This window comes from Bufo gargarizans, chromosome 2 (genome assembly GCF_014858855.1).
Source record: "Bufo gargarizans isolate SCDJY-AF-19 chromosome 2, ASM1485885v1, whole genome shotgun sequence".
NCBI lineage: Eukaryota > Metazoa > Chordata > Amphibia > Anura > Bufonidae > Bufo > Bufo gargarizans.
In genome coordinates, this window is record NC_058081.1 from 261,814,503 (window position 1) to 261,886,591 (window position 72,089).

Below are 72,089 nucleotides of genomic sequence, written 5' to 3' on the forward strand. Positions count from 1 at the left end.
AACTCCAAGAAGTGATTATGAAAGAATGGGTTGTATCAGTCAGGAATTGGCCCAGAAGTTGATTGAGAGCATGCCCAGTCGAAATGCAGAGGTCCTGAAAAAGAAGAGCCAACACTGCAAATACTGACTCTTTGCATAAATGACATGTAATTGTCGATAAAAGCCTTTGAAACGTATGAAGTGCGTGTAATTATATTTCTTTACATCACAGAAACAACTGAAACAAAGATCTAAAAGCAGTTTAGCAGCAAACTTTGTGAAAACGAATATTTGTGTCATTCTCAAAACTTTTGGCCACGACTGTACTGCTATACTGCTATCTTTATAAAAGCATGGTTAATCCTTACTTCGTTTGTCTTACTTTGTCTCTCAAATTAATTGACATGAAAAATGAGATACATGTAATAGTCTTTCCTTTTAAAATATATTGTACAGGGATATATGCAAGTTTTGTCAAGGGGGGGCGTTGTGATTCACTCATAAATAAACTGTGGCACACATACATGCACATATATAGATACATTCACACACTCAAGCCCTATACTGTATATACATACATACTGTACATATACACACATCCCCACACACACATATAAGCACTTATTTGATAGCTTTCTTTCATGCTTGCTAGTAAACAAGTGGACATGGCAGGACACGACTGCTACAGCCAGCAGTGATTTAGATATGCTGGAGCTCTGTATAATATATAGCTTCTCAGCTACGCATGGCATGCCTATGTGTAGCACAGAGAGCTGTACAAGTGTCTTCTTCACCTTTACCAGCTAACACCCTTAGGCCCCTTCCACACGGGCAAGTTTTCCGCGAGGGTACAATTCATGATGTGAACGCATTGCACCCGCACTAAATCCGGGTGCAGATGAGTGGTGACTTTCATGCATCACTTGAGCGTTGCGTGAAAATCACAGCATGTTCTATATTCAGCGTTTTTCACGCAACACAGGCCCCATAGAAATGAATGTGGCTGCGTGAAAATCACAAGCATCTGCAAGCAAGTGCGGATGCGGTGCGATTTTCACGCATGGTTGCTAGGAGACGATAGAGATGAGCAACCCCGGATCCCATTAAAGTAAATTCACTGTATTATTTTCCCTTATAACATGGTTATAAGGGAAAATAATAGCATTGCTAATACAGAATGCTAACTAAAATGTCGATTGAGACATTTAAAAAACTAAATAAAAAAAACTAACTCACCTTATCCACTTGATCGCGCAGCCGGCATCGTCTTCTTTCTTCTTCTTTCAGGACTGGCAAAGAGACCTTTAATGATGTAATCGCGCTCATCACGTGGTGAGCGTGGTGACGTCAGCGCTCTGAAGATAGAAGGATCTAGTATCCAGAACTGAACTGAACATCCCAGATGAGACCGCACTAAAGATTTGTGAAGTGGTAATATTACATCCTTGTCCCAAGAGTCCTGCCTCAATTAATACATGATAGTACCCTGCTAGCCTTCGAAGCAGCTGATTGACATTGTAGGCTGTTATTTAATCGACAATCTACCAGGACACCAAAATTCTTCTTTATATGTGACTCTCCCAGTGCCACCACCTAGGACATATGATGCATGTCGATAATCACTACCCAGATACATAACTTTGTATTTATTCACACTGAGCCTCATTTTCCAAGTTGATGCCCAAACAGAGTGTTCAAAACAGCTTGTAGTTTTGTTCTGATGAGTACAACCATAATGTATAATTTGAATGATCTTCTCAGAAACTATTGGCAAGCTGTCATTCTGTCAGGAAGTTCTATCAATAAGTGAGGCATTTACTAAAAGTTCCTGAGAAGATAATCTAATACTAACATATAAAATATAAGAAAAAGAACTGGATTGCACATGCTCAATACTTTGCTTTTATCTAACTGCTTCTCAGCATAATTAACATCACTTCTCAGCACAATATATCGTATACCTACCCCTATGCTACATACTGTACATGAGACATTAGTATACAATTTGATCAAAAAGTATAGGCCCACTCACCGCGACAAGGTTTCCTCTTTGAATAGGACCCTAACCTAAATTTGGTGCAGCACTGCACAGCGACCACCAACGCCACAGCACCGCCCCAGCAGGCACCGCCCCAGCAATATGTAGCATAGAGGTAGGTATACGATATATTGTGCTGAGAAGCGATGTTAATTATGCTGAGAAGCAGTTAGATAGAAGCATAGTATTGAGGATGTGCGATCCAGTTCTTTTTCTTATATGTTTTGTCTAATCTATGCTCTTTTCCCCACTGGCATCAGCACTCCTCCTCATTCGGCCCAGGTGCTTTTAATTAGCAGGAATCTGCATAAGGGTATAAATTCCTACCTCTCAGTTGGAGTTCCCGAGAGTGTGTGATAAGGTGAATTCAACACCTGTTCACATGGTGCAGTACTGCACGGCGGCTATTTTTGCTTTGGTGCTGTCCTGATGGGTTGGTGGGGCCAGTGCCAAGGTGGCTTTGCCAGACAGCAGGGGCGCTGTTTGGCTACTGGGTCCTGCTGCGTGCTGGGGCGGTGCTGTGGCGTTAGTGGTCGCCGTGCAGTGCTGCACCAAATTTAGGTTAGGGTCCCATTCAAAGAGGCAACCTGGTCGCGGTGAGTGGGCCTATGCTTTTTGATCAAATTGTATACGAATGCCTCATGTACAGTATTTAGCATAGAGGTAGGTATACGATATATTGCGCTGAGAAGCGATGTTAATTATGCTGAGAAGCAGTTAGATAAAAGCATAGTATTGAGGATGTGCGATCCAGTTCTTTTTCTTAGATTTTATAATCTAATAGTAACAATGGCTAAGAACTGACTAAAGGTCCCTTTACACGGGACGATGTACAATCATATTGTCGGGAAGGAATTGTTCCTTTCCAACAATCTGCTGATCACTAGCACAGGAGACTGCTGCATGTACTCCAGCTCCCCCAGAGTATGAGGGGGAGCGATCACTAATACCGTGGCTCTTCCTCGTACAAACTCGTTTCCCGGCAGTGGATTATCTTTACACAGCACTGCCACCGGGAAGCAAGGATTTTTGTGCTGCACAAACTATCCAATTACCCGATGAACAAGCTTTCCGCTCGTTCATCTGATAATCTGCAGTGCATTTACACTGGCCGATCACTAACAAGCATTACTATAAACACTCATTAGTGATGATCTGTTCAATTCTCGGCCTGTGTAAAGGGCCCTTAAGAATGACTAAGAATTGCTAGACTTTCTTTTGCTCTTAAAGAATGGCTACTGCAACAAAACAGAAAAATGCTAGCTTTTCTGTAAGTATAAACTATATACACTCCTGGACACAATTGTTGGTACCCTTTCTTTAAAGACACCTGTGATGCTAATTACAGGACACACCTTCGTTTAACATGTCCTTATGGCCAAATTATTTGCAATTTTTTTCTAGGAGTACCACCATTTTTGCCCAGGCCACTTTTTAGCAGTTTTTTTTTTTTACAATTATCCTGTTAACAGGGGCGTAGCTAGAAATGACTGGGCCCCATAGCAAAAAAAATTATGGGCCCCCCCTCCCGGATCTCCCACCCCCACATACCTATTGGACCTCCCACCCCTTCCAGAGCTCCCACCCAAACACCCCTCCAGGACCTCCCACCCCAACATCCCCCCCAAGTGTCGTCCACAGATCCCCCCTTAAGTGTCGTCCACAGATTCCCCCCCTTCAGTGTCGTCCACAGATCCCCCCTTTAGTGTTCTCCACAGATCCCCCCTTTAGTGTCGTCCACAGATCCCCCCTTTAGTGTCGTCCACAGATCCCCCCTTTAGTGTCGTCCACAGATCCCCCCTTTAGTGTCGTCCACAGATCCCCTCTTCAGTGTCCTCCACAGATCCCCCTTCAGTGTCCTCCACAGATCCCCCCCCCTTCAGTGTCCTCCACAGATCCCCCCTTCAGTGTCCTCCACAGATCCCCCCTTCAGTGTCCTCCACAGATCCCCCCTTCATTGTCCTCCACAGATCCCTCCTTTAGTGTCCTCCACAGATCCCCCCCCCTTTCAGTGTCCTCCACAGATCCCCCCCCAGTGTCCTCCACAGATCCCCCCTTCACTGGCCTACCTCATCTTCTGCTCGTGCAGCAGTGCGCCTCGGGCCCGCCTACTCCAGTCCTGACCTGACTACTTCTCTGCTTCCTTGGCTTCCCCCCAGCCAGGCCCGAGCCGCGGACCGCCCAAGCCCCGCCCACTACAGCCGCGGCCCGCCCAAGCCCCGCCCACCTGGCTGCCCGGTTGTGTAAAAAAAAAAAAAAAAAATGAATGCAGTCCGGGACGGGCCCCCTGTGGCGTAGGGCCCCATAGCCACTGCTATGGTTGCTATGGCTATCCCTACGCCACTGCCTGTTAAACCACAATTCAAAAGCAATGTATGATTTGTATTAGCTGGTTTTCAAGATATAATTATTTACTTTTACTTTTGTCAGGTTCAAATTATTTCAGTGACCGTTGTGGGTTTTTCTTTCTTTAACAGAAGGGTGCCAACAATTTTGTCCATGTTAGTAGTTATCAATGTTTGGCTACTTCTGATTAAAGGAGTTGGCCATGTTATTTGAATTTTAAACCAATGACTCTTATGTTAGCAGATGTTCTCATAAATCTTTATTATAGCTTGGGGCCACTTTCATAATAATGCAACCCAGCTCCTCTCTTCTCAGTTCTGTATACCTACTGCACCCTTTGGATTGCATCCCTATCCATAAAATGCCTGCAAAGTTTTACATTTAGTTAACATCTATGTTAAAATTGTTGTGAACCTGGCAACATTATAGGTAATATCTCCAAGTTAATTACAGAAACTTTAGATTTCATGCACGATGCCCCCAGCTGGCTGGAAACCTGGACCATCTGTGTGTTGACAATAAGACCTCTAATCTTTTTGACACAAGTAGCTTCTCAAACTCGAACTGATCTATTTTTAGTATGGCTTAAGATATGGTATATCTGTACTAGTAACAAATATTTTGTGCCTCCCACTTTTCAATGAAATGAATTACATCATATTTCCATCTCTATTGAAAAGTAACAAGAAAAGACAAGTAACATGCATTATATACAGTACCTATATAAAGATGAATAGCATAAGATATAGACTGGAATGTCTGTTTAAAGATGACAGTTAAAGAGGTATCCCGGTTTTAATGATTATATTTATTTGCTTCCAACAACATTCTATGCAATATAAGAAAGTACATCTTATCCTGAAAAAAAACAAAAAAACAAGCCCTCATACTGCTATGTGAACGGAAAAATAAATAAATTATGGCTCTGGGAAGACAGTGAGCGAAAAAAGAAAACACAAAAATGGAAAATCTCCACAGGAAAGGGTTAAAGGCTATGTACAGGATTTTTTTTTTTTTTTTTTATAATTGCATTTTACTAATTTTGGGCTAAAAATCATATTTCATTTGGTCTTTATAAAAAATATTGAGCTGTTCTGTCACAAAGGGTTAATGGTTTATCTAGCTGTGTGAATATACTTTTTACATTCACTTTGTGCTGGTCATCTGATAACCCTTGTCTATAATTTACGAAGAGGTCATAAACACTTATTTAAGCCACATTCTTATCAGTACACCAATTAAACCTCTATACTCCTATAAATAGAGTAAAGCACGATCCAATATTGTAAAAAAAACTCCAAACAAAAGGCTGCACATTATATATAATCTCATCTTTATTTATTCATGATTAAAAGTCACCCAAAAAAACATAAAGTGCTTAGTGCAATATTCATAGTGCAGTTATCCCCTTTGGGTTAGTAAGCACTTGTATGTATACATATTGAGGATGGTATTGTATTATGCGATTTTTGCAACTCTTATATTATGGTAATAGTTTTGTACTGGTTGATGCCACATTCTTATCAGTAAGATAAGAACTGACCTATAATGAGTGTTTATAAGGTCAGTGAGCAGAGATAAGGAGCCCATCAGGTGAGCTGACTGACAGAGCAGAGAGAAAATTCAGATCCCTCTATTAGAGCATCTCAGCCCTGTGCATAAAAAAGGGGCTCCATATTTTTTATATAGATTTAAAAAACTATTTTAGCTCAAAATTAGCACAATGCAGCTATACCAAAAATTACCACCAAAGGTATACAGAGCCTTTAAGTGCATTTAGAAGACTAAACATATTTCCTTTGATGAGCAAGGTTATTTCTGTACAGCCATCATGTGTCAATGTTTATACATCATAACAAGAGTTAGCAAATATTATCCCAAGCATTTAACCTCACTCCAATAAATGCAATAGCTTCCCTTTTTTGTAATGCTTGCTTATTTCTATGCTGTTCAAAAAGTCAAGTTCTTTTAGTGTAACTTTGCCCATATTAGCGTACAATAACTCTAAAATTATTTCTGATGGCATGTAGATAGGAAATGTCAACTTGCTGCTAGTAACTCCTTTTTAAAGCAAAATTCATTCCCAGTGGCACAAATAATTTAACAGTCATGTTTGGTTTTCTGTTTGATGGAAGAGATGTGTTTGGCTTGTCATTAGTCCTTAAATAAATTGAATTAGAGAAGACACAGTCCTATCTCATAAAAACTTTCTCTATATACGTATATATATATATATATATATATATATATATATGTATGTAATCTTAAAGCACTGCATTAGGTATAACTTTGTGTAGAAGTCTTGTCAAAGGGGTTGTCCTACCTTGACATACAGGGACAAATTTATGAAAACAGTTTAAAGGAAAAGTTGTGTATCTTGCCCATAGCAACTAATCACAACACAGCTTTAATTTTTCATTTTTCATTTTTCATTTTGAGCCTTAGCAATGCTCCTCTGTCTTTTCTTTACATAACTGAGGATACTTTCTCAACACTGACTGTGTTATGTAAACAGAAGGCAGAGGAGCGTTGCTAAGGCTCAAAATGGGCCACTTTAGTGCTATTTTTTTCTAATAGAAATGTGCTATTTCAGTAATTAAAGTATAATACTAAAATGGTCATTACTACCCCTACACAGTAAAAAAAAAAAAAAAAAAAAAGGTCAGTTACACTTTAATTGAACGTTGCACTGTGGTTAGGTGCTATGGGCAACAGAGGCAGGTTTTCTTTTAGACACTTTTATAAAGCTCCCCCTTATGGTTTATCAATAAATGTCCAGTACTGTGGGTCCCAACTCTGGGACCCACTACTATGTATCTCAAGGACAGAGCCCTGAAGTGAACGAAGAGCAGGCTGTGCATGTTTGGTGCTCACCTTTTTTCAGGCCTCCCATACCAATTAATGAAGAAAGCCGCACATGCTCAGCTTGATCTCTGTTCACATCAGGGCCCCATTCCTATCAATATGCCATAAATGTTCAGATAGTAATATAAAGCAATATTGCTTGAGTATTATATTTTGCCACAAATATACACATTTTTTTGTTTTTGTTTTTACAAAAGAGCTCTATCGTGTTTAAAAAAGCTATTAGAAATAGCCAATCCAGGGTCTTAAAACCTTTCTGTGCCAGGTAGTGGACATACATGAAACAATTTCCAATAGCTTCACAGAAGAGGCAAACTTTATAGGTTTCTGGAGAAAGGAGTATTGTCTAGGTTCTCATGGCCTTAAAGTGAATATATAATTGATATATTCTTTTTACTAATTAAAACTGAATAGTTACACATGTACTTTTTTTGTAATCTTTTATTTTCTGACTGTAGATTTTATTAAAATTCTGGTTTATATGCAGGATTATGGGGGCATCCATCTTGCCTGAGCAGCTGTTCATAGCATTTAGAGTTAGCCACAACACACAGAAGACATTCATTAATGTCTATGAGAGAGTTTTATAGTCATGCTTTGTGAGCTGTGCAGAGGTCATTGTGCAGGGAGGGGTATTGTATAAGCTGTGACATCACTTATTGTGAATGGTGATTCCTATGTTATCTATCTACTGTACAGTGTATTTGGAAAGTCTTAAAAATTTTAACTTTTTTTTAATTTTGTTATGTTGCAGCCCTATTTTAAAATGTAAAAAAAATCTATTTTTTCCACCATGATTCTGCTCTCAATACCCCATAATGACAAGGTGAAAACAGAATATTTGAAATCTTCACTAATTTATTGAAAAGTTCAAATATTTTATTGACTCTTTAGTCAGTACTTGTCACGACCGCTATCCCAGCAGCAGTCGTGTCGCAGCAGACGGAGGGGAAGGGGGACCCTTATCTACGGATGGGAAATAGAATGGTCACCCCTGACTAACCCTAAGCTGGCACCTGTCTGCCCTGATACCCTAGACGGGGTGTGAACCCGTGCGGCGAGCAGGATGCCTAAACCCTCAGTCACCCTAACAAAACTAGACTGGGGAAAGGCAGATGGAAGCACTAGTCACCATCACTCACATCTAGGAGAACAACAGGGGAAGACAGCAACAAACAAACAAACAATCTATAACATAGATAGACTTATCCAGTCACGAGCAGAGAAGGTGATCCCAATAACGACAGTCCACGCCAGACCAGAGCTCCAGAGCAATACCGTCAAACGATCTCCTTCAAAGGTCAGAATAGCACTGGAAGTAAGGACTATATCTGGCAATGACTGCAAGTGAAACTGAAACTAATATAGTAGCTGGGAGTGGCAGACAGGACTCACCTGAGATGGATGCCTACAAACTCCCAGTCAGGACAAAAAGGTTCACAAGGCAAAACCCGGATGACATACCCTGAACCACGGAGCAAACTCACAAGCTATCGCGAGTAGCAAGTCGCTGAGACCTTCTCCTCCCAGACCTGTCTGGATCAGTACCCCCCTTTCTACGAGGGGCCACCGGACCCTCAAGACCAGGCCTCTCCGGATGGGACCTATGAAAAGCCAGAATAAGTCTGTCCGCCTTTATCTCTGATGCTGGCACCCACATTCTCTCTTCGGGACCATAACCTCTCCAGTGCAACAGGTACTGAAGAGAGCGGCGAACATATCGTGAATCAACAATCTTTTCTACCTGAAACTCAAGACTGCCATCAACAACCACCGGTGGAGGCGGTAGTGGCAATGGTTCAGGAGGTTCTACACATCTTTTGAGCAGAGATCTGTGGAAGACATTATGGATCCTTAGAGTCTGAGGTAGCTCCAGACGAAAAGCCACCGGGTTAATGACCTTAATTACCCTATAAGGACCAATAAATCTCGGACCTAATTTCCACGAGGGAACCTTCAACTTGATATTTCTGGTAGACAACCACACCAAGTCATTCACCCCAAGGTCCGGACCTTCAGAGCGCTTCTTATCAGCCACACGTTTGTATCTACCACCAATTCTCTTCAAACTTTCTTGCACACTCTGCCACACTGATGAAAATGAAGACGCAAATCGTTCCTCCTCGGGAATCCCAGACGGCCCCCCCTCACTAAACGTACAAAACTGAGGATGGAAACCATACGCACCAAAAAATGGTGACTTATCTGTGGATTCTTGACGACGATTATTAATGGCAAACTCGGCTAACGGTAAATAAGATGACCATTCCTCCTGATTTTCGGAAACAAAGCATCTCAAATATGTCTCTAGGTTTTGATTGGTACGTTCAGTCTGACCGTTGGACTGTGGATGGAAAGATGAAGAAAACGACAGATGAACCCCTAAACGAGAACAAAAAGCTTTCCAAAATTTAGAAACAAATTGGGTACCACGATCCGAAACAATATCGGAAGGGATCCCGTGAAGCTTCACGATGTGGTCAATAAAAACCTGAGCCAGTGTATTAGCATTAGGCAATGCGGTAAGAGCAATAAAGTGCACCATTTTACTGAATCTGTCAACAACTACAAGAATAACAGTCTTCCCAGCTGATACTGGTAGATCCGTAATGAAATCCATTGATAGGTGCGTCCAAGGCCTGTTGGGGATGGCCAGAGGTAAAAGACGCCCTGCTGGACGAGTATTATCTACCTTAGAACGAGCACAGGTAGCACATGCAGACACAAAATTAAACACCTCCTGGCGCCACTTAGGCCACCAGAACCGACGAGACACTAATTCAGAGGTTGCCTTACTACCTGGGTGTCCTGCCAGTGTGGAGTTATGGTGTTCTTTTAGTATCTCCAGGCGTAAATTTTCTGGCACAAACAGTTTACCCGAGGGGCAGGAGGCCGGGGCGTCCCCCTGAGCTTCCAACACCCTCCCCTCTAAACCTGAGTGTAATGCAGAGACCACCACCCCCTTTTGCAAAATAGGCTCTGGTACCTCAACATCACCCCCTCCAGGAAAACTTCGAGACAATGCATCCGCCTTAGTATTTTTTGCCCCCGGGCGATAGGTTATTACAAAATTAAACCTAGTAAAAAATAACGACCACCGAGCCTGTCTAGGGTTGAGACGTTTAGCAGACTCCAGATATAATAAGTTTTTGTGATCAGTAATCACTGTGATGGGATGAACCACCCCCTCCAAAAAATGACGCCACTCCTCAAAGGCCAACTTAATAGCCAAAAGTTTCCTGTTGCCAATATCATAGTTCCTTTCTGCAGTAGACAATTTCTTCGAAAAAAAAGCACACGGACGCCATTCACCAGGGGACGGGCCCTGAGAAAGTACCGCTCCCACCCCCACCTCTGATGCGTCAACCTCTACAATAAAAGGAGGCCAGACATCTGGCTGTACGAGAATAGGGGCCGAGGTGAATCTCTCCTTCAGAGATGTAAAGGCAGTTTTGGCTGCATGCGACCATTTGGAAAAATCGGATCCCTTTCGGGTCATGTCAGTCAGTGGTTTGACCACCAAGGAATAGTTCTTTATAAACTTTCTATAAAAATTGGCAAACCCCAGGAAGCTTTGCAATGCCTTCAGGTTCTCAGGCAGATCCTACTCGTCCAGCAGGGCGTCTTTTAATTTTTCAGACAACCCCTGGCAGAACTGACTCCTAAGGGCTGAGTCGTTCCACAATGTATCAGTAGCCCACCTACGGAATTCGGAACAATATAGTTCAGCAGACCGGTTCTCTTGCCGAAGTCTACGTAGCTTAGACTCAGCCAGTGAGACCCTGTCCGGGTCATCATAAACGAGACCCAGGGCTTCAAAAAACTCCTCCACTGATCATAAGGCCGGAGAGTCTGATGGTAGGGAGAAAGCCCAAGCCTGCGGATCTCCTTGCAGGAGCGAAATTACAATGCCCACCCGTTGTTCCTCACCGCCGGAGGACCTAGGGCGTAACCTGAAGAACAATTTACAAGCTTCTCTGAAGGTTACAAATTGGTCTCTTCCTCCTGAGAACCTATCAGGTAAAGCCACTTTTGGCTCAGGAGTACCCTGGTTTCCCGTAGCAACGGTGGAACCCAATGATTGCTGCTGCTGCTGCAGCACAGTTGCTTTTAATCCTGCCACTTCAAGGGATAACCCCTGTAATTTTTTCGCCAAAACCGTAACCGGATCCATAGTGGAACAGAAAAATACAAAGCAAAACAGCAAGCAAAAAAAAAAGAAAAAGGAAAAAAAAAGAAATGTCACTTTTTTTTATTTTTATTTTAAATGGCCAGATATACTGTCACGACCGCTATCCCAGCAGCAGTCGTGTCGCAGCAGACGGAGGGGAAGGGGGACCCTTATCTACGGATGGGAAATAGAATGGTCACCCCTGACTAACCCTAAGCTGGCACCTGTCTGCCCTGATACCCTAGACGGGGTGTGAACCCGTGCGGCGAGCAGGATGCCTAAACCCTCAGTCACCCTAACAAGACTAGACTGGGGAAAGGCAGATGGGAGCACTAGTCACCATCACTCACGTCTAGGAGAACAACAGGGGAAGACAGCAACAAACAAACAAACAATCTATAACCTAGATAGACTTATCCAGTCACGAGCAGAGAAGGTGATCCCAATAACGACAGTCCACGCCAGACCAGAGCTCCAGAGCAATACCGTCAAACGATCTCCTTCAAAGGTCAGAATAGCACTGGAAGTAAGGACTATATCTGGCAATGACTGCAAGTGAAACTGAAACTAATATAGTAGCTGGGAGTGGCAGACAGGACTCACCTGAGATGGATGCCTACAAACTCCCAGTCAGGACAAAAAGGTTCACAAGGCAAAACCCGGATGACATACCCTGAACCACGGAGCAAACTCACAAGCTATCGCAAGTAGCAAGTCGCTGCGACCTTCTCCTCCCAGACCTGTCTGGATCAGTCACAGTCGTGACAGTACTTAGTTGAAGCACCTTTGCCGCCTCCAACCTTCTTGGGTATAAAACAAATGTATACGCAGTTCCAAATTGTTAATCCTACTGTGAGTGCTGCAGGTTTCAGGGGAAGTGGGTCCTTTTCACACCAAGTTCCAAACACAAGAGAAAAAGAAACTGCGCTGCTCTCAATCAACAGAAACAGATCCAGGCAGTCCAAACTTCATGGAAAGTTCCTCGATGTAGTCAATCACTGGTTAATTCAGCGTAGTCTCCAAACAAATCTCCACTCCTATATCCTGTGTTCAGACTATGAAAGGAACAAGAAATAGTGACGTACAGCAGCCACTTATAAATACACAACATTTATTACACTTACAAAGTTCCATAAAACAACAGGCATATAAAATTTAAAAACGACCGGGGTTTCACCTCTGCTTTGTCAGGGGCATATGCTCCTCCTTTCGGGACGTCTCCTTTATACCAGTCCGGGAGTTGCTCCTCCCTATATATATCTTATTTACACAAGTCTTTCTTTAAAATTGAGGTCTGATTTCAGTATGAGTCAGAATAGGAACCTGCGCTGATTGTGGTGCGATCAAGGGTTAGAAAGGATAGGTATGTATATAAGAGAAGGGGTACTCTGAGTAGTTACCTTCTTTGAGAGGGCGATGTGTCCGTGGAGTATTCTCCTTGTTAGGTCAGGGAAGCAGATGTTCAGCTTCAGGCTCAACCTCTTAGCATGAGTGGTGCTCCGGCTGGCAGCGAATCACTCGTGCGAGGGAACCACCAGTTTGAAGTCCGGGAACTTCGGCGTGTGACGTCACCGCACTGTGTATGGATGCCTTAAGGGGACAAAATGATTCTAATAGTCAATATAAATCCACCACTTATCGTCCATAAAATATCACATACTAAGAATAAATCAGAACCACGTTCATTTACATTCAGACTATTTTAAAAACCGGTCTGCTTTTACTACTTTTTCCTCTTCTAAAAACATGTTACAAACCCAGCAATGAAATACTACTAGCTCCCCATTCATGATCACATGTTCCCAACCCACCAATCAACTATTACTACTATGTTCCCATTTTCAATTAATCTATAGATGTTATAACAATAAAGCCCAAATCTTGATCTTGTCAAATTACACTATACATGGTTTTATATAAAACGCTATACTTAACCCACGGGGATGTAGAGTGCCTAATCTATAGATCCACTCTACCTCCTGTCGATTTATTTTAGCAATCGGGTCCTTTCCTCACCAATTGTTTTTAACTCGCTCCAGTCCCAGGAAGACCAAACCATCTCATTTCCTATGTGGTCGATCACATAAGAAACAAGCATGGCGAAGATTTTAGATCCCTCAGTTTAGCAGGTATTGAATTAGTACCTAATCTGACACAGGGAGGGGGGCGATAGACATCTCCTTCTTTTACAAAGAGAAGCAATATGGATTATACAGAGGTAATAGTGGCTCTCCCAGATTACTTCCTGGAGTGGTGCTCTTGTCTAAAGTGGTTCACCTAACCACTGATAGAAGACTAAATGATAGAATAAGAAAATTGACAGGCACTCTATATCTGATTATAAAAGAATGTTTATTGTTGGATCTTATACAACATTTTATTTATTTTTATTTATTTAATATTGATTTTAAAAAACCTTTTGGAGTGGTGTTGTAAAAGACTTAGTATATGGGAGTGTGGAGGGCTTAGTGTAGGTGTGATGGAAAGTGATATGGGTCTTGGGGATATCGGGAGAAAAAATCTAGGGGTGGTCGTGGAGGTGAAAAAGGTGTGGTATATACGTATAGATTAAAAAGGGTCCAATAGTGTCCAAGGAGTAGGTGTCCGAAAGAAAAAGTTTAATATTCTCTAGGAATGTCCAAAAAATATACAGTATATGTCCATAATTAGAAATGTCCAGTAAAATATATAGAAATGTCCAGAGGTATTTATCCAAGAAATGTACAGCAAATGTCCCAAAAATGTATACAAGATGATTGTCCCAAAAATATATATGAATGGTAATGTATATAAAATATAAAATATTTAATTGAAAATTGGAGAAAAATTAAAATAAAATTAAAAATGAAAATAAAAATAAGGATAAAAGGATAAAAAACAAGGCTGAGAAAGGATTTGTCCAGTATAGATACAATCTTTGCAGGTATAAATGGCGAGCGTTAGTGTAGGTAATACTTATATGCCGTCAGGGGTTAAATTTTATTGCTGGTGGCGTTCCACACTGCAAATGATAGTACTCACCCTGCGGTCCAAGTTTGATACCTGTTTTGGTGGAACAATAGTTGGTATGATCTTCCCGATGGTTGGTTTTGTCCACACTGTATGCTGCAGCTCTTTCCTGCTCGTTCGGCGTCTCACGTGATCAGACACGTGGTAGTAGGCCGTTCGGTTGTTGAGTTTTTGTTCGTATCTCAAACTGCAAAGATTTGTATGTTTCGAAAATTCATAAGCAGATTTCTTATGTAGTTGCGATAATCCTGGGTCCTTTTAGCAAGGCATGGGTATTGGTGGGTAGTCGTAACATATGATGCCAAATTGCCATACGCGTTTCGAGGTTTTCCTACCTCTTCATCAGTGGCCATATTGGATTTATTTAGACTGCCCTCTTTTATACCCACTTCTTGATTATCCCACCAAAAACCCGGCCTGGATTTTGCTAATTGGATTTAAGTAGGTTGCTTACTGATGTCTTTTTTTCTTTCCTTTTCATGCTTTGAAGAGAAGAAGTTGGTTCATTTGTTTTATATTTATACATTTACTTCTTCTTTTATGTTTTATTGTTGGTCTGTATTAATCTTATTTGAAAATCATTTTCTGAAATTTTATTTTTATTTAGGTTGTTTTTTGAGATGTCATATTGGTTATTTTGAGTTGGTTGTGTTTTTGTTGCCAAGGGTTGAATGTTTGTGTGTTAATATAGAAGTTAGTGTAAAAAACGCAGATGCGGTTTTGATGCGGTTTTTTGGGGTGTATGTGTTTTTTGTCTCATTGTGTTATTTTGGTTATTTCTGTTTGCCCCTAATGCTTTATATTAGTTTCTAAGGTGTTGGAATTCAATTGTTAGCAATTATTGTCGATGGTAGGATTGTTTTTCATGTAGTCAGAATGTTTGTTTGTTTCCTATAATATTTATTTGGTCTTTTCTTGGGTTTGGATGTTTTGTGATTTCTTTGGTCTTTTTTGAAGATTTATAGTATAATATGGTGTTTTATTTTTTGGGAATTGAGTTTTTATATTCTAATGTTTATTTGGCATATAAAAACGCAGGTGCGGTTTTAGTGCGTTTTTTGGGGGGCTGATGCGTTTTTTGTGTTGTTGTTGCCTTCCTCATGAATTTCTGAGGTGTGGGCGGGGTGGTATAATGCGGTTGTCCTATTTGGTGAGATTTGGCATGTATTTTTGGGTGGTTGATGGTTTATTGTGTTGGAATAAATAGTTGTCCAACTTCTTAGGTAAAATCGGTGGGATGGGTTGGTAAATATATAGAATGAATAAGGAATGTCTAAAAAGGTGTGTTGGTATAGGATTGTATATTGAATTATTAATTAATTTGTGTGTAATTGGGTTTGAGGTGGGGTGGAGTACCCATATCGAGGAACGGACGAGGTGCTGGTAGACAGCCGGACACTCGTCCGTCTGTCAACGTGGGTGGCCCTGGGGATTGGATTTATAGAAAGCCGAATAGTTCAAGTTCTGCATTTAATCCATCTGGTGTTATTGTTTTGAAGTCGTAGATTCTACGTGATTCTTGTCTTGACATTTTGGATATATGGTCGCCTCCTCTCCAACTAATCTCTACTTTTTCAAAGGCAGCAAAAGTCATTAGGCTTGCGTCTTTGTTGTGATGAATTTTGTAGTGATTTGATAACGTGTGTTTTTCATAGCCATTTTTGATGTTGTTTCTATGCTCTGATATTCTTTTTTTCAGTGATCTTTTGGTCCTTCCTATGTATTTTTTGTTGCAGGGGCATTCAATTATGTAAATTACTTTGGATCTGTCGCATGATAGGAATTCATTTATTTGATAGGTGAATTTATTTGTTTTTGAGGAGATATTTACGTTTTTTTGGGGGAATTTGGTGTTTTTGCAGTTGTTGCATCGTCCACATCTGTAGAAGCCTTTCAAATTGAACCAATTGTGTGGGGGTGTCTTTGTTTTGTGTCTTTTTGTGATTTTTTACGGCTGGTGCCACTTTTAGTGCTAGATTAGGGGCTTTGGTATAGACAATTTGTGGTGTGCTTGTTAAGAGGGGGCCAACTAATTTGTCTTTAACCTCCTCCCGTCACACTAACGCCGAAAGGCGTCATCTCTGCGGCGCTCCCAGGTCACACTAACGCCAATAGGCGTCATCTCGCGAGACGCGAGATTTCCTGTGAACGCGCGCACACAGGCGCGCGCGCTCACAGGAACGGAAGGTAAGCGAGTGGATCTCCAGCATGCCAGCGGCGATTGTTCGCTGGCAGGCTGGAGATCCGAATTTTTTAACCCCTAACAGGTATATTAGACGCTGTTTTCATAACAGCGTCTAATATACCTCCTACCTGGTCCTCTGGTGGTCCCTTTTGTTAGGATCGACCACCAGAGGACACAGGTAGGTCAGTAAAGTCGCACCAAACACTACACTACACTACACACACCCCCCCGTCACTTATTAACCCCTTATAAACCCCTGATCACCCATGATCACCCCATATAAACTCCCTGATCACCCCCCTGTCATTGATCACCCCCCTGTCAGGCTCCGTTCAGACGTCCGTATGATTTTTACGGATCCACGGATACATGGATCGGATCCGCAAAAAGCATACGGACGTCTGAATGGAGCCTTACAGGGGGGTGATCAATGACAGGCGGGTGATCACCTATATACACTCCCTGATCACCCCCTGTCATTGATCACCCCCCTGTCATTGATCACTCCCCTGTAAGGCTCCATTCAGACGTCCGCATGATTTTTACGGATCCATGGATACATGGATCGGATCCGCAAAACACATGCGGACGTCTGAATGGAGCCTTACAGGGGGTGATCAATGACAGGCGGGTGATCACCCATATACACTCCCTGATCACCCCCCTGTCATTGATAACCCCCCTGTAAGGCTCCATTCAGACGTCCGCATGCGTTTTATGGATCCGTAAAAAATCATGCGGATGTCTGAATGGAGCCTTACAGGGGGGGTGATCAGTGACAGGGGGGTGATTACCCTGATCACCCCCTGTCATTGATAACCCCCCTGTAAGGCTCCATTCAGACGTCCGCATGCGTTTTGTGGATCCGATCCATGTATCCATGGATCCGTAAAAAATCATGCGGATGTCTGAATGGAGCCTTACAGGGGGGGTGATCAGTGACAGGGGGGTGATTACCCTGATCACCCCCTGTCATTGATAACCCCCCTGTAAGGCTCCATTAAGACGTCAGCATGCGTTTTGTGGATCCGATCCATGGATCCGTAAAAAATCATGCGGATGTCTGAATGGAGCCTTACAGGGGGGGTGATCAGTGACAGGGGGGTGATTACCCTGATCACCCCCTGTCATTGATAACCCCCCTGTAAGGCTCCATTCAGACGTCCGCATGCGTTTTGTGGATCCGATCCATGTATCCATGGATCCGTAAAAAATCATGCGGATGTCTGAATGGAGCCTTACAGGGGGGGTGATCAGTGACAGGGGAGTGATCACCCTGATTACCCTGATCACCCCTGTCATTGATAACCCCCCTGTAAGGCTCCATTCAGACGTCCGCATGCGTTTTGTGGATCCGATCCATGTATCCATGGATCCGTAAAAAATCATGCAGATGTCTGAATGGAGCCTTACAGGGGGGGTGATCAGTGACAGGGGGGTGATTACCCTGATCACCCCTGTCATTGATAACCCCCCTGTAAGGCTCCATTCAGACGTCCGCATGCGTTTTGTGGATCCGATCCATGTATCCATGGATCCGTAAAAAATCATGCAGATGTCTGAATGGAGCCTTACAGGGGGGGTGATCAGTGACAGGGGGGTGATTACCCTGATCACCCCCTGTCATTGATAACCCCCCTGTAAGGCTCCATTCAGACGTCAGCATGCGTTTTGTGGATCCGATCCATGGATCCGTAAAAAATCATGCGGATGTCTGAATGGAGCCTTACAGGGGGGGTGATCAGTGACAGGGGGGTGATTACCCTGATCACCCCCTGTCATTGATAACCCCCCTGTAAGGCTCCATTCAGACGTCCGCATGCGTTTTGTGGATCCGATCCATGTATCCATGGATCCGTAAAAAATCATGCGGATGTCTGAATGGAGCCTTACAGGGGGGGTGATCAGTGACAGGGGAGTGATCACCCTGATTACTCTGATCACCCCTGTCATTGATAACCCCCCTGTAAGGCTCCATTCAGACGTCCGCATGCGTTTTGTGGATCCGATCCATGTATCCATGGATCCGTAAAAAATCATGCAGATGTCTGAATGGAGCCTTACAGGGGGGGTGATCAGTGACAGGGGGGTGATCACCCTGATTACCCTGATCATCCCCTGTCATTGATAACCCCCCTGTAAGGCTCCATTCAGACGTCCGCATGCGTTTTGTGGATCCGATACATGTATCCATGGATCCGTAAAAAATCATGCGGATGTCTGAATGGAGCCTTACAGGGGGGGTGATCAGTGACAGGGGGGTGATCACCCTGATCACCCCCTGTCATTGATCACCCCCCTGTAAGGCTCCATTCAGACGTCCGCATGCGTTCTGTGGATCCGATACATGTATCCATGGATCCGTAAAAAATCATGCGGATGTCTGAATGGAGCCTTACAGGGGGGGTGATCAATGACAGGGGGGTGATCAGGGAGTCTATATGGGTGATCACCCCCCTGTCATTGATCCCCCCCCTGTCATTGATCACCCCCCTGTCATTGATCACCCCCCCCCCCTGGTAAGGCTCCATTCAGACATTTTTTTTTGGCACAAGTTAGCGGAAATTTTTTGTTTGTTTTTGTTTTTGTTTTTTCTTACTAAGTCTCATATTCCACTAACTTGTGTCAAAAAATAAAATCTCACATGGACGCACCATACCCCTCACGGAATCCAAATGCGTAAACATTTTTAGACATTTATATTCCAGACTTCTTCTCACGCTTTAGGGCCCCTAAAAAGCCAGGGCAGTATAAATACCCCACATGTGACCCCATTTCGGAAAGAAGACACCCCAAGGTATTCCGTGAGGGGCATATTGAGCCCATGAAAGATTGAAATTTTTGTCCTAAGTTAGCGGAAAGTGAGACTTTGTGAGAAAAAAACAAAAAAAAATCAATATCCGCTAACTTATGCAAAAAAAAAAAAAATTCTAGGAACTCGCCATGCCCCTCATTGAATACCTTGGGGTGTCTTCTTTCCAAAGTGGGGTCACATGTGGGGTATTTATACTGCCCTGGCTTTTTAGGGGCCCGAAAGTGTGAGAAGAAGTCTGGGATCCAAATGTCTAAAAATGCCCTCCTAAAAGGAATTTGGGCCCCTTTGCGCATCTAGGCTGCAAAAAAGTGTCACACATGTGGTATCGCCGTACTCAGGAGAAGTTGGGGAATGTGTTTTGGGGTGTCATTTTACATATACCCATGCTGGGTGAGAAAAATATCTTGGTCAAATGCCAACTTTGTATAAAAAAATTGGAAAAGTTGTCTTTTGCCAAGATATTTCTCTCACCCAGCATGGGTATATGTAAAATGACACCCCAATACACATTGCCCAACTTCTCCTGAGTACGGCGATACCAGATGTGTGACACTTTTTTGCAGCCAAGGTGGGCAAAGGGGCACACATTCCAAAGTGCACCTTTCGGATTTCGCAGGCCATTTTTTACACATTTTGATTGCAAGGTACTTCTTACACATTTGGGCCCCTAAATTGCCAGGGCAGTATAACTACGCCACAAGTGACCCCATTTTGGAAAGAAGACACCCCAAGGTATTCCGTGAGGGGCACGGCGAGTTCCTAGAATTTTTTATTTTTTGTCACAAGTTAGCGGAAAATGATGATTTTTCATTTTTTTTCTTTTTTCCTTACAAAGTCTCATATTCCACTAACTTGCGACATAAAATAAAAAATTCTAGGAACTCGCCATGCCCCTCACGGAATACCTTGGGGTGTCTTCTTTCCAAAATGGGGTCACTTGTGGCGTAGTTATACTGCCCTGGCAATTTAGGGGCCCAAATGTGTGAGAAGAACTTTGCAATCAAAATGTGTAAAAAATGGCCGGTGAAATCCGAAAGGTGCACTTTGGAATATGTGCCCCTTTGCCCACCTTGGCAGCAAAAAAGTGTGACACATCTGGTATCGCCGTACTCAGGAGAAGTTGGGGAATGTGTTTTGGGGTGCCATTTTACATATACCCATGCTGGGTGAGAAAAATATCTTGGTCAAATGCCAACTTTGTATAAAAAAATGGGAAAAGTTGTCTTTTGCTAAGATATTTCTCTCACCCAGCATGGGTATATGTAAAATGACACCCCAAAACACATTCCCCAACTTCTCCTGAGTACGGCGATACCAGATGTGTGACACTTTTTTGATGCCAAGGTGGGCAAAGGGGCACATATTCCAAAGTGCACCTTTCGGATTTCACCGGTCATTTTTTTACAGATTTTGATTGCAAAGTACTTCTCACACATTTGGGCCCCTAAATTGCCAGGGCAGTATAACTACGCCACAAGTGACCCCATTTTGGAAAGAAGACACCCCAAGGTATTCCGTGAGGGGCATGGCGAGTTCCTAGAATTTTTTATTTTTTGTCGCAAGTTAGTGGAATATGAGACTTTGTAAGGAAAAAAGAGAAAAAAAAAAAAATCATCATTTTCCGCTAACTTGTGACAAAAAATAAAAAATTCTAGGAACTCGCCATGCCCCTCACGGAATACCTTGGGGTGTCTTCTTTCCAAAATGGGGTCACTTGTGGCGTAGTTATACTGCCCTGGCAATTTAGGGGCCCAAATGTGTGAGAAGTACCTTGCAATCAAAATGTGTAAAAAATGGCCTGCAAAATCTGAAAGGTGCCCTTTGGAATATGTGCCCCTTTGCCCACCTTGGCAGCAAAAAAGTGTGACACATCTGGTATCGCCGTACTCAGGAGAAGTTGGGGAATGTGTTTTGGGGTGTCATTTTACATATACCCATGCTGGGTGAGAGAAATATCTTGGCAAAAGACAACTTTTCCCATTTTGTTATACAAAGTTGGCATTTGACCAAGATATTTTTCTCACCCAGCATGGGTATATGTAAAATGACACCCCAAAACACATTCCCCAACTTCTCCTGAGTACGGCGATACCAGATGTGTCACACTTTTTTGCTGCCAAGGTGGGCAAAGGGGCACATATTCCAAAGTGCACCTTTTGGATTTCACCGGTCATTTTTTACACATTTTGATTGCAAAGTTCTTCTCACACATTTGGGCCCCTAAATTGCCAGGGCAGTATAACTACCCCACAAGTGACCCCATTTTGGAAAGAAGACACCCCAAGGTATTCCGTGAGGGGCATGGCAAGTTTTTAGAATTTTTTATTTTTTGTCGCAAGTTAGTGGAATATGAGACTTTGTAAGAAAAAATAAAAAAAATAAAATCATCATCATTTTCCGCTAACTTGTGACAAAAAATAAAAAGTTCTATGAACTCACTATGCCCATCAGTGAATACCTTAGGGTGTCTACTTTCCGAAATGGGGTCATTTGTGGGGTTTTTCTACTGTTTGGGCATTGTAGAACCTCAGAAAACATGACAAGTGCTCAGAAAGTCAGAGCTGCTTCAAAAAGCGGAAATTCACATTTTTGTACCATAGTTTGTAAATGCTATAACTTTTACCCAAACCATTTTTTTTTTTGCCCAAACATTTTTTTTTATCAAAGACATGTAGAACAATACATTTGGCGAAAAATGTATATATGGATGTCGTTTTTTTTGCAAAATTTTACAGCTGAAAGTGAAAAATGTCATTTTTTTGCAAAAAAATCGTTAAATTTCGATTAATAACAAAAAAAGTAAAAATGTCAGCGGCAATGAAATACCACCAAATGAAAGCTCTATTAGTGAGAAGAAAAGGAGGTAAAATTCATTTGGGTGGTAAGTTGCATGACCGAGCAATAAACCGCTAAAGTTGTGGAGTGCCGATTTGTAAAAAAGGGCCTGGTCACTAGGGGGGTATAAACCTGTGGTCCTTAAGTGGTTAAGGATGTAATGCCAATGTTTGTGAATAATGGCTTCCACTTTTTTTTGTTGGGTATTGTATGGGAGTATTATTCTTATCAGGTTATCGGGTTCTTTCTTTTTGTCTGTTTCCCTGGGTGATGGTTTGAAGAAATTTTCTCTCTCCGTATTTCTAACTTTGGATAATGATGTGTCCAAATGGTGCGGTGGATATTTCTTAATTAGGAATTGTTCTTTCATTTTTTGGGCCTCTTCTTCAAATGTTGTATCTGTTGTGCAATTTCTTTTTATGCGCCTAAATTGTCCAGTTGGAATATTGAGTAACCATCTAGGTAGGTGGCAGCTGAAATACAGTATGTAGTTATTTTTGGATACTTCTTTTTGGAATGTAGAGAATTCCAAGTGATCGGTTTTGATTTTTATTGTTAAATCTAGAAAGGTTATTTCTTTTTTGCTAATGTTGGAAGTGAATTTTAGGTTATTGTCATTTTGGTTGATCTGTTGTAGGGATATTCCCAAGTCTTTGTCTGTTTTGTTCCAAATGAATATAATGTCATCTATGTATCTACGCCAGAGTCCTAGTCCCTCCCCCAGTTTGGGTTTGATGTGTTGGTGTTCCCACTGTGCCATGAACAAATTGGCATAACTGGGGGCGAACCTAGTACCCATGTCGGTGCCTCTTGTTTGGAGATAGTGGTCCGATTCGTATGCAAAATAGTTGTGGAACAATATGTATTTCACTCCTTCCACTATGTATTGAATTTGGGTTGCTTGTAATTGTCCGTTTAGTTCTAATTGTTTTTTTAAAGCATCGGTTCCTTGATCGTGATCTATTATTGTGTATAATAAGTTTACGTCAAGGGTTCCAAGGGTCCAATGGGGTTCGAATTTTAAGTTTTCTATTATTTGGATGATTTGAGTGGTGTCTTTGATGTAGGATGGGGTCTGTTTGACTATTGGTTGTAATAGTTGGTCAATGTATTGGGATAGGTTAGATGTGAATGATCTTATACCTGAGATAATGGGTCTTCCTGGGGGATCAGTAGGATTTTGGGGTATTTTTGGAATACAGTAAAATATGGGTAGTCTTTCCTGAGTGGTGGTTATGTATGTATATTCTTGTTCATGCAGGAGAACTTGATCTAATACTTTTTTGGCATATTCTTTTAGTGTGATATTGAATTTGTTGATTGGGTCTTTTGTTAATTTTTTGTATGTGGTTCTGTCTGAGAGTTGTTTTTTGCACTCATTGTCGTATTTTTCTATGTCTAAGATAACTGTGGCCTCTCCTTTGTCTGCAGGTCTGATGATAATATTTTCTTTCTTTTGAAGCTGTTTTATTGCTATAATTTCTTGTGGATTTAGATTATTTTTTCTTTTTGTGGTTTCTTTGAGTTTTCTTAGGTCCGTTTCTACACTTTTTCTAAAGGTCGAAATTTCTTGTCCTATTTCTTGTCTGGAGTATCAACATCTTTATCAACATACCCAGCTAAAACAAAAATACCCAAAATACCCCAGACAAGAAATAGGACAAGAAATTTCGACCTTTAGAAAAAGTGTAGAAACGGACCTAAGAAAAAGTGGAAGCCATTATTCACAAACATTGGCATTACATCCTTAAAGACAAATTAGTTGGCCCCCTCTTAACAAGCACACCACAAATTGTCTATACCAAAGCCCCTAATCTAGCACTAAAAGTGGCACCAACCGTAAAAAATCACAAAAAGACACAAAACAAAGACACCCCACACAATTGGTTCAATTTGAAAGGCTTCTACAGATGTGGACGATGCAACAACTGCAAAAACACCAAATTCCCCCCAAAAAACGTAAATATCTCCTCAAAAACAAATAAATTCACCTATCAAATAAATGAATTCCTATCATGCGACACATCCAAAGTAATTTACATAATTGAATGCCCCTGCAACAAACAATACATAGGAAGGACCAAAAGATCACTGAAAAAAAGAATATCAGAGCATAGAAACAATATCAAAAATGGCTATGAAAAACACACGTTATCAAATCACTACAAAATTCATCACAACAAAGACGCAAGCCTAATGACTTTTGCTGCCTTTGAAAAAGTAGAGATTAGTTGGAGAGGAGGCGACCATATATCCAAAATGTCAAGACAAGAATCACGTAGAATCTACGACTTCAAAACAATAACACCAGATGGATTAAATGCAGAACTTGAACTATTCGGCTTTCTATAAATCCAATCCCCAGGGCCACCCACGTTGACAGACGGACGAGTGTTCGGCTGTCTACCAGCACCTCGTCCGTTCCTCGATATGGGTACTCCACCCCACCTCAAACCCAATTACACACAAATTAATTAATAATTCAATATACAATCCTATACCAACACACCTTTTTAGACATTCCTTATTCATTCTATATATTTACCAACCCATCCCACCGATTTCACCTAAGAAGTTGGACAACTATTTATTCCAACACAATAAACCATCAACCACCCAAAAATACATGCCAAATCTCACCAAATAGGACAACCACATTATACCACCCCGCCCACACCTCAGAAATTCATGAGGAAGGCAACAACAACACAAAAAACAAAAAACGCATCAGCCCCCCAAAAAACGTACTAAAACCGCACCTGCGTTTTTATATGCCAAATAAACATTAGAATATAAAAACTCAATTCCCGAAAAATAAAACACCATATTATACTATAAATCTTCAAAAAAGACCAAAGAAATCACAAAACATCCAAACCCAAGAAAAGACCAAATAAATATTATAGGAAACAAACAAACATTCTGTCAACATGAAAAACAATCCTACCATCGACAATAATTGCTAACAATTGAATTCCAACACCTTAGAAACTAATATAAAGCATTAGGGGCAAACAGAAATAACCAAAATAACACAATGAGACAAAAAATGCATACACCCCAAAAAAAATGCATCAAAACCGCATCTGCGTTTTTTACACTAACTTCTATATTAAACACAATGGTACTGACCATTGAAACAGAAAAGTATATAGGATATTAAAAACACAGCCACCAGACCTCTGCTGTTGACATTGGCTTAATGACATAGGAGAAAGCAAGAGGAAAAAGGGAAAAACACGAGGGAAAGAGGGGGGGGGGGGGGGGAGGGGGAACATTCACTATCCCTACCCCTAATTGTGAAAGGGAAATTTGATTACCCTACCTCGTCTGCACTTAATGGCTACAGTGATAACTAATTGTATTACTTTCACATCTATTGCATTTATACTGGTGTACGATTTGTGTCATCAGAACACCCAGGCAAATATAGATGCTACCTATCTCCTCCCTATTAGTGCAGACGTGGATAACACTTTGAATTCTCCTATATTCGCCAACTACTGTCAGTAATAAAGCTGTAATCCATCCGGACTACTCATGAGGCAACCACACAGTGGGAAGGTGACCGCACATTAAAACCTAACACTGCCCCCCGACATGTTTCGCCAGTACTCTGGCTTCCTCAGGGGTAATGGGCAGCAATGGATGACATCAAAAAACGGAAGCTGAAATAGTCAAGATATTGATTGACAGATCTTAACTGCCTATCGATCATGGGGAGGGGAGGGAGTGTTTAGACTGTACAGCCAATCTGCATAAGGCAAAGACGATGCTCGCCATGTCATAGGGAGGCCGCGTCATTATCAGTGCGCTGGCCCTGCGGCGCATACACCATATCAGGAGGAAACCACCGTCGCCACCAGGTGGCGACGGTGGTTTCCTCCTGATATGGTGTATGCACCGCAGGGCCAGCGCACTGATAATGACGCGGCCTCCCTATGACATGGCGAGCATCGTCTTTGCCTTATGCAGATTGGCTGTACAGTCTAAACACTCCCTCCCCTCCCCATGATCGATAGGCAGTTAAGATCTGTCAATCAATATCTTGACTATTTCAGCTTCCGTTTTTTGATGTCATCCATTGCTGCCCATTACCCCTGAGGAAGCCAGAGTACTGGCGAAACATGTCGGGGGGCAGTGTTAGGTTTTAATGTGCGGTCACCTTCCCACTGTGTGGTTGCCTCATGAGTAGTCCGGATGGATTACAGCTTTATTACTGACAGTAGTTGGCGAATATAGGAGAATTCAAAGTGTTATCCACGTCTGCACTAATAGGGAGGAGATAGGTAGCATCTATATTTGCCTGGGTGTTCTGATGACACAAATCGTACACCAGTATAAATGCAATAGATGTGAAAGTAATACAATTAGTTATCACTGTAGCCATTAAGTGCAGACGAGGTAGGGTAATCAAATTTCCCTTTCACAATTAGGGGTAGGGATAGTGAATGTTCCCCCTCCCCCCCCCCCCCCCCCCTCTTTCCCTCGTGTTTTTCCCTTTTTCCTCTTGCTTTCTCCTATGTCATTAAGCCAATGTCAACAGCAGAGGTCTGGTGGCTGTGTTTTTAATATCCTATATACTTTTCTGTTTCAATGGTCAGTACCATTGTGTTCTATGCAACTATTCAGGTTTTAATGTATATTCAATAAAAGTGATATATTAATTTGACTTGGGCCAAGATAGGTTTTTTTGCCTGTTTAGGCATCTGTAAATAAAGTGTAATTAACCTTGCCGTAGTCTGGTCCTATAGGTATTTAACTTCTATATTAACACACAAACATTCAACCCTTGGCAACAAAAACACAACCAACTCAAAATAACCAATATGACATCTCAAAAAACAACCTAAATAAAAATAAAATTTCAGAAAATGATTTTCAAATAAGATTAATACAGACCAACAATAAAACATAAAAGAAGAAGTAAATGTATAAATATAAAACAAATGAACCAACTTCTTCTCTTCAAAGCATGAAAAGGAAAGAAAAAAAGACATCAGTAAGCAACCTACTTAAATCCAATTAGCAAAATCCAGGCCGGGTTTTTGGTGGGATAATCAAGAAGTGGGTATAAAAGAGGGCAGTCTAAATAAATCCAATATGGCCACTGATGAAGAGGTAGGAAAACCTCGAAACGCGTATGGCAATTTGGCATCATATGTTACGACTACCCACCAATACCCATGCCTTGCTAAAAGGACCCAGGATTATCGCAACTACATAAGAAATCTGCTTATGAATTTTCGAAACATACGAATCTTTGCAGTTTGAGATACGAACAAAAACTCAACAACCGAACGGCCTACTACCACGTGTCTGATCACGTGAGACGCCGAACGAGCAGGAAAGAGCTGCAGCATACAGTGTGGACAAAACCAACCATCGGGAAGATCATACCAACTATTGTTCCACCAAAACAGGTATCAAACTTGGACCGCAGGGTGAGTACTATCATTTGCAGTGTGGAACGCCACCAGCAATAAAATTTAACCCCTGACGGCATATAAGTATTACCTACACAAACGCTCGCCATTTATACCTGCAAAGATTGTATCTATACTGGACAAATACTTTCTCAGCCTTGTTTTTTATCCTTTTATCCTTATTTTTATTTTCATTTTTAATTTTATTTTTATTTTTCTCCAATTTTCAATTAAATATTTTATATTTTATATACATTACCATTCATATATATTTTTGGGACAATCATCTTGTATACATTTTTGGGACATTTGCTGTACATTTCTTGGATAAATACCTTTGGACATTTCTATATATATTACTGGACATTTTTAATTATGGACATATATATATACATATATTTTTTGGACATTCCTAGAGAATAAACTTTTTCTTTCGGACACCTACTCCTTGGACACTATTGGACCCTTTTTAATCTATACGTATATACCACACCTTTCTCACCTCCACGACCACCCCTAGATTTTTTCTCCCGATATCCCCAAGACCCATATCACTTTCCATCACACCTACACTAAGCCCTCCACACTCCCATATACTAAGTCTTTTACAACACCACTCCAAAAGGTTTTTTAACCGCTTGCCGCCACGCTAACGCCGAAAGGCGTCATCGCGGCGGCTCTCCCAGGTCACACTAACGCCAATAGGCGTCATCTCGCGAGACGCGAGATTTCCTGTGAACGCGCGCACACAGGCGCGTGCGCTCACAGGAACGGAAGGTAAGCGAGTGGATCTCCAGCATGCCAGCGGCGATCGTTCGCTGGCAGGCTGGAGATCCGAATTTTTTAACCCCTAACAGGTATATTAGACGCTGTTTTCATAACAGCGTCTAATATACCTCCTACCTGGTCCTCTGGTGGTCCCTTTTGTTAGGATCGACCACCAGAGGACTCAGGTAGGTCAGTACAGTCGCACCAAACACCACACTACACTACACTACACCCCACCCCCGTCACTTATTAACCCCTTATAAACCCCTGATCACCCATGATCACCCCATATAAACTCCCTGATCACCCCCCTGTCATTGATCACCGCCCTGTCATTGATCACCCCCCTGTCAGGCTCCGTTCAGACATCCGTATGATTTTTACGGATCCACGGATACATGGATCGGATCCGCAAAAAGCATACGGACGTCTGAATGGAGCCTTACAGGGGGGTGATCAATGACAGGCGGGTGATCACCCATATACACTCCCTGATCACCCCCTGTCATTGATCACTCCCCTGTAAGGCTCCATTCAGACGTCCGCATGCGTTTTGTGGATCCGATCCATGTATCCATGGATCCGTAAAAAATCATGCGGATGTCTGAATGGAGCCTTACAGGGGGGGTGATTTGTGACAGGGGGGTGATCACCCTGATCACCCCCTGTCATTGATAACCCCCCTGTAAGGCTCCATTCAGACGTCAGCATGCGTTTTGTGGATCCGATCCATGTATCCATGGATCCGTAAAAAATCATGCGGATGTCTGAATGGAGCCTTACAGGGGGGGTGATCAGTGACAGGGGGGTGATTACCCTGATCACCCCCTGTCATTGATAACCCCCCTGTAAGGCTCCATTCAGACGTCCGCATGCGTTTTGTGGATCCGATCCATGTATCCATGGATCTGTAAAAAATCATGCGGATGTCTGAATGGAGCCTTACAGGGGGGGTGATCAGTGACAGGGGGGTGATCACCCTGATTACCCTGATCACCCCTGTCATTGATAACCACCCTGTAAGGCTCCATTCAGACGTCCGCATGCGTTTTGTGGATCCGATCCATGTATCCATGGATCCGTAAAAAATCATGCGGATGTCTGAATGGAGCCTTACAGGGGGGGTGATCAGTGACAGGGGGGTGATTACCCTGATCACCCCCTGTCATTGATAACCCCCCTGTAAGGCTCCATTCAGACGTCCGCATGCGTTTTGTGGATCCGATCCATGTATCCATGGATCCGTAAAAAATCATGCGGATGTCTGAATGGAGCCTTACAGGGGGGGTGATCAGTGACAGGGGGGTGATCACCCTGATTACCCTGATCACCCCCTGTCATTGATAACCCCCCTGTAAGGCTCCATTCAGACTTCCGCATGCGTTTTGTGGATCCGATACATGTATCCATGTATCCGTAAAAAATCATGCGGATGTCTGAATGGAGCCTTACAGGGGGGGTGATCAGTGACAGGGGGGTGATTACCCTGATCACCCCCTGTCATTGATAACCCCCCTGTAAGGCTCCATTCAGACGTCCGCATGCGTTCTGTGGATCCGATACATGTATCCATGGATCCGTAAAAAATCATGCGGATGTCTGAATGGAGCCTTACAGGGGGGGTGATCAGTGACAGGGGGGTGATCACCCTGATTACCCTGATCACCCCCTGTCATTGATAACCCCCCTGTAAGGCTCCATTCAGACGTCCGCATGCGTTCTGTGGATCCGATACATGTATCCATGGATCCGTAAAAAATCATGCGGATGTCTGAATGGAGCCTTACAGGGGGGGTGATCAATGACAGGGGGGTGATCAGGGAGTCTATATGGGTGATCACCCCCCTGTCATTGATCACCCCCCCCCCCCCCCCCCCTGGTAAGGCTCCATTCAGACATTTTTTTTGGCACAAGTTAGCGGAAATTTTTTGTTTGTTTTTGTTTTTGTTTTTTCTTACTAAGTCTCATATTTCACTAACTTGTGTCAAAAAATAAAATCTCACATGGACGCACCATACCCCTCACGGAATCCAAATGCGTAAACATTTTTAGACATTTATATTCCAGACTTCTTCTCACGCTTTAGGGCCCCTAAAAAGCCAGGGCAGTATAAATACCCCACATGTGACCCCATTTCGGAAAGAAGACACCCCAAGGTATTCCGTGAGGGGCATATTGAGTCCATGAAAGATTGAAATTTTTGTCCTAAGTTAGCGGAAAGTGAGACTTTGTGAGAAAAAAAAAAAAAAAAATCAATATCCGCTAACTTATGCAAAAAAAAAAAAAATTCTAGGAACTCGCCAGGCCCCTCATTGAATACCTTGGGGTGTCTTCTTTCCAAAGTGGGGTCACATGTGGGGTATTTATACTGCCCTGGCTTTTTAGGGGCCCGAAAGTGTGAGAAGAAGTCTGGGATCCAAATGTCTAAAAATGCCCTCCTAAAAGGAATTTGGGCCCCTTTGCGCATCTAGGCTGCAAAAAAGTGTCACACATCTGGTATCGCCGTACTCAGGAGAAGTTGGGGAATGTGTTTTGGGGTGTCATTTTACATATACCCATGCTGGGTGAGAAAAATATCTTGGTCAAATGCCAACTTTGTATAAAAAAATGGGAAAAGTTGTCTTTTGCCAAGATATTTCTCTCACCCAGCATGGGTATATGTAAAATGACACCCCAAAACACATTGCCCAACTTCTCCTGAGTACGGCGATACCAGATGTGTGACACTTTTTTGCAGCCAAGGTGGGCAAAGGGGCACATATTCCAAAGTGCACCTTTCGGATTTCACCGGCCATTTTTTACACATTTTGATTGCAAGGTACTTCTTACACATTTGGGCCCCTAAATTGCCAGGGCAGTATAGCTACGCCACAAGTGACCCCATTTTGGAAAGAAGACACCCCAAGGTATTCCGTGAGGGGCACGGCGAGTTCCTAGAATTTTTTATTTTTTGTCACAAGTTAGCGGAAAATGATGATTTTTCTTTTTTTTTCTTTTTTCCTTACAAAGTCTCATATTCCACTAACTTGCGACAAAAAATAAAAAATTCTAGGAACTCGCCATGCCCCTCACGGAATACCTTGGGGTGTCTTCTTTCCAAAATGGGGTCACTTGTGGCGTAGTTATACTGCCCTGGCAATTTAGGGGCCCAAATGTGTGAGAAGAACTTTGCAATCAAAATGTGTAAAAAATGCCCTGCAAAATCCGAAAGGTGCACTTTGGAATATGTGCCCCTTTGCCCACCTTGGCAGCAAAAAAGTGTGACACATCTGGTATCGCCGTACTCAGGAGAAGTTGGGGAATGTGTTTTGGGGTGTCATTTTACATATACCCATGCTGGGTGAGAAAAATATCTTGGCAAAAGACAACTTTTCCCATTTTTTTATACAAAGTTGGCATTTGACCAAGATATTTTTCTCACCCAGCATGGGTATATGTAAAATGACACCCCAAAACACATTCCCCAACTTCTCCTGAGTACGGCGATACCAGATGTGTCACACTTTTTTGCTGCCAAGGTGGGCAAAGGGGCACATATTCCAAAGTGCACCTTTTGGATTTCACCGGTCATTTTTTACACATTTTGATTGCAAAGTTCTTCTCACACATTTGGGCCCCTAAATTGCCAGGGCAGTATAACTACCCCACAAGTGACCCCATTTTGGAAAGAAGACACCCCAAGGTATTCCGTGAGGGGCATGGCAAGTTTTTAGAATTTTTTATTTTTTGTCGCAAGTTAGTGGAATATGAGACTTTGTAAGAAAAAAATAAAAAAATAAAATCATCATCATTTTCCGCTAACTTGTGACAAAAAATAAAAAGTTCTATGAACTCACTATGCCCATCAGCGAATACCTTAGGGTGTCTACTTTCCGAAATGGGGTCATTTGTGGGGGTTTTCTACTGTTTGGGCATTGTAGAACCTCAGGAATCATGACAGGTGCTCAGAAAGTCAGAGCTGTTTCAAAAAGCGGAAATTCACATTTTTGTACCATAGTTTGTAAATGCTATAACTTTTACCCAAACCATTTTTTTTTTTGCCCAAACATTTTTTTTTTATCAAAGACATGTAGAACAATAAATTTGGCGAAAAATGTATATATGGATGTCGTTTTTTTTGCAAAATTTTACAGCTGAAAGTGAAAAATGTCATTTTTTTGCAAAAAAATCGTTAAATTTCGATTAATAACAAAAAAGTAAAAATGTCAGTGGCAATGAAATACCACCAAATGAAAGCTCTATTAGTGAGAAGAAAAGGAGGTAAAATTCATTTGGGTGGTAAGTTGCATGACCGAGCAATAAACCGCTAAAGTTGTGGAGTGCCGATTTGTAAAAAAGGGCCTGGTCACTAGGGGGGTATAAACCTGTGGTCCTTAAGTGGTTAAAATCAATATTAAATAAATAAAAATATTTTTTTTTGTATAAGATCCAACAATAAACATCTTTTTATAATCAGATATAGAGTGCCTGTCAATTTTCTTGTTCTATCAATATGGATTATACGCACTTTAGCTATGGGCTCTTTAGGGCTTAATGACGAAAACGACTTAGGCTACTTTCACACTTGCGTTTGGTGCGGATCCGTCATGGATCTGCACAGACGGACCCGTTCAGATAATACAACTGCATGCATTCATTCAGAACCCGTTTGTATTATCTTTAGCATAGCTAAGACAGATCCAGTTTGAACACCATTGAAAGTCAATGGTGGACGGATCCGTTTTCTATTGTGCCAGATTGTGTCATAAAACGATCCGTCCCCATTGACTTAAATTATGTGTCGGATCCCTTTGGCTCAGTTTCGTCAGACAGACACCAAAACGCTGCAAACAGCGTTTTGGTGTCCGCCTCCAAAGCGGAATGGAGACAGAACGGAGGCAAACTGAGGCAAGTTGATGCATTCTATGCAGATTCTTATCTATTCAGAATGCATTAGGGCAAAACTGATCCGTTTTGGACCGCTCGTGAGAGCCCTGAACGGATGTCACAAACGGAAAGCCAAAACTCCAGTGTGAAAGTAGCCTTAAGTGTGTTCCTTAAGAGTGTTTTTTTTTATGTAATGCATTTATTGTTTCTATATAATGTTCAGCATGTATCAAGTCATGGGGCGAAGTTATGTCCGTGAACTTGATGGCGACCTCGCGTGGTGATGTATATGTATAGTGCGATGATGCTTGCTGACGTCAATGGCCTGTTGCGCGAAACGGTTGTCACCATTTTTGTACACTGTGTGAGTTGTCTTGCCCCAGGCCTTGTTTTTACCTTTATCCTTGGAGGAAAATAAAGTACTTTGTTTACAAATACAGTGGTGAGTGCCGCCTATCTTTTCTCTACATTTATTCTAAAAACCTTCTTAATCTTCTCCCATTTTCTATGATGCCACAAGGTTTGCAGCTGGATTTGGGGATTTTCTGCCATTCTTTGCAGATTCTCTCAAATTCTGTCAGGTTGGAAGGGGACCAATGGTGGGACAGCCATTTTGAGATTTCTCCAAAGATTTTTGCTAGGGTTCCAGTCAGGGCTCTGGCTGGGCCACTGAAGTACATTCACTGAGTTTTTCTTAAGCCACTCTTTTCTTGCTGGAAGGTAAACCTTCAGCCCAGTCTGAGGTTCAGAGCACTCTGCATCAGGTTTTCATTATGAATATCTTTGTACTTTACTTCATTTAGCTTTCCCTCAGCCCTGACCAGTCTCCCTGCTAATAAAATCACTCGGTGATGGTTGACCTTATAGGAGTTTCTCCCATCTGCACACACGATCTTTTGAGCTCAGCCAGAGTGACCATTGGGTTCTTGGTCACCTCTCTTAACAAGGTCGTTCCCCCACAATTACTTAGTTTGGTGGGGCAGCCAGCTTATGAAGGCCACTGTTGAACTTTCAGTGCAGCAGAATTTATTTGTACCCTTATCCAGATCTGTACATCCACACAATCCTGTCTCTGAGCTCTTTCCTCCTCATGGCTTGATTTCTGATATGCATCATCTGCTGTGATACCTTATATAGACAGGGGTGTGTATTTCCAAATTATGTGCAATCAACTGAATTGACCACAGGTAGACTCCAATCAAGGTGTAGAAACATCTTGAATATAATCAAGAGAAATGGGAGGCCCCAGAACTTAATTTCAAGTGTCATAGAAAATGGTCAGACTAAGGGGTGTAGCTAAAGGCTAATGGGCCCTGGTGCAAGAGTTCAGCTTGGGCCCCCTTCCCCGGGTGCTTGGCAGCCAGGGGCAGGGAAACACGTAGCCTTTGTGCTGCCTGATTAAAAAATTGAAATGGCACCCCCCATGCCAAATTCTTGACCTAACCCCGCTAGAGGTGTAAGAAGTGTAACCCCAGCCAGAGGTGAAACTATCTCGTATGTGTGTGTGACTGCTGAATAGAAAACTCTAAAAGACAGGAGGTATTAGCCTATTGTAAGGCTTAGTTACCAGTGTGAAAACTGCTGAATTTTAGGATATTTAAAAAATATAGATGGTGGCATGGAAACAGTGTTGGACTGGGTTGCCTAGGCCCACCAGTAAAGTAAATTCTGGGGGCCCACTGTAATGCTACATGCATATACTACCTGCCCATACTATCCAGGACATAGGCAATGTACTTAATAACATCTTAGACAGCCTATCTATATGTCAGTCTACTGTGCCACTTGTGCAGGGGGTGGGGGACTAAAGGCCCACCTTGCTCAGGGGCCTACCCTTGTGGGGCATTCCGAGCCTGCATGGAAAGTATTTAAAATAAATAAATAAACATTTCTAAAAAAAAATATGTTTAACATAAGAACATGATTTAAATAATAGGTCATTTCCTGATGACACATTCCCTTGAAAGCAGACACATGGTTTGCCTCTATGGTTTTTATCTGTTGAATATTGTGCACATTTATATTTTGTGTTCTCAGTCAGTGTCGAACTAGCCCAGGACCGAAAGATCCTCTAGTATGCCCCATCTCTCTCTAAACTGCACTGCTCTAGATTGCTAGCAGAGTAAAGCAGTGAGATAAGCCATGCCCACACTAATCTAGACCATTAATGGAGCAACCTGGATTCTTCATAGTGCAGGCTCAGTACAGTGTCTTCAGGACGATCCCGTCTGTCCAGTACTATTAGTACAGTCCAAATTTCTGATACAAAGACTGCTAGTCGGCAATAATAGGAGGGAGAGGGGAGACTGCACAGTGACATAGGAAGTGCTACAGGAAGAAGATCCTGTGTCTGTCACTCTCAGGAGCCCATATATTCTAGGCTTTACCCTGTCAGGACTAGCTGTTCTCCATCCCATGTCCTCTGTCTCCCCAGCTGACATTTATCTGCTGTCCTCTGGGCCACCTCTCCATCTGATGGCCCAGTTGTCTGGGTTCCCTCCCAATCTGATACCTCAGTCCTCTGGGCCCCTTCCCCATCTGATGCCTCAGTCCTCTGGGACCCCTCCCCATCCAGCCCCTGTAATCCAGGCCTGGTTACAACCCACAATGTCTCGGGTGCTGTCTAGGCTACCTGACTGTACAAGTACAAATGCCGTGCGTTGAGGGTTGTAACCAGGCCTGGATCATATGCAGAATCTATGGCACATGATCTAGGAAGTAATTCAGAAGGAAAATGGCACCTCAGGGATCATCGACAGCCCAGTACAGACATTGATCAAAACTGAACACGTGTTAAATGTTTGCTTAGAGGGAGGGGATGAATAAACTCCCCTGGTGGGCCCTATGTACCCCAATCCAACACTGTTCTTAGTGTTATGTAGAGGCACACAGCAACATTTAAATACAAACACCCTTGATATGATTCTGGGAAAAAAAAATACAGGAAAGAAATAAACAGTTTATTTAGAGTGAAAATTGAAGCAGAAATGTATTTTGGAAAGAGACTGAAGAATGTATAAGGGTGTATAAGAATGAAAAAGTTCACATCTGCATCTCAGGCTCTGTTCAGGGCCTCCTTTGTAGATGCCATGTAAAAGCCAGAGGAAAAAGTCTCTCATGCAGGACTTATTTGGTGTCCTTTAATTCTGGACTCCCGAATGGAAACCAGATAGTCCCCTTAAGGGTCCATTCACACGTCAGTATTTTTCTTTTCCAGATTTCCGTTCTGGGTCCGTGTTTCTGCCAAAACCTTCCGTTTTTACCACTTGTACATCCACATGCGTTCCGTTTTTCAGCAAAAAAACGGAAGAAGGAATATATGTTGCTAATAAGAAAAAATATATTTATTTCTATTTCCTGGAAAAGGATCCGCAATTGCAGATGACATGCGGATGACATATTGATGCATTCCGAATGTCATCTGCATTTTTGCGGACCTATTGACTACAATGGGACCACGGACGGACCACATTTTGCGGACAATAGTAGGACAAGCTCAATTTTTGGGTGGATCCACATAACGGAACAGAACAATGGATGCAGAGTGCTGTCCGCATTTTTTTCGGGGCCATTGAAATAAATGGACCCTCATTCCGCTCTGCAAATTTGCGGAACGGATGCGGATTACAAAATACTGATGTGTGAATGGACCCTTATAGTCAATAGGTTCCATTCGGCACTGTTTGGGTCAGTTATGTGCCGGCTCCGGCACTTCTGCTATTTTCATTGTTCTGCTCCTAGAATGAAGCAGACCAACAGAAATGAATAGCGTTGATGTGAACGCTTAAAGCGTAGTTTCAAGTTATACCTATTGGGGAAGCACAATTCCCTATAAGGCTATCAAAAATAGGCAGACAAGTAATACTGATTAAAAATGAATCTCTGCTACAAATCCCCTTTTTATAGACATGGTCCAGTTAGTAGGGTACGTACCTGGTGGTTTGGGTAACATACCAATAGCTAATAGCTATAACTTAGAATGGCCATACACATTAGATAGCTGTTGGGTGAACCTTTGTTTGGCCAGTAGCTCACTATTCTGATCCCCCCTTTCTCTATACACATACATCCTCAGCCAAGCATGCATATGTTCTGAATGGGAAGGGAAGAGAAAACTGCTGTGGGACACCTCTGGCAATGGCTAATCTCTCCTGAGAACAAAAGGATTGGGCATATTCAACTATCCTATATCTTTATATAAAATATATAAAACAAAAAAATTAAAATGTTTAATATGATTAAAAAAATTGTGTACATGCTTCTCCATGTCACATAAAACTGGGAACTCAGGGAGGTGTAGACTTGTTGCATTAAATAACAATAGCCTCAGTATACAAGCCTAAATACAATTCCACAGCAGAATTATTTGACTCATTGTATGGGTACTGCACCACAAAACACCTGAATTCACTGGTTGTATATATTTCTTTAGATTTAGGGCTCATGCACACGACCATGGTTTCTGTCTGCATCTGATCTGCATATTTTGCGGGTCTGATGTGGACACATTCACTTCAATGGGGTGGCAAAAGATGCGGACACAACATTGTCCATATGTCTGTCACAGGGCCCCACAAAAAAATATGGAACATGTCCTATTCTTGTCCGTTTTACAGACAATGATAGGACAGTTCTATAGAGAGAAAGACGTTCTGTTCTGCAAAATGTGGAACCCACACAGGCGGTATACATTTTTTGCTGACCGCAAGAACAGCAACAGACATGTGCATGAGCCCTTAATGTGACAATGACAAGGAATATTTCATTGTGTAGTCAACTGATAGAGGAGCAATTTGTTAAAAAGTCAATGACATTTATTGCTTGGGGAACTGATAGGATTTTACATATATTGTTTATGCATTGGCTGTTTTTTCGGCAAAGGGAGGCCCTGAGGCTATTTTCATCTGTATACTTTATGGCATAATGTTGAAATGTATAAACAGATGAAGTCAAGACTCATGTACAAGTTCTAATATATTATATATACTGTGTGTGTAAAGTCCAATACAAGTCCAGTACAAAATCCAAAACAAAACACAGCCCTTTTTTTGGTAATAAGGCACAGCTCACACGCTAGGGGTACTGTATATGGATTCTCCCGGTCCTCGGTTCTCTGAATCAGCAGCACAGTCTGCACTGAGCAGCTCCTAGGAGAGTTTTTATTTGCCTGCACCTGTGGGTGGAGCAGTAGCCAGGTTAAGCTCCTAATACCCGGTAAGGAACATATCTCCTTGCCAAATAAACCCCCTCACTTTATTACAATAAGGTGATATAGTACAGGACTGTCAGGCAGCCAGGGAGACAGGCGTAGTCTCACCGGAAACATGTCACCAAGCAAAGACGTGTCTCTCATTCTCCCAGGTGGTCTCTGGCCCTCCGGCAGGACATCCCTCACCCCTCGCTGACCACCCATAGCTCTGTGTGCTTTTATTGTGTAAAAAAAAATACATTTGATACATATGCAAATTAACCTCAGAATCTCTGCAGTTCGTTCCCTGAGGCTGATGCCAGGGAAGGAACACTATGACGACACTGCGCATGCGCTAGCTCGCGCATCGCGAGATTACGGCGCTCTAGCTTTCTGACATCGGGGAGCAAGAAGGAGATTCTGAGGATGCAGGGCGGTGCTAGGCTCCTTCACTCTGGACTCCTCTCAGGGACAGGACTCATCTCAGGTTAATTTGCATATGTATTAAATTGCTGTTGTTTTTACACAATAAAAGCACACAGAGCTATGGGGACTGGGTATTGCGGATGTTCTAGCGGCTATCTAGCAACCCATGTCCTCAGCTCTATACACAAAATCCCGGTGACAGGTTCCCTTTAAACCTGGTCTTTTCTTCCACTCACTGCTGATTATTCAGTTGCTTCCCTGGCTCTGGATCTGAAGCTGTCTGGTGAGTGGTTTCTGTGGTTATTGACTGTGGCTTTGGTTTTGGTTGTCTTTTGGTTTTTGTGCCCTGGCTTACGTTTACTGACCACTTTCGTGTTTCCCTATTGACCATTATATAGTGTCACGGTATTAACTTAGTTTTTTTTTTGCCCAACTGCAGCCGGTGTGCCCAGCCACCCTGCTATTTGAAACCTGGGAAGGACTCTGCCAAAGTCCCCCTGCCTGCTGGAGGAGGGTGAAGAGTACCCCGGCCCTCAAGGGTGTTCAGAGTGTTACAGCTTGTGCAAAGTGTGTATGGTACGCCACATTTGCTGGCCGTCAATTTAGCTTTATAATTACATTAGCATTACAATGACAATCTCTTTCTAACATTGCTCCAACTGCTCTGCTAGATTTATTTCAAGCTGGCAGTTTAGGGTGTTTGCCCTTGCTCATGGGGCATGTCCTTTCTTAGGGGGCACTTCCTTTGTAAAGGGGGTCTCCTTACTGCAGCAGCTCTCTCTGTCACAGCTCAGATGGTGTGTCCTTTCAACTGCAGCTCTTTCCCTGTATCTGTCACAGCTTCTAACTGCAGATCCAACGGGTGGCAGTTGAAGGATAGAACTGAGGATGTGCATCCACTTTAGCAAGGGAAACAGAGAAATAGGGAAAATAACAAACAGCAAGTGGCACTATAATATAGGTTTTATTGAAGAAGGGTACTTTCACACTAGCGTTAAAGTTTTCCGGTATTGAGTTCCGTCATAGGGGCTCAATACAGGAAAAAAACGCTTCAGTTTTGTCCCCATTCATTGTCAATGGGGACAAAACTGAACAGAACGGAATGCTCCAAAATGCATTCCGTTCCATTTAGTTGCATTCCAAGACCAGAGAGCAAACCCCAACATGTTGTATTTTGCTTTCCGTCCAGGGAAAAACGAATCCGCCATGACCCCTAATGCTAGTCAATAGGGACGGATCTGTTTTCTCTGCCACAATCTGCCACAATAGAAAACTGATCCATCCTCCATTGACTTTCAATGGAGTTCAAAATGGATCAGTTTTTGCATTAAAGAAATGTTAAAGTAATACAACCGGATCCGTTCATACCGGATGCAGATGGTTGTATTATCAGTAACGGAAGAGTTTTTGCTGAGCCCTGCCGGATCCAGTTAAATCACTAGTGTGAAAGTAGCCTAAGGCCTCATGCACACGACAGTTTTTTTTCACGGTCCGCAAAAACGGGGTCCGTGGGTCCGTGATCCGTGACCGTTTTTTCGTCCGTGGGTCTTCCTTGATTTTTGGAGGATCCACGGACATAAAAAAAAAATCGTTTTGGCGTCCACCTGGCCGTGCGGAGCCAAACGGATCCGTCCTGAATTACAATGCAAGTCAATGGGGACGGATCCGTTTGACGTTGACACAATATGGTGCAATTGCAAACGGATCCGTCCCCATTGGCTTTCAATGTAAAGTCAGGAGTCCCTTTACTTTCACACTTGTGTTCATAATGCAGACGGTGGCTCCGTTCAGAGCGGATCCATCTGCATTATATTGTTAAAACATTTCTAAGTGTGAAAATAGCCTCAGACGGATCCGTCCAGACTTTACATTGAAAGTCAATGGGGCACGGCCAGGCGGACACCCGAACATAACTTGAAGCGTCCCCATCACCATGGGAACGCCTCTACGTTAGAATATACTGTCGGATATGAGCTACATCGTGAAACTCATTTCCGACAGTATATTCTAACACAGAGGCGTTCCCATGGTGATGGGGACGCTTCAGGTTAGAATATACTGAAAAACTGTGTACATGACTGCCCCCTGCTGCCTGGCAGCACCCGATCTCTTACAGGGGGCCGTGATCAGCACAATTAACTCCTCAGGTGCCGCACCTGAAGGGGTTAATTGTACTATCATATTCCCCTGTAAGAGATCAGGGCTGCCAGGCAGCAGGGGGCAGACCCCCCCCTCCCCAGTTTGAATATCGTTGGTGGCACAGTGTGCGCCCACCATCGCCCCCCCTCCCTCCCTCTATTGTAATAAATCGTTGGTGGCACAGTGTGCGCCCACCATCGCCCCCCCCTTCCTCCCTCTATAGTTAAAAATCGTTGGTGGCACAGTGTGCGCCCACCATCGGCCCCCCCCTCTCTATAGTAGTAACAACCATTGGTGGCAGTGTGCGGCGCATTGCTAAAGAACTGTCACTTACCAGTAGGAGGAGCTCCCGGCCGGTCACAGACATCGCAGCAGCAAGCAGGTAAGTATGAATCTTCTACTGTTGTACTATTGCTAAGTAACCATGGCAACCAGGGCTGCAGTAGCTTCCTGGTTGCCATGGTTACCGATCGGAGCCCCAGCGATTAAACTGGGACTCCGATCGGAACTCCGCTGCCACCAATGATGGGGGGGGGGGAATGGGAGACCGCACACTGCCACCAATGGTTGTTACTACTATAGAGAGAGGGGGGGCCGATGGTGGGCGCACACTGTGCCACCAACGATTTTTAACTATAGAGGGAGGAAGGGGGGGGCGATGGTGGGCGCACACTGTGCCACCAACGATTTATTACAATAGAGGGAGGGAGGGGGGGGCGATGGTGGGCGCACACTGTGCCACCAACGATATTCAAACTGGGGCGGGGGGGGTCTGCCCCCTGCTGCCTGGCAGCCCTGATCTCTTACAGGGGAATATGATAGTACAATTAACCCCTTTAGGTGCCGCACCTGAAGGGGTTAATTGTGCTATCATAACCCCCTGTAAGAGATCGGGTGGTGCCAGGCAGCAGGGGGCAGTCTTGTACAAAGTTTGCAGTGTATTCTAACTAGAAGCGTCCCCATCACCATGGGAACGCTTCTGTGTTAGAATATACTGTCGGAAATGAGTTTTCACGAAGTGAAAACTTAGATCAGAAAAAGCTTTTATGCAGACGGCTCTTCGGATCCGTCTGTATGAAAGCAACCTACGGCCACGGATCACGGACACGGATGCCAATGGGTCCGCGAAAAAAAAAGGAAAACGGCACAACGGCCACGGATGCACACAACGGTCGTGTGCATGAGGCCTAACTCAGTGGCTACAGAACTGTGGATCTAGGCGTGCTCAAAGTTCTGCCCTATATGCTTTGCTTCTATGAAAGAAAAACTCCATGTAGGCTGTGCGGTTTCTTAGTATGTAGTTATTTATCCTGTGTACACTTCTGTAAACTACCATTTCCTATTATATGCATAAGCCTTGATATTTATTTTCAAACATAAAGAAACACATACATAACACAACTACACTAAAACCGCAATATGTGAACAAGGCATTTTCCTGTGGCAGTTTGCCATGCAGTCCAAGATTGCACTTTTTTTAGTCGCACTTATTAGTCATGGGTTTATGAGTGCTTTTATTGTGGACAAGCCGACAAGGAATAGTTATTATAATTCAATAAGCTGGAATTCCCTATAAGGGTCTTATGTTGAAAGATAGAGGTAAACATGTATGTTAGGCCTGATTAGCATAGTATTCCTATTTAACATTTACATTATGGCCACAATACCCACAATACACATAGATTACCATACTGTTCTGCAGTTCTTTAAGTTTCGTTTGGCATAATTTGGGTGGCTTGTTTGAGTGTGCTGGCCTTTCCCATGCTGCGGACCACAAAGTCTGGTTTGCAATGCAAAGGCAATGACCTTGTGGCCATCGTCTGTGGACGCGGACCCATGCACTTTCATGCACTACTGCATTCACCGCATGCACTACTTTTTGCGGTGCAGAGGCACGGACAGAGAACCCCTAAAAGCAGTTTGTAATAGTTCTGTGGGCTTCCGATTCGTGCCTCCGTTCCGCACCGTATCTACCGCATTGCGGCTGTTTGCGGGCCGGAATATGGGCATGGCCATGGGCATGGCCAGTTCTCAGTTCTCCATATCTCAGAGAAATTATATTTATTAAAATTGTTTAATATGCAAGGTAAAGTCTTCCTTTACACATAGTCAATTCACTGTTCCTCTTAGTGCCCCTCTAATTATTAGCCCCTGTGGTGTAAATAAAATGAAAAGATAATACTCACCTAGCCCTATTCCCCTCACCACAATCCACTCTCCCCAGCAGGAGCAATGCGGTGATGTCGTCAGACCTGTTGAGTAGGAGAGCAGACAGGCCCATGTGCTTTTCTACTCAGCCCACCAAAAATAACATCCTTCGCACCTGCTAGGGAGAGCACGGACGGGAAATGAGGCCTGGGCCGTAATGGATGATGGCCATCTGCTATGGCCAGGGCCACACCTGCCAGTACACACACAGTAGTTCTGCACTGACACAGAGCATGCTGTGCTTTGACCACAATGCCCAAAAATTTGCTATGGACTGTAATGTAGCATCTAGCTGAGAAAATTATTATTATTTTTTTATAAAAATGCAAAAAAAGACTCCTCTTCACCAGATGACGTTTTGATGCCACTCTTACCACTTTTTGAAAAAGAGACATGGTGAGTATGTGCTGTGGGCAGGGATTTATCATCATTTACCAAGTTTTCTAGCGTAAATGATGACTGTAACGTACCACGGTTACAAGCAGCAGTAGATTTTATTGACCCACATGGACTGCACGAGGGTGCACTTAATTTATGACGAGGCATGTGTATATAAAAAGCTGGTCTTGATAAATGTGAAACCAGCAAAATATAGGTATGGCTGCTTATTTGTACTCATTTCACATTTTATCTTGTTTCCATAGTTTTGTAACCTTGACACAGTCGACCAGGTGTGGATTAATATAAATTCATCTATGCTGTTACCACAGCACTCACCAGGGACATTTCAGCTGATCCTGTGTATGCTATTTCAGTTAAGAATGCACAATTTAGCATTTTGTAAGCATTTTGTGCAGATTGCAAATTAACAAAGTTCTTGCATCATTTATTTTAGCAATATTTCCATTATCTATTTTTAACATAATTATCAAAACAGATTTCAGTGGTAGAATACCAAATTCTGTACTGGCGAAACAGTTATATCAATTTTCCGCACTGGGATGATAGATAGGCAAAGGTAGGTGACCCTCTAGGGCACCACCTTGCTACTGGTAAGGAAAGGGGGATGAACAGCTTTACTATATGAAAAAAAAACTATATTAACTTTCTAATTGTAATTAATGAGTGCTTCCATTGGTCCATCAATGGATGGAAGTGCTCATTAGAATAGAGGGCTCAGGGAGCAGTGAGTATGGCGCCTCTAGAACTGACATTACTCACAGCTCTCTGGTCCTCTCCTTAGTGTTTCAGGCCTGCCTTGACACTGTACCGTGTCAGGACATAAGGTGTCTTTGTGTAGACCATGACCGGACATTGGTACAACATCAGGATGCAGGGCTGCACCAAGGGCATATTGGACCCAGAGTGGTGGTGACAGTGTCCAAAGCAGAAAAGGAGTGAGGGGAGGTAAGCATTATTTTTTGATCTGAGGTCTGCATGTAGGGAATAGTGGGGTGGTTAGGGATTATAGAGGAGCAACAAGAGTCTTTATGAATTTGGGGTCAGATCTAGGGTCTGTATAAATTTGGGTTCTGATCTGGGGTTTGTATTGAGGGCTGATCTAGGATGTGTGAGTTTGGAGTCTGATTTGGGATCTGGATGAGCTTGGGGGCTGATCTGGGGGCTGATTTGGGGTCTATGTGAATTTGCAGACTCATTTGGGGGCTATCTTGGGTCTTTAGGAATTTGGGGGCTGATTTCTCATCTGTATGAACTTGATGCCTGTATAAATTTAGGGGCTGATCTGGGGTCTGCATGAACTTGGGGGTTGTTTGACTTGGAGTCTATTCTGGGTTCTATATAAATTTGGGGACTGATCTGTATGACTTTGTGTTACTTTGGGGTTTGGTCTGGGGGGGCTGTAGCCATTTTGGGGTTTGGTCTGGGAGTGTGTAAATTTGGGGTCTGTCTCTGTTCTTCCAAGTTCTTCAAGACTCGGGCATGTGAACACTGTGTTTAGTGACTAGGAAGTAATGATTATCACTACTTTAATTATTTTATAACATTCTATTTAGTTTGAAAACAAAAAACTACGTGGCTGAACAATACCATTATTTTTGATTTCTTTTCTCTGCTTTAAATCTTTTTTAGAGTCTGTATAATCAAGAGAGTGTTTCAATAGCGCTCCGTCCTGTTCCACTTAAATATGGCAGCGGTATCTCAGCAGGACCGCTCACACTGCTGCGTTAAGTAGATGCACTAAAACATAATATGGAGGATACCGCGCACTTGTCTCTCTGACTACAGCATGGGAAATGCCTTATTGCAGATATACATGTGATGTAATACTGGCTTCAGTTTACCTTATGATGAAGGGTCTTTGTTGCCCGTGTGTATCTCCTCTGTAGGTGTTTCCCAACTCACACTGTTGTGGAAGGAACAAAAAGAGAGGAAACAGCACAAATCCCCCCAATTATTGTACCATGCACTAGCCAAGCATTATGCTTTAAGACAATTATTAAAAAGCAATCCGGGAATAATAAAGTCCAGAAGCAAATAATGAAGAGTGAGGGCTCATACAAACAAAACAAACAATTTATTACCTGCAATAGTCAAGGTGTAATTTATACAATAACATGCCCCCGAAATAAAATATAAGTTGGTCGAACGAAAAGACAACTAAAGAAAAGAATAGGGGAGCATGTATATAATATTTAGAAAAAATTTGAAGGACACCCATTGTCTCGTCATTATAAAGAAAATGAAAAGGAAACTTCACTGCCTCAACATTCTGTGGAATAGAAGCAGTGAGGAGAAATAAAAGGGGAGGTGACTTCATTAAGGAAATGTCCAAAGCTGAAACTAAATGGATATTTAACATGAACTTCCTGACACCCAGGCCTAAATACTGAAATAGAATTGTTTGCCTTTGAATAGACCAACCCATTACCCCAAGTACATCGCACTATATGTCGGACATGAAGGAGTTAAACAGCAAAGTGTATAGGTGAGCGCGATAAAGAGGGCACTGAAGAAAGCCATGTAATTACCCTGAGGAAGGACAGCGATCTGTCTGAAACGCGTCGGTGAAAATTTTGTACCCGTAGTTGCAGGAGTGACGTCAATAGGTGCTCCGTGAGAGCGCAAGCCGATAACTTCTTCTTTTTCTGCACACCATCTCGCCGCCGGCCGGGGCGGGAGCTGATGTCCACAACACCTGATCCGCAACAGTGTGAGTTGGGAAACATCTACAGAGGAGATACACATGGGCAACAAAGACTCTTCATCATACGGGAAACCGTTGCCATTATTACATCACGTGTATATCTGCAATAAGGCATTTCCCATGCTGTAGTCAGGTCTGGGGTTTGATTCCATGTGTACTGTGGGGTTAATAATTTTCTAGTTCAGAATCTGCGTCCTTAGGCACTTTTATTTGGCAGTACAGTATTTAGGGACATTGGGCAGCACTGTTGGTACAGGAATAGGGGCAGCAATCACAATTCCGTATTTTTGGCCCTATAAGATACTCCTGTCCAAGCATGAAAGAAAAAATAAATACAGCACCCTCCACAGGCTTCAACTCTTAGGTCCGGATGCACGCCCCTGTCAGAACTGTATCCAACAGCTCCCTGTAAAGATCCATATGAAAAAAATGGAGGCAGCATCCCAGGAAAGGAAAATTGTGCTTTTACTCACACTTGAAGAAGACTAAGGAGTGGCCGAAACGTTGCATGTACTTTGGTTGCTTGTTATTGGACTATCACTTATGGATTAACAGCACTATTTTCATTTCCTGGGACGCTGCCTCCATTCTTTTCATATATTCCTGCCCATAAGATGCACCTAGGTTTTAGAAGAGAATAAGAAAAATATTTTTCATTAGACCACTAATCAGACCTCCAATGTTAATCAGGCCTTAGCTCACATCCCCAATCAGACCTCCAATGTTAATCAGGCCTTAGCTCACATCCCCAATCAGACCTCCAATGTTAATAAGACCCTGTATCAGACCACCGCATGCCTCAGATCAGACCCCCCCTATGCCTCAGAGCAAATAAAATAAAAAAATAAACTTACCTCTCTTGCTCAAGACACCGCAGCTCCTAGGATCCAGCTCTCCTTCTTCCAACGCGTACAGCGTGAGGTCACAGCACAGCTGATGGCAGAGGACCAGGAAGTGGTGAGTACAGATCCCGGGGAGCGCTGCATTCACCGCTTCCTGGTCCTCTGGTACTAGTGAGCGATTTCATAATGGAAGTACTCATTAGTATTCACCCCATGAGACGCACTGACACCCCCCCCCCCCCCACTTTGGGGGGAAGTGTCTTATAGGGCAAAAAAACCTCAGCATACTTTAAATAGCAATGCATTTCCAGAACTCCTGGAATGAGACCTAGATGTACCGTATTCTGGAGGTTGTACAACTATTCATTCAAGCAGCAAGCCCATGATCTTTATCATCGCACACAATTATTTGTTTTATGCTCTTTCATTATATAAATAAAAAGATTTTGTTATTTGGTACATTTTATCAGCAAATGTGATCAAAAAGAATAGATAACGGGCATTCCACAGCAGGAGATATGCAAGAGTTGAATAACTTCAAGACTGAGAAGAATTTGCCTTAATAATAGTGTATAACAGTTGTTTAAAAGTCTGATTAGAAAGTTAGATTATTTTATGTGACTTTCCATTAAAAGAGCATGAAATACTGTGTTCCAGTTTTCATACTTATCCCCAGAGTCGAAGCGATAGGCTGACCCAGCATGTTTTCTGTAGCTCACTGGTCAGCTTTGGTGTATGTTCTGGGACAGAATAGCAGAATCAGTAGAGGGTTGTCAAGTTAATGTCACCTCTGTTGTACTCTAGATAAGGCAGGACAGCAACTCTATAAACTATATTCACAGGTAAGATTCTGTAAGATTCTCTGTCACACTAAAGTCTTTGGTGAAAGCAAACAGATAGGAAGTATGCACCTCCAATATGGCTGCTCCAGGACATATAAAAAATGATTTTATAATGGTGGTCCGCACCTCCTGCCGCTTCGCTCTCCCTGCTAGGCACTGCTGCCTCCCTGGTCACCTGCTCTCCCATGCTCTGGCAATGTGGTTACACTGGGGTTCTGCTGCTCCTTCCCAACAGGCCCAGATGCGGGATGAGCTTGCCTGTCCCTTCTTGCCTGTCCCTTCTTGCCTGTCCCTTCTTGCAGGCCACAGGTGCCTGCCCTGACCTGTCTGTTTACTGGATTGCAGAAACTGCCTGCCATGACCTTGGCCTGTCCCTGACTATGGTTTTTGCTTCGTCCTTTGGTGCCCTGCACTGGTGTTTCTTGACTCCAGTAAGTCAGCAGTCACTTGAACAGAGACTACTCCAGGAGGTAGCAGTCTGGGGGTTCCTGTGCAGCAAAGTGGAGGGGGCCACTTAAATAGAGCCCTTAGGAGTCGCCCCAAGCCATGTCTGTTGAAGTGGTACAGCAGATCCACATCTGCTTTGTAACAACAATTAAAGAGGTTATCCCATGATTAATGTAAAAAATAAAAATCTGACAATCTTTCTAACAAAGCTAAAACCAGCCCTGTACCTCACATGGATCCAGAGATCCCCCCATTCCCTGCTCTACTAGATTTATGCATATTATAGCTCATGGGGAGTGTCTTTTCTGCTTCAGCCCAGGGGGCGTGTCTTAGCGCTCCCTATCACAGCTCAGGAGGCAGTTGAAAGATGAAACTGAGCATGTGCGGCCTTCTCAGTGAGCAGGACAAAGAAATAAGAAAAAAAAACTAAATGTAGCTAACTTAGTAGCTATACAAAATTTTTAATTACATACAAAGGTATTCAGATCCAGGTGCTGGGTTGAAAACCGTAGAATATTTTTCATGGGACAACCCCTTTAATGAAACCAAAACAAACTAGACATTCTTTTTAACCTCTTGAAGATCCAGGACGAGAATGCTCATCCTCAAAACGCCGGCACTTAGCGCTTGAGGACGAGCGCTCTCGTCCTGCAGTGGTTCATCCCCCCGCGTGCGGTCCCCCTGATCAGCAGCAGAGATCTGGTGGTTACTGACAGCCGGATCCCTGCTACATCCACCAGCATTGGCATTAACGCCGATGCCGGTGGATTAACCCCTCATATGCCGCGGTCAGCACTGACCGCGGCATATGGGAGGTTTGCGCTCCCTCACCTCATGCATCGAGTCCCCGCGCTGCTGTGGCGGGGACTCGATGGTTGCCATGGCAGCCCCAAGCCATTCCAAGGCTTGGGGCCTGTCATGTACGGAAGCCTAAGAGGCCCAGCCCCCAAGCTGGGTCTCCTAGGCAACTGTTAGCGTCTTACAGTGTAAGACACTAACAGTTCAATACAGCACAATACAGATGTATTGTGCTGTATTGAAACAAGGATCAGACCCTGTCCCATATGTGGGACAAAAAATAAAGTGAAAAAAAGTTTTACAATTTTTTTTAAAGTTTCAAGTAAAAAAAATGCATCCTTTTAAAAAAATAAAGTAAAAAAAATAGTAAAAAAAATAGGGAAAAGACATATAGACATATTAGGTATCGTCGCGTCCGTATCGACCAACTCTATAAACATATCACATAAACCCCTCAGATGAACACCGTAAAAAATATAAAATAAAAACTGTGCTAAATAAAAAAAAATTGTCACCTTACATCACAAAAAGTTCAACAGCAAGCGATCAAAAAGGCGTAATCCCACCAAAATAGTACCAATCTAACCATCACCTCATCCTGCAAAAAATGAGCCCCTACCTGAGACAATCGCCCAAAAAATAAAAAAACCTATGGCTCAGAATATGGAGACACTAAAACATCATTTTTTTGTTTTAAAAAAGCTGTTATTGTGTAAAACTTACATAAATAAAAAAAAGTATACATACTAGATATCGCCGCGTCCATATCAACCGGCTCTATAAAAATATCACATGACCATTTTTATAAATAAAAATGAGTTTTTTTTACTCCATTTTACCAGTGTCCTGAAGTACAATATGTGACAAAAAATCTCAGAATGGCCTGGATAAGTCAAAGCGTTTTAAAGTTATCACCACATAAAGTGACACTGGGCTGATTTGCAAAAAATGGCCTGGTCCTTAAGGTGAAAAATGGCAGGGTCCTTAAGGGGTTAATCCCTTCCTGACATCCGCCGTTCATGTACAGTCGTGGCCAAAAGTTTTGAGAATTACATAAATATTGTAAATTGGAAAAGTTGCTGCTTAAGTTTTTATAATAGCAATTTGCATATACTCCAGAATGTTATGAAGAGTGATCAGATGAATTGCATAGTCCTTCTTTGCCATGAAAATTAACTTAATCCCCCCAAAAAATTTTCACTGCATTTTATTGATGTCATTAAAGGACCTGCTGAGATCATTTCAGTAATCGTCTTGTTAACTCAGGTGAGAATGTTGATGAGCACAAGGCTGGAGATCATTATGTCAGGCTGATTGGGTTAAAATGGCAGACTTGACCTGTTAAAAGGAGGGTGATGCTTGAAATCATTGTTCTTCCATTGTTAACCAGCCTGACAAAGAAACGCAGCCTGTCAGCCTGACAAAGAAACGCGTGCAGCCATCATTGCGTTGCATAAAATTGGCTTCAGAGGCAAGGATATTGTGGCTACTAAGATTGCACCTCAATCAACAATTTATAGGATCATCAAGAACTTCAAGGAAAGAGGTTCAATTCTTGTTAAGAAGGCTTCAGGGCATCCAAGAAAGTCCAGCAAGCGCCAGGATCGTCTCCTAAAGAGGATTCAGCTGCGGGATCAGAGTGCCACCAGTGCAGAACTTGCTCAGGAATGGCAGCAGGCAGGTGTGAGCGCATCTGCATGCACAGTGAGGCGAAGACTTTTGGAAGATGGCCTGGTGTCAAGGGCAGCCAAGAAGCCACTTCTCTCCAAAAAAAACATCAGGGACAGATTTATCTTCTGCAGAAAATATGGTAAATGGACTGCTGAGGACTGGGGCAAAGTCATATTCTCAGATGAAGCCTCTTTCCGATTGTTTGGGGCATCAGGAAAAAGGCTTGTCCGGAGAAGAAAAGGTGAGCGCTACCATCAGTCCTGTGTCATGCCAACAGTAAAGCATCCTGAGACCATTCATGTGTGGGGTTGCTTCTCATCCAAGGGAGTGGGCTCACTCACAATTTAGCCCAGAAACATAGCCATGAATAAAGAATGGTACCAAAACACCCTCCAACAGCAACTTCTTCCAACAATCCAACAACAGTTTGGTGAAGAACAGTGCATTTTCCAGCACGATGGAGCACCGTGCCATAAGGCAAAAGTGATAACTAAGTGGCTCGGGGACCAAAACGTTGACATTTTGGGTCCATGGCCTGGAAACTCCTCAGATCTTAATCCCATTGAGAACTTGTGGTCAATCCTCAAAAGGTGGGTGGACAAACAAAAACCCACTAATTCTGACAAACTCCAGGAAGTGATTATGAAAGAATGGGTTGTATCAGTCAGGAATTGGCCCAGAAGTTGATTGAGAGCATGCCCAGTCTAATTGCAGAGGTCCTGAAAAAGAAGAGCCAACACTGCAAATACTGACTCTTTGCATAAATGTCATGTAATTGTCGATAAAAGCCTTTGAAACGTATGAAGTGCGTGTAATTATATTTCACTACATCACAGAAACAACTGAAACAAAGATCTAAAAGCAGTTTAGCAGCAAACTTTGTGAAAACGAATATTTGTGTCATTCTCAAAACTTTTGGCCACGACTGTATGTTGAGGCTGGTGGCCTGCACTCCAGAGCAAACTGAATGCCATAACTCCAATGTGTCTACTGTGTGAAACACTGCATTTAATCTCTCAGATGCCGTGGTCAAATGTGACAATAAGATCTGAGAGCAGAAAACCCACTGAGATCGAAAAGATGTTCCGTAGTAACAGGCCTGCATCTGTACAAGGCTACTAGGACTATTTCAGATATGTTTCAATGCAGGCCTGCAGGTTGCAGCACTGTGTTGAAATATGCTAAATTTTCTATTCAGTAATGAATAAAATACCATTACTGAATAGAAATTGCAATCTGATGATTGTTTGTAATGATCACTTTGGGGCATAAAAAAGTAAAAAAGAAAGTAATAAAAGTTTAAAAAAATATAAATTCAAATCTCTCCCTTTTCCCCAAATAAAAATAAAAATAAACATCATAGGTATTGTTGGATCTGAAAATGTCTGTACTATTAAAATGTAAAAATATTTATCCTATGCAGTAAATGGCTTAATGGAAAAAAAATCTAAATCGCCTATTTGCTGCAAATTGATTAAAAAGTGATAAGTCATACACACTTCAAAATGGCATCAATAAAAACTACAGATTTTCCCACAAAAATTAGCCCCCACATAACTCCGTAGACATAACTATATAAAACTTATAAGGTTCAAAATACAGTGATGAAAAGAAAAACCATTATTAAAGTATTAAAAAACTATATAAAAGCTGTATGCTGTATTGTTGTAATTGTACTGACCCACAGAATGAAAGTAATAGGTATGTTTTTTTCCAGCTTCCCATTACATTGTATGCAATAATAAATCATGCCATTAAAAAATACATGATGTCCTTCAAAAAAACAAGCTCTCATATAGCTATGTAAACAGAAAAATAAAAAAGTTACGGCTTCCGGAAGGCAGGGATTAAAAAATAAAAAATCTAACTGAAAATTGCCATGTCTGGAAAGGGTTAATATTTACTTGCCAGCCTTTATATTAGACACAGCATGCAGTGTTTTCTAGCATGAAATCTGACTGGACATCAGCATATGTTTCCATTTTATGTTTTCTATTCATATTTACATTCAACAACAAGCATTTGACATACCTGACTGAGAATTTATTGTCATTCAGGTTATTTGTAGATTGTTACAATAATAAACCACATGTGCACTGTATATACCCCATTTAAGAGTGTTTTTTAGGCTCTTTCTATTTCTGGCCTCTGTCACCAATTCCAGATTTCAGTCAAAATGGTGGACACAATGAGAGACACCATGACTATTCTTGCTTTGGCCAGTATTTGTCATTATAAATGGAAGTCACAAGAATCTAATATATAAAGCTGTGTGTATGTCCGCTAAAGGAATCTGCACCGTCGCATTTACAATCACGAAATTTGGCACACAGGTACATCAGGTGTTCGGGAAGGTTTTAGACCGGGTCTCAGCTCTCTAGCATGTACTGCTCCTGAAATATTCCCCAAAAATGCATTCGCTAATAGAAGCCTGGTCACATGACCCTTATCAGCTAATAGAAGCTCGCAGGCCCATAGTCTCCACATACACACATTTTTACACCAGGCTTCCATAAGAACTCAGCCATTTTTCTTCACTTCTGTAGGTCAGCTTTAAAGGGGCAGGGTGCTGTGGATGACACTGTTAAGGGAGCGGAGTGCTGTGGAGGTCACAGTTCAGGGGCAGGTAGGGTGGCCATTCAAGATTAACTTAACCGCCCCCCTCCCACCTGGTTAGGCTACGCCCCCTCCCACTCTGCAGCCAATGGGGATTGAAAAAATGAAGGTAAAAATCTACTTCTGTCAGCTGCAGGAGTGGGAGGGAGGGTGACTTTCTCCCTGCAGCTCACACTCAGACAGCACAGTGCTGTTGTCTGAGTGTGAGCTGTTCAAAAGGACATCCCTGTGTCTGTCCAGGCCCTGCGTCCGATGGAGTACAGGGAGTCTGAAAGCCAGACTGTCCAGCCTAAAACCAGATCTCTGGCCACTCTAGGAGCAGGCTACTGTGGAAGTCACAGTTAAGGCGACGATCCGCTATGGAGGTCAGTGTTAAAGGGCAGATTGCTGTAGAGGACACTGTTAAGGGGTCGGGGTGTTGTGGAAATCACTGTTAAGGAGATGGGGTACTGTGGAGGTTGCTAATAAAGGGGCGGTCACTGTTAAGGGGTCGGAATGCTGTGGAGGTCACTGCTAAGAGGGCGGGATGCTGTGGAGGTTACTGTTAAAGGGACGAGTGTTGTGGAGGTCTCTGTTAAGGGGCGGGGTGCTGTAGAGGTCACTGTTCAGGGGACAGGGTGTTGTGGAAATCACTGTTAACAAGACGGGGCACCGTGGAGGTCACAAATAAAAGGGTGGCCGCTGGGGAGGTCACTGTTAAAGAGGAGGTCGCTGTGGAGGTCACTGTTAAATGGGCGGGGTACTGTAAATGTCACTGTTATAGTGGATACTGTTGATATCTTTTAACGACACACACAAACATTAAATGAAATAGATAAAATATACCCGTGCGAAGCTGGGTCCTTCTGCTAGTGAAACATACATGTGAACAGACCAAAGCCTCCTATTTTTTAACACTGCAGCAGAAATTTTAGCGCATTGAAGTAATAGTGTCATGTATTAGTATCCTAAGGCCCCTTTCATACGGGTGAGTTTTCCGCGCGGGTGCAATGCGTGAGATTAACGCATTGCACCCGCACTGAATCTGGACCCATTCACTTCAATGGGGCTGTGCAGATGAGCTGTGAATTTCATGCATCACTTGTGCGTTTCGTGAAAATCACAGCATGTTCTATATTCTGTGTTTTTCGCGCAACGTAGGCCCCATAGAAATTAATCGGGCTGCGTGAAAATCGCAAGCATCATGCTGTGCGATTTTCACGCATGGTTGCTAGGAGATGATAGGGATGAGCAACCCCAGACCCCATTAAAGTAAATTCACTGTATTTTCCCTTCTAACATGGTTATAAGGGAAAATAATAGCATTCTTAATACAGAATGCTTACTAAAATGTCAATAGAGAGGGTAAAAAATAAAAAAAATTAACTCACCTTATCCACTTGATCGCGCAGCTGGCATTGTCTTCTTTCAGGCCCTGCAAAAGGACCTTTGACGTATTCGCGCTCACCACGTGGTGAGTGTGGTGACGTGAGCGCAGGTCCTGGTGAATGAAGATCTTCTATGTTCATCCAGCAGGACCTGCTTTGACGTCACCACGCTCACCACGTGGGGCTTACATAGTAGAAATCACCCATAAATGACCCCATTTTAGAACCTACACCCTTCAAGTTATTCAAAACTGATTTTTACAAACTTTGTTAACTCTTTAGGTGTTCCACAAGAATGAAAGGAAAATGGGGGTGAAATTTCAAAATTTCACTTTGTTTTGCAGATTTTCCATTTTAATCTATTTTCCCTGTAACATAGCAAGGGTTAACAGCCAAAGAAAACTCAATATTCATTACCCTGATTCTGCAGTTTAAAGAAGCACCCCATATGTCGTCATAAACTGCTGCATGGGCACATGGCAGGTTGCAGAGGGAAAGGAAGCGCCATTTGAATTTTAGAGGGCAGATGTCGCTGGCATAATTTTAAGTTGCCATGTCACATTTGAAGACCCCCTGATGCACCCCTAGAGAAGAAACTCCCCAAAAGTGACCCCATTTTGTAAACTACGGGATGAGATGACAGTTTTATTGGTACTATTTTGGGGTACATATGATTTTTGATTGCTCAATATTACGATTTTTGTGAGGCAAGGTAACAAAAAATAGACTGTTGTGGCACAGTTAAAAATTTTTGTTTTAAGCCTCATTCACACGTCTGTGTCCATGCTCGAATCTGTGAGCAGATGTTCAGTGATGCATCTGTAAAGCTGTCCATGAAGGATCCGTGTGTCCGTTTTTTGCTGTCCATGTTGCACCCGTGTTTCACTGACACTGAACAGCTGAAAAATAATTTTCAAAGAATCTCTTAATGATCCGTGAAACACAAATGCAACACGGATGACATCACGGACCCATAGACCCATAGACTATAATGGGCGTAATAGATCCGTGAACGGACAAAATAGAGCATGCATCCATACTAAAAACACGAATCCACGGACCGTGCTAAAACACTGATGTGTGAATACACACATTAAAATGAATGGAGAACACATACAGCACACGTCCGTGAAACACTGATGTGTTAATGAGGCTTTATATGGAGTATTTTTGACAGGATAGATATTGTGCTGTTTTTTATAGAGCAGGTTGATATGGATCTGACAGCACCAAATACGTGTATTTTTTTGGTTTCAGTTTTACATAATAAAGCATTTTTGAAAACAAAAATAATGTTTTTGTGTCTTAATTTTCTGAAATCTACATTTCTGTTATTTAATCGTCTTGTGCGGTAGCTCTTTTTTTGCAGGAAGAGCTGACAGTTTTATTGATACCATCTTTGGCACAGTTTTTTTTAACAGCATACTCCTGAGGGGGTAGATCATGTGATATTTTTATAGAGCAGGTCATTACAGATGTAGCAATACTGAATATGTATTTTTTTAATTTTTATTTTAGTTTTATACAATAAAAGCATTTCATGGTTTTTTTTGTCACCATTTTCTGAAAGCTATAATTTTTTTTTCTGCTCATCATCTTGAGTAGGGGACTCATTTTTAGCAGAAAGAGTTGATGTTTTTATAGGTACCATTTTTGGAAACATATTTTTTTTGATCACTCAATATTACACTTTATGTGGCAAAAAATTGGTTATTTTGGAAGAGTTTTTGTTATTTTTCTTGGAATTTACCTTAGGGGTTAGATCATGTGATATTTTTATAGAGCAGGTTGTTATGGGTGTGATTATACTTAATATGTCTATTTTGTTTATGTATTTAAATTTTACACAATAAAAGCATTTTTGAAAATAATCATGTTTTAGCATCTCCATTTTCTGAAAGCCATATTTTGTTTAATTTTTTGCCTTATATAGGGGCTCATTTTTTGCAGGAAGAGATGGTGGTTTGCATATGACTTTTTGATTTCTTGGTATAACACTTTTTGTGATAAAAGGTGACGAAAAAAATAGCATTTTTTGAGCAGTATTTATTTTTTATGGCGTTCACCTATGGTGGTAGATTAGGTGACATTTTATAGAGCACATAGTTACGGTCGTGGCGATACCTAATGTCTGTTTATTTATTTTTAAACAAGATGGGGCTTTTTTATATTTTTTACTTGAAACGTTAATTTTTTTATTAAAAAAACATATATTTTTTTAAACTTTTTATGTTTGTCCCACTGTGGGACTTCACCTTTACAGGGTTTGATCCCTGTTTCAATACAATAAATTCTGTATTGTACTGAATTGGACTGTCAGCATCTTACACAGTAAGACGCTGACAGTTGCCTAGGATCCTGGGTTTCCGTAGCTGGCAGGCTCCGATGCCATGGCCTGTCTCTCTGCAAACCCCCTTGTGGAGCGATCAGCGCTGACAGCGGCATATGAAAGGGTAAATCCGCCGGCATCGCTGGGCCCCTGCTGCATCCGCTATCAGTAACAGCCGGGCCCGTGCTGCTGATCAGGTGGGTGCAGCTCTTGCACCCGCCCGATCACATCACATACATGCACGTGAGGATGCAGCAAGAAGCCGGATTCCCTGACGTACATGTATGTGACAATGCGTGAAGGGGCATCATATTATTTTTCCCATATTAAAGGGGTTTTCCAGGCTTTTAATATTGATGACCTATCCTCAGGATACATCATCAATATCAGATCTGCAGGGGTCCGAGATGAAGAGTATGCACGCCTGGAAAACCAGTATATGGAATATTCTATGTTTATTTTTATTTTTTTTAAACTGGTGAATATATATATATATATATATATATATATATATTATTTTATTTTTTTATTAAGTTACTCCATGTATCCAATGTTGCCAATCCTGACTCTTAACTTTCTCAGTTGTTTGTAATTTCAGCCCAGCAAACAGCCTCAATTGACTTTTAGTCAGACCACTTACTGCGATCAGAGAGGAAATGGGGGGGGTGTCAGTGACTCAATTATAGCATCACACATTACACTGAAAAATGCAATGCTTTTCTTTAGTTATCTGTATCCAGACCTATCTAGAGAACAATAGTGCTGTCATGCACTTGTCCAAGCCCTACTAATGTGCTATTTAACTAACAGATTTTCTCTTACAGCAGCAGCAAACTAACAATGAATTAGTGATCTATATACGAGTTTTATCTCTCAGTTCTGACTGCTACAGAAGGCCACTATTTTGTATTTAATTTTCAATGGTATAGTACTGCCAAAATGAAAAAAAAAACTGACAAAAATTCTTAAGTGTTTTTTTTTAAGATGGTGCCCACTTAGGAGCTGAGTGGGTGCCACACCTGGGGCAAAGTCCATGACTGGTGACAATGCCAATCATGGACTTTTAACCCCACAGATTATCTGATCAATTGTGACCACATCCTCTAAGAGGTCTTTTTCTGGGAACATTGTGCTTCAGGGGCCCGAACAGCATCCCTGCAATGAAATCAAGGGATCTATTCAGTTGCTATGGCAGACTCTGGCTTTCTGAACGCTCTGAGATCTGCCATAGCGAAATGGCAGGGCTCCATAGGAACCTTCACTGAATTAAAGGAAATCTGTCACCAGGATAATCGCTATTGAAGCAAAGCCATAGCCTAATCACACTTAGTACCTTATTTCCAGATGCCAATGTGTCCACCCACCCCTCCTATATCACATCTAAGCCACAACTCTTCCCCCTTTTTCCCTGCTCCCAGCCTGATTGCGGGCTTGGGCACAAGCAGGAGGCGTGCTTGGGCTCCTTCCTGCAAGAAGTGACACCCCTCTGAGGACCTTACTGGCTCATTTGCATAGCAAATAAACTGGATTGTCAGAACATAGAAAACATCTATTGCTGAAACAAAAGACACATCTGGAAATAAGGTATTTAAGTGCTATTAGGCTATGGCTTTGCTTCAATAGCAATTATCCTGGTGACAAATTCCCTTTAACATAACTATGCAATGTTCTCCACCTGGCTATGACTTTTGCTGCAGTTTGCTTCCTTATTAGGCTACTTTCACACTAGGGTTTTTTGCGGATCCATTATGGATCTGCAAAAACACTTCCATTACAATAATACAACCACATGCATCTGTCATGAACAGATCTGGTTGTATTATGTCTTGTATAGCCATGACAGATCCGTCATGAATAGAGATGACCGAATCGAAGCTGATGAAGTTCCGAATTTCAGGAAAAATTTGATTTACACCGAAGGCAAATTTCCTCGAGCTTCGTGGTAACTAATCAAATTTTTTCCTAAAATGGCTGCTGCACACGTGACGACATGGAGAAAGGAACTCTGAGAAGGCGGGATCGACCATAATGCCATGCATGCAGCCAATCAGCAGCCAGCCAGCCCTGCGATGTCACAGCCCTATAAATAGCTTCAGCCATCTTAGATTCTGCCATTTACCAGTGTACTTAGTGCAGGGAGAGACGTCTACAGGTGCTAGGGACAGTGATAGGAAAGACTTGATTGTGGTGAAAAAACTATTTATAAATGCAGGGAAAGGATAGGGAGGAATCATTCTACAGCATTTATGTAGAACAGGGTTCAGTAGGGGAGATTACTGACTGGGTAATAGGAACAATCGTGTTACCCCTTGCTGCACTGACTGGGGATCCAAATTGCCATTATACAGCTCTGTCATTCCAGCAAACCGTTCTTGTTATTGGGATGCAAGTGCTGTTTGATACAGCCATTAACTGGGTTTATTACAAGGAAATATTTCTACAGTACGTCTTATTTGACCTTGTGCGGTGCAGTTATATGTTAAGCCCTTTTTGCTGTGTATTAGTGGCGAAATAAGAATATATTCGCTCTCCAGCGTTGCACTTATCTGTTGAAATGCCTTTTACTGTAACAGGGAGCCAGCGGTGCGCTCCCTCCTTGTAGCACCGCCGATAGAGAGGGAGGAGGACCCGGCGGTGCTTGCTTCCTCAGCGCGGCCGGCGTCCCCCATCTCCTAGGCAATGGGCGGGGACGAGTGCCGACGGATGGTCACGTGACCATTTAGTCTGGCCTATTTAACAGGCAACTTGCTGGCCATAAGTTGCCTGCGAATGGTCTTTCTACTCACTAGCGTTTTCCTGCATGTGTGATTTTGTGAATTCGACCTCGGCTTGTATTTGACTCCTGATCCTGTGTAATTCCTTTGTACTGACGTGACCTCCTGGCTCCTGATCTCAACTTATATTTGACCTCGATCTTGTGTAATCCTTTTGTATTGACATGATCTCCTGGCTTCTGACCTCGATTTGTATTTCACCTTGATCCTGTGTTATTCCTTTGTACTGTTGTGATCTCCCGAAACTTGACCTCGGCTTCCATTGTGTTCCATTGTGTTCTGATTTTGCTTACGGTTTGTTATTTGCTTGTTTTGGTTTCTACCCAGCTTGGTAGCTTACCTTTCTGTCTTAGTCTCTTGTTTTCTTCCACCTTATTCCCTTTCTGTAGGTCCCTGCACGTACTTAAGCCAGGGACTGCCGTTCTGTTGTGCACCGTCGGATAGGACGGACCGTGCAAGTAGGTAGAGATAGTGGTGTGGGTGGAGCTGCACTTATCCCTACCATTTGTGAAGTGTAAAAGTAGAAATAAATTAGGGCCTAATTGCCGTTAGGCTGTGCAGTGAAATATTCTACAGCCCTGTTTGCCTTGTATTAGTGGAAAAATACAAATATATTTGCCGTTCATCGTTGCACTGATATGTTGAAAAGCCTTTTGTGTAGTGTAAAAGGTTGATTGCCGTTCAGAGGTGCAGTTATATGTGGTGAAGCCCTTTTTGCGGTATAGACCGAATTATGCAGTGGTGACATTTTTTTATGTGAAACAGGTTTTTTTTTTTTGGGGGGGGGGGGGGGGGAATTGATGTGTGATAGTAGACTTTCTTCTGTATGAACCGAATTCCATTATCCTTTAATTGATGACATTTTTTCAAACATGTGTTTTGGGGGAAAATTGTTGGGTGATTGTAGACCTCCTTTTTGCTGTATGGACCTGAATTACGTCATCGTGGGTCCAGCAGTAAACTTAATGAAGATGCTGATGACAACACACCAGCAGACTTTGCCTTTACAATCTATTCACAATTAAATTAAGCAGCTTCAGTAAGCTGAAAACATTCATGTGTTTTTATCTGCTTTATCTGCATTTGATCTCCACAGCAAGCAAGACATGACAGGAGAGCCTCTGCTTTGGAGTCCAAGTCCAGTTTCTTGAAATCAGGAGTTCCATCAGAATTGTGCATAACATTCTTGCTGCTTGTGCAAAGCCATAACAAAAGTACTCCGTCGGCAAAATAAAAATATATTCGTTGTTCAGTGTTGCATTTATATGTTGAAAAGCCTTGTTGTCACATAGTGATGTGGGAGGGAACACCACACCGACGACAGGAGGGAAGGGAAAAGGAACTAGGCCTCAAAGTTGGGGAAAGGGAAACTGACACCACCTATGGAAACCCTAACCCTAGCCCTGACTCTTATCCGTATGAACAGACCTTGAGGGTAGGAATGTTCATACACTGGAACCTAAGACCCTGGAAACCCTGAATTGCCCTGGAGAAGTGTCTAGGCTTGAGACAGCCTGTTCCTTCCAATATGAAGGAACCAGCATCTCTCTGAGGCCTAATAACAAAAGATAGAGGGGAAACAACCAAATATAAAAGGAAAGTAACACTTAAAGGAGTTGTCTCACCTTCTGTGTTCAGCGCCGCAGGTCCGGACTTCGGGTGCTCTAGGGGGAGGTGCCTGCTAACATGAGTGGCAACACAGGCTAGCAGGACTGGGATGATGTAATTCCCTCCGCTAGCCTGTATGTCCGTGCTCCCGAGGCTATTAATCATTCAGCAGAAGCCTTGGTCAGCTCAGCAGAAGGATAGCCGGGGTGCAGCACTATGGCAGCTCCATACCACATAGGAGGTTAATACCAAAAGGCACTTCAGACTCAAGGCAATACAAGGTGGCCAGGGGCATGAGCTAATGCGCATGTGTGGGAGACTATCACTCATTCCCGTTATCCCGGCCACCAGAAAGGTCGGCTTTTTTTATAGCGAAAGCGCAGTCACCGCTAAGGCATTGCAGCGGTGGCCGTATCCCCTAGAGACAAGGAGTTTATAATGACAAGGAAAATTGGGAGAAATGAGAACAGGAGGCATTATGGTCACGTAGAGTATATTGGTAAGTTACTTCTATTAGGTTATTAACCCCTTTAGGACACAGCCATATTTCACCATAAGGACCAGGCAATTTTTTGCAAATCTGACCAGTTTCACTTTAGGTGGTGATAACTTTAAAACACTTTTACTTATCCAGGTTATTCTGAGAATGTTTTTTCCTCACATATTGTTCTTCATGACACTGGTAAAATGAAGTAAAAAAATCCATTTTTATTTACAATAAAATACCAAATTTATAAAAAATTTGGAAACAATTGCAAATTTCAAAGTTTCAATTTCTCTACTTCTATAATACATAGTAATAACTCCAAAAATAGTTACTACTTTACATTTCCCATATGTCTACTTCATGTTTGGATAATTTTGGGAATGACATTTTAGTTTTTGGGGATGTTACAGGGTTTAGAAGTTTAGAAGCAAATCTTGAAATTTTCAAAAACCCAATTTTTAGGGACCAGTTCAAGTCTGAAGTCACTTTGTGAGGGTTACATAATAGAAACCACCCAAAAATGACCCCATTCTAGAAACTACACCCCTCAAGATATTCAAAACTGATTTTACAAATGTTGTTAACCCTTTAGGTGTTCCACAAGAGTTAATAGCATATGGAGATAAAATTTCAGAATTAAGATTTTTGGGCAAATTTTTCATTTTAATCAATTTTTTTCCAGCAACAAAGCAAGGTTTAACAGCTAAACAAAATGCTATATTTATTGCCCTGATTCTGTAGTTTGCATAAGCACCCCATATGTGGTCGTAAACTGCTGTACGGGCACATGGTAGGGCGTAGAGGGAAACGAATGCCGTATGGTTTTTGGAAGGCAGATTTTGCTGAACTGGTTTATTTACACCATGTCCCATTTGAAGCCCCCCTGATGAACCCCTAGAGTAGAAACTCCATAAAAGTGACCCCATCTAAGAAACTACACCCCGCAAGGTATTCAAAACTGATTTTACAAACTTTTTTTAACCCTTTAGGTGTTGCACAAGAGTTATTGGCAAATGGAGATGAAATTTGAGAATGGGACATGGTGCCAAAAAAAAAAAAAAAAAAATGGCCATCAAAATCTTCCTTCCTGAAACCATTTCCTTTCCTTCTGCGCCCTGCCGTTTGGTCATACAGCAGTTTACGACCACATATGGGGTGTTTCTGTAAACTGCAGATTTAGGGTAATAAATATTTGTTTGGCTGTTAACCCTTCCTTTGTTACTGGAAAAAAACGGATTAAAATGGAAAATTTGCCAGAAAATGATTTTTTGGCATCGTTTTTATTTTATTTTTTTGACCGTGTTCATCTGTGGGGTTGGGGGGGTATTTTTATAGAGCTGATTCTTACGGACGCGGCAATACCTAATAAATCAAATGTATTTATGTTTTACACTATATTATCTTTTTATAAACAAAAAAAATAAACATTTTAGTATCTCCCTAGTCTAAGAGTCATTTTCTTTTAGTTTTTAGCCGATTATCTTAGTTAGGGGCTCATTTTTTACGGGATGAGAGGACGGTTTTATTGGCACTATTTTGGGGGGCATATGACTTTTTGATCGCTTGCTATTACAATTTTTGTGATGTGAGGTGACCCAAAAACTTTTTTATTTGCACTTTTTTTTTTACCATGTTCATCTGAGGGGTTGGGGGGTTATTTTTATAGAGAAGATTCTTACGGATGCGGCGATACCTAATATGTCTACTTTTTTATTTATTTTAGTTTTACAAAATAATATTTTAGAAATTTGTTTTTTTTGTTTTAGTGTCTCAAGTCTGAGAACCAGTTTTTTATCCGATTGTCAGTGTCTAAATTGGGACATAAATTTAGTACTCCATAGAAGTGTAATACTCCCTGAAGCAACCAATAATGCAGAATAGTGGTGTCCTTCCGTATCCCCCTCCTGTGACACACTGCACTTTTTGGGGGTCCGTCCCTTCTTTCCAGTATGGGTGACCACACCTGGAAAGTGTTGGCCAGGGATAATCCGGGCACCTCCAGTTCCCGAAGTACTCCGGCCTGCTCTTTCCCGATCAGAAAAGATCAGGGCCTTGAGGACTGCCTCATAGAACTGAAAGAATGTCCCTGTGTTGCCAGCGCTCCGGGACAGCACAAAAGAGTTGTACAAGGCAACCTGTACCAAGTAGACCGCATCTTTTTTGTACCATGCCCGGGTTTTGCGCATGGTGTTATTTGGCTTGAGGACCTGATTGTAGTCGACGATACAATCGGGCTTGAGGACCGTTGCCGCTGTACCTCGCACAGAGAAAGGAGTGATACTGTTACCATGAATTATGGACAGTACAAGGACATCCCTCTTGTCCTTATATCTGACCAACAGGTTTCCACTGGTAAGGGCACGGGTCGCACCCCTGGGGATAGGTACCTGGAGGGGGTAGGTAGGGAGGCCACATTGATTTTTCTGAAAGGTCCCACAAACGGACGTGGATCTGGCGGCGAGGGACTGGAACAAGGGGATACTAGTATAAAAGTTATCCACGTACAGGTGGCAACCCTTATCTAGCAGTGGGTGCATAAGGTCCCACTTAGTTTCCTGCTAACACCCAGAGTGGGGGGACATTCTGGGGGTTGAATACTGGAATGTCGCACCTCGTACACACGAAACTTGTAAGTGTACCCTGAGGTACTCTCACAAAGTTTGTACAGCTTTACGCCATACCTCGCCTGCTTAGAGGGAACATACTGGCGGAAAAGGAGTCTCCCCTTGAAAGCAATGAGAGACTCATCCAGCGCGACCTCCCTTCCAAGTACATAGGCCTGTACAAATTTGGCCCCAAAGTGATCGATGACCGGCCTGATTTTGTACAGGTGGTCATAGGCAGGATCAACTTGGGGGGACATGCTGCATTATCTGAATAATGCAGGCATTTCCAGGTGGCCTCAAACCGGGAGCGTGTCATGGCCGTACTGTAAAGTGGGGTCTGGTAGAGGACGTCCCCACTCCGGTAATGCCTGACACTAGGTTTCTTGACTAGACCCATGTGCAGCACGGGGCCCCAAAATGTCCTCATCTTGGCTGCACTGACCGGAGTCAAGCCACCGGGCCTAGCCAAAAAGGAGTCCAGGTGTTGAGCAACAAACTGTTGGGCGTACAGGTTTGTTTGCATCACCATTAGATTTACAAAGTGGTCACTGAAAAAAGACTAAAGTAGTCATATTCAGTGAAGCCCACTGTGGAAATCTGGATTCCTGGTTGGCCTACAAAATCAGGAATAACAGGCTCAAAACGCTCTGGGGTATACCAGACAAGTTTACCGGCAGGGGGCTCCGGTGGACCCAGAGCTGCTCGTACTAGGGTGGGCCACAGGGTCCCTAGCATGGCGGTCCCCTTGCTCCGCCTGGCGGCATCTCCACCGCCTTGGTGATGAGGAGGACGCGGATGACAAAAGGAAAGTGGGGTCATCCTTGTCCTCACTGGAACTCTCGGAGTCGGAGGCAAGCTGCGTATATGCCTCCTTGGCCGAGAACATCTGGCGGGCCATAGGGGAGTGTGTGTGTGCGTGTGTGTGCATGCGGGATAAACTTTATTTGGTGTGCGTGTGTGTGGGGCTACAGGTTTTTTCGCAAACTTACCCTAAACCTAACAGACAAAAAAAGACTAACTAAAAAAAGGGGAAAAAAATTGAAATAAATAAAAAATAAAAATCGCTGATCAACCGCCAGAAGTTGATCAGCGGAGGGGTGTACTTTGCATGCACTTCAGCCACTCGTACACCGCAAAGCCCACCCTCCTTGACCTGCAGCAGCAGAACAGAATCCCCTAACATAGGCTGATATGCGACGTTTCCACCCATTGGAATTCCGCCCTCCATATGTTGGACCGACTATACGGACAGAGAAAGGCCATCATCATTGGCTTGGGCCCTTTGAGGAGGCTGTTATTTGTCAGTTGCCAGGACTACGAGATGAACAATGTCATTCCACTGCTTCATGTCCTGGAACAGATGCTGGTAAATCTGGCTGGTCAGGGGACTGGAGACGTGGCGCCTAGAAAGATGGTGGCATAGTTTGATACATTTGTCTTTCAAGATCTCTGTTTACAGTCAGTGAACGGGAGCATCATTTAACCCCCAGAGGTAGGTCATCGGCACAAAGGAGCAGTAATTTTTACAGCCCGGGGTATCCTCCCGGAAGCTTGACCTCTGCAGGTTGACGGTCTGCATTGCGAAGCTTGTCTAAAAGAAAAATCCCGCAGTGCACCCCCTTGGAGGAAACTCTTGATCCGGCACAGGCTGCTTTGCTCCTTCAAAAACAATGGACTCTGTACAGAGTGATACATACACCAGACTGAAAGAGTATTCCAAGCACCTGTCTGTCCACATAGCTGCAGAGAAGCAGAAGGGTCTTGCCAATGAAGGGTCCTTATATCTGACCAACAGGTTTCCACTGGTAAGGGCACGGGTCGCACCCCTGGGGATAGGTACCTGGAGGGGGTAGGTAGGGAGGCCACATTGATTTTTCTGAAAGGTCCCACAAACGGACGTGGATCTGGCGGCGAGGGACTGGAACAAGGGGATACTAGTATAAAAGTTATCCACGTACAGGTGGCAACCCTTATCTAGCAGTGGGTGCATAAGGTCCCACTTAGTTTCCTGCTAACACCCAGAGTGGGGGGACATTCTGGGGGTTGAATACTGGAATGTCGCACCTCGTACACACGAAACTTGTAAGTGTACCCTGAGGTACTCTCACAAAGTTTGTACAGCTTTACGCCATACCTCGCCTGCTTAGAGGGAACATACTGGCGGAAAAGGAGTCTCCCCTTGAAAGCAATGAGAGACTCATCCAGCGCGACCTCCCTTCCAAGTACATAGGCCTGTACAAATTTGGCCCCAAAGTGATCGATGACCGGCCTGATTTTGTACAGGTGGTCATAGGCAGGATCAACTTGGGGGGACATGCTGCATTATCTGAATAATGCAGGCATTTCCAGGTGGCCTCAAACCGGGAGCGTGTCATGGCCGTACTGTAAAGTGGGGTCTGGTAGAGGACGTCCCCACTCCGGTAATGCCTGACACTAGGTTTCTTGACTAGACCCATGTGCAGCACGGGGCCCCAAAATGTCCTCATCTTGGCTGCACTGACCGGAGTCAAGCCACCGGGCCTAGCCAAAAAGGAGTCCAGGTGTTGAGCAACAAACTGTTGGGCGTACAGGTTTGTTTGCATCACCATTAGATTTACAAAGTGGTCACTGAAAAAAGACTAAAGTAGTCATATTCAGTGAAGCCCACTGTGGAAATCTGGATTCCTGGTTGGCCTACAAAATCAGGAATAACAGGCTCAAAACGCTCTGGGGTATACCAGACAAGTTTACCGGCAGGGGGCTCCGGTGGACCCAGAGCTGCTCGTACTAGGGTGGGCCACAGGGTCCCTAGCATGGCGGTCCCCTTGCTCCGCCTGGCGGCATCTCCACCGCCTTGGTGATGAGGAGGACGCGGATGACAAAAGGAAAGTGGGGTCATCCTTGTCCTCACTGGGACTCTCGGAGTCGGAGGCAAGCTGCGTATATGCCTCCTTGGCCGAGAACATCTGGCGGGCCATAGGGGAGTGTGTGTGTGCATGCGGGATAAACTTTATTTGGTGTGCGTGTGTGTGGGGCTACAGGTTTTTTCGCAAACTTACCCTAAACCTAACAGACAAAAAAAGACTAACTAAAAAAAGGGGAAAAAAATTGAAATAAATAAAAAATAAAAATCGCTGATCAACCGCCAGAAGTTGATCAGCGGAGGGGTGTACTTTGCATGCACTTCAGCCACTCGTACACCGCAAAGCCCACCCTCCTTGACCTGCAGCAGCAGAACAGAATCCCCTAACATAGGCTGATATGCGACGTTTCCACCCATTGGAATTCCGCCCTCCATATGTTGGACCGACTATACGGACAGAGAAAGGCCATCATCATTGGCTTGGGCCCTTTGAGGAGGCTGTTATTTGTCAGTTGCCAGGACTACGAGATGAACAATGTCATTCCACTGCTTCATGTCCTGGAACAGATGCTGGTAAATCTGGCTGGTCAGGGGACTGGAGACGTGGCGCCTAGAAAGATGGTGGCATAGTTTGATACATTTGTCTTTCAAGATCTCTGTTTACAGTCAGTGAACGGGAGCATCATTTAACCCCCAGAGGTAGGTCATCGGCACAAAGGAGCAGTAATTTTTACAGCCCGGGGTATCCTCCCGGAAGCTTGACCTCTGCAGGTTGACGGTCTGCATTGCGAAGCTTGTCTAAAAGAAAAATCCCGCAGTGCACCCCCTTGGAGGAAACTCTTGATCCGGCACAGGCTGCTTTGCTCCTTCAAAAACAATGGACTCTGTACAGAGTGATACATACACCAGACTGAAAGAGTATTCCAAGCACCTGTCTGTCCACATAGCTGCAGAGAAGCAGAAGGGTCTTGCCAATGAAGTGGGCTCAGAGCTGAACCTAAAAGCCAAATTTTACTGTTTACCTGGACTCAAAGGAAAGGACAGAGATCCACTGGCTGTGCTTATACAGATTTCATCCAAGCCTCCACTAACCAAGGCAGAGAGGACCGGATTGCGTGGACAGGTTGGGTCTGCAGGATGTACACCGAGGACGATCTATTGGAGGTGTTACTAAATACTTTTACTTGCCTCCCGCTCTTCCTGTATAAAGGCTCTGAGGCGCTAACGGCTATCGTAGGGACGTGGTTCCAAAGAAACTTTGACTGTTTCGGTAAGCTGGTGATCAGTTCTCAGGACCTTACGTGGCTAGCACTGATGTGGACCGGGTATAATGTGTTGGCCACAGAGCTTGTTTTCTCTGTGCCTGTCGAACCTCGCATGGACATTTCTTATGCTATCCACGCAGAGGACTTCAAGACTTTATGGAATGATGTTCATAAATCAAAGGACGAGGTCACGTTGAAGGAAGTTATTGCAATGTCTTTTTATCACAGTTCCTCAGTTTAGAATCCACTTATCAGCAACCCAGCTTGTCAAGGTGACGGCACCTGTGGCATCAGCTCATTGTGAAGGAAAAGACGTTCCTCAGTAAGGACTACCTAATCCGAGTGCTGGGATTAATCACGTTGCTGGCCATCAATAACATCCAGTATTGAACACATGGACGACTCATCTCAGACCTTGTCGTCTTACATGTCTTAGACATGATCCCTGCAGTGCTTACTACATGTTATACAGCTTTTTACTGTTCTGTTACAGCGACTGTGAGACCTGCACATACTAAGGCTTATTTATGAAGATTTCTGGGTGTCGCCTGTACCCACCAGTTACCTTCCAGCTGTGATTGTGTAGCCTGCCCTGTAGGAATGACTAGTGTCGTCTTGTTTGCTGGACTGTCCTAGAGTTATAAGCCATAACCCCATACATTTCATGATCAATATGCATTACCACCCTGACACTGGTCATCAATCCATTCTTGTTGATTAAGTACTTTTGTTTTCAGTTTGTCTTTTAAATCTTGTGGTTTTGCCCCTTTTTTTGTTGTATTTTATGTGTGTTAATGTCCTGTTTGTTAAATAATTTTTTTATTTTCTCCCCCATAAAAAATAAATAAAATTGGCTTGTGATTTGGTAGCCAAAAGCAGGAGTGGGTGAGATATTCCGTTCATGTGTCATCTCTATTTTGGATCCACTCCTGTTTTTTTGGCATTAGCAATTCTGATAGATTACTGACCAAATGCTGACCGAGTGAAGGCGGATGCTCCACAGACAGGATCCGTTTTTTGTGGGTTATTATTCTGATGGATCAGAGGAAGGGCAAAATAATCAGTGACGTCAACACAAACTTACTGCTGACACGCTCTCCACCCTGTCGGGGGGGCTCTACTTGTATAAGCGTTTAATAGAGCAGGATCTGTAGACATCTATGTGGAATCGGCTGACAACGGTGTAAAAGGAGTGAGCTTATTCTTGGCGCTAATATCGACATGTTAGGCTGAGTTCATACTTGAGTTATTTGGTCAGTTTTGGCCCTGTGACTGCCCACATAAGTGAAGCGTGCAGTGATTCTAAGAGCGACGCCTGTCATCTGCATGTCATACTGACTCACAGTATTATTTCACTACCAAAGCAGACTCCCTATGCGTGTTACTGCAAGGCACAGTGTTCTACACCACTATAAAGGCTCTTTAACATAAGTTGCTGCGAATAAATTCGGATCAAACCAAATTTTTCCCGAAACATTTGGCGAATCGAATTTCTGAAAAATTTGCTCTTTCTAGTCATGAACACCATTGAAAGTCAATGGGGGACGAAAACTGATCGGTCCCCATTGACTTACATTGTGTGTCAGGAATGATCCGTCTTGCTCTGCACCACATCTCAGACAGAAAAACGCTTCTTGCAGCGTTATTCTGTCCGCGATGGGAGCACAACCAAATGAATGGGGACAAATCTGAAGTGTTTTCTTCCGCTATTGAGATCCTATAACGGATCTCAATAGTGGAATTGAAAAAAGTAGCCTTACATGTTTTATTACCATTCCCTGAGGACAAAGCAATTTGATGTTTTATGCTCAGTAGTACAGTCAGACATGAATTATTTTTAGACTATTCAGTCTTAGCATGTTTTTCTTTCTTACAACCAGTATTGACCACAAGTTTTCCATTGACGATGTTTCTGTGTAGCTACATTTGTGATTTTATTTTCTGGCTTCCATCCCAGTTCATGATTATTTTATTAAAATTGCTGCTTAAGAAATCTTACTACACTCATAAATTTGCACAACTTTGCTCTTTCACACGTAGGGCATATATATGTGTCACATGCACCATAGCTGCAGACATATTTGAATCTAGGACTAGTACCATACAATGGCATATGCCCCCGAAAACATTCAGTGGAATAAAGAATGTAGTACATTTCAATACTTGTCGGCAATAACATACAAAGCTAAGATGTTTATTTCCTTATTACTGAATATATAACCCATAAGCACCAGAGTGGCACATAAATGTGGTCTGGAAGATTATAACACACTTTAAGTAATAACCACTAATAAGTGATATACTCCACAATGGTCGCGCATTAAAGTCACTGATTTTGTTGCAGTCAATTTTGGCAGCAAGATATGCGACTCTTCTCCTTCATGCCACTTTTCAGAACTGTCAAGAAACGGAGGCCTGGTGTGGGCGGGGAAGAGGGTGGGCTGGCAAGCCCTGCTAATTTATCATTTTCCATGGCGTTTATTGGCATTGAAAATGGCTTAAAGGGCCTCTGATAGTAGATTTATACCTATGAAACTAGCTGACCTGCTGCAAGTGCGCTTGGCAGCTGAAGGCAGATGTGTTGGTCCATGTTCATATGTGGTCGCTGATATAAATGAGGTTTTAATATATACAAATGAGCCTGTATGAGCAATGGGGGTGTTGCTGTTGCTCCTTGAGGCTCAGCTGTCTATGCAACTGCTGCACACTTTGATTGACAGGCCCAGATGTGATAACATATTTACTGCCTGACCCTTTCAATCAAAGTGTCTAGGTGTAACAGCAACCTCCCTATTGCTCCTTTAGGTAAATTTTCATGTATTAAAACATAATTTTTCTCATTAATGCAGGCACATATGACCATAGTACCAACACCGATGCCTTCGCCTGCCAAGAACACATGGAACAGGTCAGCCAGTGTCATAGGTACAAATCTGCAGATCTACATATGCCCTTTAAATCTACAACAGCAAGGGGGCTGTCATATTTGTGGATACAGCACGACATTTATAAGTTGCAGGGTATTTGTATGTTTTCGTGTTTCAGAGTGTCGTCTACTTTGGCAATGACATCAAATATATTTGGAAGGCTACACTGAAACTGTCTTATTTCCATGTAAATTATTCTGAGTGACCAAACATTTGCATGCCCACATTTGACAAACAAAGTGATGGTCCAGGTTTTAGAAATAATAACATCTGCTTGCTAATGTATTCCAAAGGAAAA